The following is a 70427-nucleotide window of genomic DNA, read 5'->3' as shown; positions in this document are numbered from 1 at the left end:
TACATCACTCATACCTGTTATTTACAGGGAGCTTTTAGCAGTGAAGTACATCTCAGACGAGAGAGGAGGAGTAGATCAGATCTGCACATAATATACCTGAAATTATAGGCTGCAGATGGAAGGAAATATGTCTCCCCTTCTCTTTCCTTCAGATGTCTCGCAGGGATTTCTATCAACAGAGAAGGACTTGAAGCATATGTGGATGACAGATATTAATCCAGAGCAGCAGGGACTCTACTTCCCCTCAACATTCACAGAGCTCACAAAGCTCAAAAGCAGAAATGTGCCCATAGTACTTAAGTGTATCCTTAACGGTCTCTTTAAGGGTAAGTCCTGAACACAGACTCCTTTTCTTCTACATGCAAACTGCATTCTTTAGCTGAAATGGAAAGATTTAAATAATTGTACAAACATGAATGAGGCAGTGGTTTGTTTTAAACGACCTCCAGGTCAGACTTCCTTTACCAGCCCAGCATTGTTTACAGTCCAGTAAGCAACTTGAAAAGAACAAGGGGTCCAGATCAAAACAAAAGTGAAATTTGTTCCTTTTTTTTTAATCCATAACATCTCCTGGAGTAGTGTCCGTTCATCTGTTTATGGTGAGTCTCAGTTTAACTGTAAATAGTGAGTTACACAGCGGCTTCATTCTGGCTCACTTATCATAATTATCTCTTTAAAGGCTTTATGTGGGATTTTTTGATCCAGCAGATGTCGCCCTTGAGCACCAGCATGAAACCAAAACAACTCGTGGTGCATTGTTGTGTTAGCATGCTAATGCTAGCGATCTTTATTATGCTGGTATCTTCACACTGCATGTAAATTTACCTGAAATGAGCGTGATCTAGAAACACAGTTAAGCAGTGAGTACAGTATGTTATTCTTCTTTTCTCTAGTCCCTCAATTAAACAACTTTTATACACGAGGGGAGGAGTCAGCCGGCCGTCCCGGCGATGTAAACAAACTGAAGATAGGACTCTGAAAACTCTGAAAACATCACAGACAGTGGGACTCGGGTGTTACACCCATTGTAGACAGTCATGACTCACAGAGTTATTTTTAGAGGATATACTTGATTTCTACATTTAAGTGTGAAAAATCACATATTAAGCCTTAAATTTAGAAAAATCTTCCACTAGAAAAAAGCAGGAGTATGTGAGTCTGGGACGCAAAGCAGGGCGGCGCCACCGGGCGGGGAAATGCAACCTGGACAAAGCAGCACCACCAGGACAGAGCCCCCTTTTATTTTCTCATGTGAATGCAAAACGCTTCCATAGGTATTGGCCAGATTGCGGAGTAAAGTCTCTTCTTCCATGGGGAACTTTTCCAGTTTTTAACGTGAATGTTAAATTATTTTACACTTAATTTAAAAGAGTGAAGGACTGATTGTGACCTGCTCTTATCATAGTAATATTACAAACTGGATTCAGGTCATTAATCAGGCTTTTCTTCACAAACAGTAGATTCTCTCCTGCTTCAGCTTAACATCAGTGATATGTAAATCAGACTCATTAGCATGGATTCTTAAGCGCATGTAAACATAGAGTGGTACAGAATGAATAGATTGTGTGTAACCTGTAATAACCCCCCCTGTGGAGGCTTACATTTCCCTCCCCCGGGGGTGTCTGTGCGCTGGCAGAGCTGTCCAGGTGTGTTATCGAGCTCACGGTATCACGTGAAGCGGCGCACACAGCAGGTGCAGTGTGACTTTCCCCTGCACTCATTCAGAGGGCTCTGGGTCACAAGATATTTTTCCCAGTACGTTTCAAATTCTCTTTTTCCTGTGAGACGCCCCGAACATTTTACATTCTTTATCCTCTTTTCTGTGTTTTACTTTCTCAACTTCAGTCACATTTTCACACCTTGAAGCTGCTCAGTATGATTTCAGCTCCCCACTGCGGGCTCAACTGAGGAAACTTTCAGTAAAGCTCTCTGCTCTAAGTCATCTCAACCGCAGCTTAAGTGAAACAAAAAACATTATTCTACCTTTCAGCTTTCTCCCTTTGATCCAGCAACTCTTCCCTTTTTGCCAGTGGCTTACACTGTAGTCAATTTTCCTTTTTACTATACCAATACCTTATGATACATCACTACAATATGATACAGAAAAATACATTTTGAAACCAGACAATATGATGCTTTAAGATTCAATCCTCGAAATGTCTTTTTAAAGGTTTATTTTAGGGCTTTTTATACCTTAATCTTAGAGACAGGACATTGGAGAGAGTCAGAAATCAGGGGGAGTGCTGAATCACATGCTGGAAGGAAGTCACAGGTCAGATTTAAACCCGGGCTGCCTGCTTGGGGGATTATAGCCTAACGTGGGGGCGTGCACACTAACCACTAGGATATCGGCGTCTCCCTGATACTAGAAATATCTTTTAAAGAGTTTCCGTATTGCAACTCTGGAAATGTCTTGACCTATTGAGCTCCTTTTGTAATTCAGCTTTAGCTATGATTTGATACAATGCAATATGATATAATACATATCTACAAAACTATGTGATACAATACTATGTGATGTAACATAGTATTGTATCACATAGTTTTGTTTGGCAGGTTCAGGTTTTGATAGTCAAAAGTCAACTGAATAAAAAATGGATGGATGGATTCATAGGAAGATAGACACACATTCATACACTGATGGCAGCTGCTCATTAGGATGAACAGAGACACACACACACACACACACACACACACACACACACACACACACACACACACACACACACACACACACACACACACACACACACACACACACACACACACACATGCCTTCAGGAGATCTTCAGGATTAGCATCTTACCCAGGGACATTTTGACACTTTGACATGCCGACTGGGGAAGTCAGGAAAGAAACAAGGAAACCTACGGATAGATGGAGGAGGGAGGGATGGATGGATGGATGGAGGAGGGATGGATGAAGGGATGGATGAAGGGATGGATGGATGGATGGATGGATGGATTTTCTTGTCAACAATTCTAGGAAGACAATTCCCTCCATCAGTCGGTCAGGGCTTATAATAAATAGATGCATTAAAGCATGCACATACCTATTACCTCAACGGCATCGAACACCTTTGTGGGGGTTCAGACAGCACTTCTAATGACTGGTTACATGATGCCTACATTATAAATCTGCAATCAGAACTGTGTAGGAAAGCAGTATGGTCGACTGTCATCTCTCCCTGCCCTCTTCAAGTGTATCGGTCCATATGATGTCAGAGGTCAAGCTGATCTAATCAACCGAAATCAGAGCAGAGACGAAAATAGATATGAAATGGATATTAACAGACTGGAAGAGCGAGAGAGGGGAGAAAGGGAGCAGAAAGATCGGATATAAAAATAAATATTGAGGCTGTTGCTACAAAACTCTTCAGGGAAATACTTCTCATTGAAAAATGTCTCTTTTACTGTCAGTGATGCTAATGCCATGCAAAGTCCTGCTAGCTAGCAGTTACATTCAGTCAGTCAATAAATGAGGGCGGTAACAGCAAGAGTAACAGCAGACCGGTTTGACAAAAAACAAGGGAAAGAGGAGGATGGGGCTGGTTGATGACCCCTGTCTTATGAATGAACTGGAACACCAACTGGGAGCAAGGCTTAATCACCCAAACGTCTCTGCTGTCATATGTCTGATTGGGAGCAAATCCCTGAACCAAAAGTCCCACAATTGCTGGAAAGTGGATGTTCCAAGCAACTTGTTTCCCCGTCACCTAAATGGAAATTCAAATCCAACTCCTCTAAAGGTAAGAAAACTCAGGTCGACAGGTTCGAAGCAGCTGCAGCTAAACGATGTCAAATTGGTTTGCAGAATGTGGCAAGCACAACTCAGTCAAGTTTTTAAATGACAGTTTAACCCGATACAATCTACACACAACTTTAGCTCCATTTTGTAGATCTAAACACTGACAAACCGCACTGCTCCAACGAGACGTCATCAGTCTAATGTGCTGGTTTACATCAGGGTAGAAAAACGGTGAGAGCAAGCGTATTAACAAGCCCCAGTTTAGACACAACATTTAACCGAACATAATGGGCCTATGCTGATAATTAGTCTAACCTATAAGTCATGACTAGCGAAGGTGACAGCGGTTAAATGTTTAGTAGACTAATTATACACATCCCTCATGAAAAGTCTAAAAAACGATGATTGACTGCGGTGTAATGTTCTCCTTTCCACAAACTGTTTGTGATGCAAAACAGCTCGAAAGAAATCAGTGGCATAATAAGATCCCCGAGTGAAATATTAAACAACATAAAAATAGAAGCAATGAATTAGCCATGGAAGGAGACACTGTGTGCATGTGTGAAGGTGTTTATGAGGCTTTCCCTGTACAATAGAGAAGGAGTGTGTGTGTGTGTGTGTGTGTGTGTGTGTGTGTGTGTGTGTGTGTGTGTGTGTTTTTGTGTGCGTGTGTTTCAGAGTGAGAGAGAGAGAAAGCGAGTCTGACAGCCCGTCTCACAGCTGGGATACCCGGTCCTCAGGAGTGGGGCGATCGAGCCACGGGGGCGCGGGTTATTTTGGGAACCACAGAGGAGGAAAGCGCTTATTTTCGCCGCCATCCAAACCCCTCCCCCCTCCTCCACCCCTCCTCCCCCAAGCCTCCCACCGTCTGACAGCTCCCTCTGTTCATTTGCACAATCTCAATTAGCCTTCAGCGGGGAGAATAAAGGAGGTGGTCAGACAAAATGCTCTAAAAGGGTCTATTCAGCGCACAAGTGTGTGTGTGTGTGTGTGTACGAGAGGGTAAAAATACATCTGAGACTGAACATGTGTTTGATGTTTGTACGCAGCAGCACCGCGGTTCAACCTCTAAACAAGGGGGAAAAAAAGTCTTTGAAAGCAGACCTGTGATGTCAAACGCCACTTTCATAAAAGAAAGTAAAAGAAAACCGGACGCACGTCTATTTATATCACGACGCATCCTGAATGCATCCATTGTTCTGGACGAGCAGTAGATCTAACAGGTAAGCAGAGGGGAAAGAGCCAGAGTCCCTCGTCGATTTCACCTATTAAAGCTGAAAGAGAAGCCAGATAAGAGCTGGATTTTCATTATCACTGCTGTGACATATAGATCGCAGAGCAAATTGGGGTGAGACTCTGCGAGAACATGACACCTGTGATGATCCTAAACTTAGCCTTTCATCAGTTTGCATAATGTGGAAGTGTTGGCCGTCATATCGTTAAATGTAAAAGATTCTTTGAAGGATAAGGTTGGGGTTATTCTATGGGTTTATTTGCCGGCCGAAGTTCTGGTTTGCACATGCATGTATTGGCCTCTGAGCAACCCTGTTGAGTTAGATTTTCATATTTTCACAGGCTATTCCACTTGCATTTTCTGACGTGGCTCTCATTTCCACCTCCCGTCCTGTTTCATTTATCCACGATAAGCGCTGCAGTATATCCCTGCATTCAGGTGGTGTTGGAAATATGAGTGTTCCTGACTGTCTCCTCAAATCAATCAACAACTGAGAAACAAGGTTGTTACCGTTCATGAAGACTAACGCTCAAAAGACAGTTTTTCAATTTCTAAATGAACAAACAACAACACAGATTTGTGTCGGCTCTGGTCATCGGTTTTAACATTGTTTGCATTTACCACTATAGACGAACCCTTTGTAAAAGGGATCCCTGATCTCAAAGGGACTAATCTGGATAAATCAAGATTCAATCAAGATCACCTCCTGAGCACTGCTGAGGTGCCCTTGAGCAAGGCACCAAACCCCCTCCCCACTACCAACTCAGCAGTGCCTGCCATGGGCAGCTCCGTCACCCTGACATCTCTCCCTTAGTGCATGTCCATAGGATTCTGTTTGTGTGCATGTATGTATATACTTCAGCCTATGTGTGTGTTGCATGATTACAGAGGGTAAAAACTGAAATTTCCCTTTGCAGGGATCAATAAAGTAAAATCTTATCTTAATCTAAATAAAAACAATTGTTGATCTGCCAGAGTCGCAGAAGGCCCTTATCAAGGCAGTTGAGAAAGAAGGAGCACGTTGATTCTCCTGAATCATGACCGGCTCATCCACTGAAAGTGTTTCCAAAGATCCGTCAGATGCAGAATAACAAAAAGAAATCATGTTAACAAATGATAAAAGAAAAAAACATGCAACCTATTACTGCAAATCAGAACAAGTCTGAGTTAACAAGAAACATTTTACAAGTGTTTGCCTCCCCTGTCACTCTTGTGAAAACACACACACACACACACACACACACACACACACACACACACACACACACACACACACACACACACACCAAACATTGTTAAACACATGAGTGATTGACAACTTGCTAATGTGTTACATAATGCATCTTCTTTCCCTCGTGCTTCCGGATGAATCTGTTTTTTACTTTATGCTGCAACACGGGAGCAACGCGTGACAAAGAAAAAGCTCCTGTTAGGCTTCAGTTATTCTCTGAAAAAGGCAGAGCGGAGGATGTGTGTGTGTGTGTGTGTGTGTGTGTGTGTTTTGTAGGTGCATTGAGGCAGGATGTAATGCAGGAGAAGAAGATAGAGGTTGATGTTTTTTGTGAAGAGGGCATTAGTCGCCATCTGTGACCTTGCTCTGTGGAGAAAGCCCACAGCTCTGGATTCTGTGGGGGTTACTGTGAGTGTGTGTTTTTTTGTATATGTGTCTATGTTACAACACGCAAAGCTCCACAGGAACTGTTTTTCTGTCCTTTTTCTCTGTAGTACCATGGCTACTTTAGACTGATCAGAAATGACATTAAACACATATTCTGATAAATACTGTAGCTGTTTACTTTGACTTATGCTCACATTAACTGAGACTTGAACCAGAAACCTCAGTTCTCTGGTCTGCACCAAGTCCAGTCTGACATGGTAGACAAGGATTCTGTCAGAGACGTGTTAGGCCTTATGTTTTCATCTCATGCCTTCCCTGTTTTCAGTTTCACTGTCAGTCTCCTTTTCTCTGAGCCTCATATTGTCTGTGTATCTGTCTTCTTCTTTTGTCCTTTTCTTTCTCTACTTCACCCGATATGTTTCTTTCTGAAAACCCTCTCTGACAGCACTCGCATAAAAACTCCCCTCGCTTGTTACTTGGTCTTTGCTCAGCACTCACCTGAGCGGAGAAATGGAAAACAGACTGAGTCACGGAGCATAAATCCAACGAAAAAGATAAAGAAGAAGAACCAAAAATAAAGGAGCTTCCTCTTTCCTTGTGTCTCCTGCCTGTCGACTTTCCTTTCTGTATTTTTCTTCATTGTTTCATTTTGCACTTTTGTTTGACTCGGTGGTTTCCACATGAAGAAACATAATTTCTTATGTTACTTATTACTCAGATATCGCCCTCAAATACACCAATTGTCAAATGTTTTTTTTTTGTCTGTTAAGACCAGAGACGTTTAAAACTGTCGAGATGTTTAAGATGGTAATTCATTTTTCAAAAGCCTGTAAGTGTAAACTCTCAAATCTCCTTCTGGTTTTAAGATTAACTTCATGCCCTGTCTTTAACAATTCAACTTTCCCATCCAATCAAAACTCTCAGTGCCTCCTCTCCCTGACTGTCTTGTGTGTCGTGTTAATAATGAAATGCCCCACACGGCGCCCCCTACAGGGCTGGAGTACTCTAATCAACACCACCATGCAGGCACCAGAGCGTTCAAAAGCGTTTGCTAACAATTGCATCACCACCGGAGGCACTGCTTGTCTACAGGCAAGGCAGGCAACTGCTGCGGGCCCAGAGGCCAGACTGACAAACTTAAAACCACAGCAGTAGCTCAACATGTGCAAATTTTGCAATGACAGTAGGAAACCTCCCTAATGAGGACCCATTTGACAGAACTCACTCTCATTGCCCTACTTAGCATCTCATGCATTATTCCTTCATTTAAATTAAACCACCTAAGGAAAATGAGGAGGAATGATCTGTCTGGGAGTGAAAAAAGAAAGAGGGAGAGCATTGAAACACTGGCAGACATAATGGTGGTTGGAGGGGCCACTAATTATTTTTTGCCCACGGCCCCCAACAGACTCTAGAATCGCCACTGATCACCACATGTTTCAGGGGTTTCCATGATGATTTTCGGTTATTACAAAGTACACATCAACCCTACAAAGCCCGGTTGTACGGCTATTGTTTTATCATGCATGAGCAACACAGTGTCCACATGAACACTCACTTCACTGTTGAGTTGAAGAAGCTCAGTTATAGACATCCATCCAAAGCACAAGTGTAGCTCCAAATTAACTTCAAGGACAAGCTTTGTGAACTTAGCACCACATGTCTTAAATCAACGTCACAAAACCCCATGCTATTTTGCAGTAAAATCTGTAATTCAAGATGTTCCCAATGTGGGCACGAGTTCATTAAATTCAGTGAAGAAGTTTTATTTTTTATATTTTTCACAAAAACAACCCCTCATTTGGGAAAACATTTGAGCTTGCATGACTTAGGTGCATTAAACCCAGAGTCAGCCGGCGTGACAGAAAATAAAAGGATGAACAGGCTCTGCAGCAGAAACAATGACAGACAGACTGACAGCTCGAACGGAAATGAAACTCACCTGGGGCAAGTCGACGGGAAGGTTTTTGGGGTATTTTTTTTGTAGCAGTATTGTCAGAAAAACAATGGTGGTCGGCAGCCAAAGGATATTCATTGTGAATGTAAGCAAACACAATCCATAGACACAGGATTCCCCCCCTAAAAAGAGAATAACTGAGGTGAGAATCTGTCACTCACTCTGAATTCCCCGCAGTCCTGAAAATTGGGAAGGCATGCAAATGAGGGAGAGAAGACAAACACAAAAATTGCATGTCATAGTTGCATGCAATAAACCGAAGCAGTCAGGAGTCTTTGTAAAGGATGGACACAGTTCACGTGATTATCCTGGTTCAGTTTCTTTCATAGAGCAGAGTTCAAACAATAGAGTGCAGCTCTGTCTGGATGATTTCTTATCTAGAGTCCTGATTTGATTGGCAGGGAAGAAACCTCGGAGCTGTCTGGGTCACCTGAAAACCGGATGACTGAATCTAATTTCCATATGTAATTTTCTCCCAGTTGAATGTTACGCTTCTGCCAAATGAATCGACTGTGTTATGTCAGTGTTGCACTGTATTAGCACTGAGCTATCAGTGGCAGAGGATTTAAATATCAGCTTAAAGACGTCTCTTTACTCCAGGGCTGCTCATGGTTACAAGGTGACAGAACGCAGTGATGGGTGCTTTATGTCACTGCTTTGTTTGTTTGTGTAAGCAACTAAAAAACAGCCTCTTTACACTTATGAATCCAACCCGGTTTTACACAATACAGTATGTAAGTAAGTTAACGAGTCATGATCTGAAATACTTTACATAATCAGGTATTTCATGCATTAAACTGCATAATACAGCAAATAATGCAACTACAATCACAAGACTCTTCAAGACATTAAGTGCAGCTAGGCGTACGATTCCACACTGCATGTCAATTTAAATCACAATTTACCACAACATATGCTTTAAAACCCTTGGGCTGTACTTGGCTAAAGTTATCTGTAATTCAAAGTTGTTTTAGAGGAAACCAAATGCAAATTCATTAAATGATTACAAAGTGATTACATTTTAATCCGGCTCTCTGCATGAAAAGAACCGGAGTTAATATCTGAAGGGAAGCCGGGGATAAAAGTCAATAATTAGCTTCTTTTGCTCCACACAATACAAAAGCACAACAGAAAAATATCAGATCATCTAAAGAACATTTACTCAAGTCTGTCGATAAAAAGGGGGCTTAAGATCCCTGCAGTGAAATTCAACATTTAACATGGTTTAAGCTCATGGACCACTGGGGTCACACATGCACGCACACACACTCGCACATCGTTCACAGCCCAGCTTTCCTTTCATTGTGAAACACTAATCTGAAGCCTGAGCTCTAAAAGCAGCCATTGTGTGCTGGAGCTGCTGCTGCTGAGTTTAGCAGCGCTTTGGAAACCCCAGCACTGTCGGTAACTCGGTCATACTGTACCATCGTAAGGCGACAGAAATAGATGAAAATGTTACATTTATACTTTCACATCTAACAATAGCAGTGAAAAGCAATGAAAATGAATGAATATATACTGATAAAGTTCGGATCTGAAAAGTCATTAAACCAATATAAAATGCTGGGACAGCGCTGTCATGCCTGCAAGTGCAGCTGCCACCATCACCCACTACATGCACCCTGACACCATTAAAAAACTAGCCCCCATTCATCTAAATGTTTTGGCTTCACTTGCAGGGAGCTGTCATGTCGTCCTTTCGTTGTTTAGTCTATGGTTGATACTTCGGTCTGTAGGGACTTCGAGCCTACAAGCACCAAATCTGGAAATTGGTCTGGTAGCTGGAGAGGTGCCAGACCACTTCCTGAGCACTGTCGAGGTGCCCTTGAGCAAGGCACTGAACCCCCCAACAGCTCAGGAGTGCTCGCTGTGGTCAGCCCCCCCTCATTAGTGCATGTCCATAGTATCCTGTTTGTGCATGTGTGTGTGTAGCATGTTTAACAACAGAGTGTAAAAATTGAATTTCCCCTCACAGGATGAATAAAGTATATCTTATCTAAAACAGATGAGATGTTAACATGTTGCACATGTTTGTAGCGCTATAGCTACCTAAACAAATGTGAAACGTCATTACATATCAGCATTTTAAATATGTGTAAAAATTGTGTCTTAAATTTAGATGAGTTAGTTTTTTTTCAGGAGAGAAAAGAAGAAAAGCCAAGATGGAGAGGATGGATGGATAACAGGATTTGACGGGTCATGCCAAGCGTCTGCTGACACTCAGAGCTCAGTAACTATTTCACTGCCATGTGTGTGATCCTCTCACTGTGTGTCACAAACAAACACAAACTTTAACTCTCTCTCACTCCATCTCCGTCTAACACACACTCGGACACACAAACACATTCATGCACACGGACACACAGGGAAAACAGAATTACAAAAATCCTGTTTCTAATTCTGCTGCTTTTCTCTTATTCTGCACGACGCTGCTCAGGGAGGTGATTCACTGTTTGGTAGTTTCGCACAGTGACAATAAAGACTTGAACCTTGAATGAATCCTGGGGGAACAGTTGGTCACGATGCCAATCATCCTGGACTGAGAATGTTTGATGATCTTCTCTGAGTGTTTCCTCCTCCACAGAGGTGCAACAGGAGTCTGATTTCTTTCTTTTTTTCAAACAGCATCTGAATACAGATCTTAATGTTTATACCCACATAACTACAGATAGAAAAAAAGAAAGAAGTCTACTGTTATGAAATAACGCTGGATGAGGTCACTGCGGTCGGGAATCAGTTCTGGATCTTCACCAGAAACAAATGTGTGATATATCACCACCTACTGGACATAAACGGAACTACATTAAAGACTATCACTGACGCACTTTACTTGACCTTTTACAGTGAAGGAGGAGAGAGCAGGAAGGAGTTATTTCAGGCCTGTGTGCAGCTCTAAGAGAAAAAAAACTGTGATATCAAGTCATGTGCATCCTTTATCTCTCTTATATTTTATAATGACAAACTTTTCTTTTTTTTTCTTCTCGGGTAAAATCCGTTTTAGGAAGCACTATGGAAAGGGAGGAGTAATTATGAGGTGTCACAAGTAAACAAGTACCTAACCAATAAGTTTAAAAACTACAGGAGATCATTTTAAAAACAAACAATGTAAAGAAATATGTAAAGAAAACTGTATTTACTTAACTTTAGAGTTATTGCATCCCAACTAATCAATTTTAGAGACAGGATTGAATCAGTAATCTGGAAGAGTGAGAGAGAGAGAAAGAGAGAGAGAGGGGAACTACATGCAGATAAGGAGCCACAGGATGGACTTGAGCCAGCCCACCTGGAGGACCACAGCCTCCATAGGCCTACATGGGGCCACTAGGCCACCGGCATCCCCGCATGCCACGACTAACTTAAAATACACAGTTATATGTTCTGCAGAAAAAGTTAGCCTATGATGGATTATCTGAAATGAAGTCTGAACTTGAGAAGTCTATTTTTGAAAATGACTTATAAATGGGAAACCTTCACTCGTTATGGAGTTTATTTTCTGTGTTTTACCCCTCCTCTCACTGAGCTGAATTATTCCACCTTTTCATTCATGACCGACGACCATGAAACTGGAGTTTCCGAGGAGAACATGAATGCAGCATTATTGTTTTTTAACGCTACATTCGAGTCACGCAGTAGAGGTCGGTGAAATAATCTACCTGTAAACTCAGGACTTATAGGAAGAATGTAATAGTACAATCTGTGTATGAAGAGTCCCTGTGAAGGAAACAGCTTGTAAACAGTCTGACTGCTGTGACTGACCCTCTTCCTTCAGTTCATGTCTGTTAATCATAAACTCATCCTTCCTGCTCTGAGGTATCACTCTCCTTAGCAGAGCCATGAAGGTGGGCGGTGACTGATTCTGTCTGACTGCACGGCTTTAAAACAACAACTCAACAATAAGGGCTTGTTCTTTATTTCCAATTCTCCTCCTCCGGCTACCAAAGTGGTTTCAAACTGTTATTTCCCTTTCACCTTGTTTAGAAGAGAAAGTAAAAGCAGGTAAAGAGGAGGTGATAAAACTACGAAACAAGGAGGGCAGGTAGGGATTTTCTACCTGAGCGGCGCAGGTGAGCACACACTTTCTCTCTCTCTCTCTGTCGTATAAAGTGAGCCTGTAACTCTCTAACTTCCTGCACACTTTGTATTAGTGATCTCATGTAGTTTTATTGGAGTCGTGGTGGTATGTTCGCACCTTATTAAGAGTTTATCTGACAGTCAAACACTTTATCTGCAGATTGGCGACTTTTTCATCTGCTGATCCTAATCTGAGTCTCAAATAAAAACGTCCATGTTTATAATATAACATGGAGATGTAGGCTGTAGTCTGTGTGCAGTGGCGGATTTAGTTATATGGGGGCCCTCTGCATCAGTTTGGCTAATGTAGAGGTTCTCAATTGATGAGACAGGGGACTAAAAAGTGGGTCGCAGAGCCTTTTGCAGTGAGTACCAAATGTACTGTAAAGAAAATTGTCAAAAAAAGGCTGTGAATTTGAGTTTGAAGCATGTTTGTTTTGTTCTGTTCCTTTGATCAGTCACATTGTTTGTAACTTCTGACGTCCAAACTGCACAATTCTATAACAAACAAATGTGATTGGTTGATTTGGTTACTGATGAAGGGGTTGGTAGTGGGTCTTGAAGTTAGACCAGTTGGGAACCACTTGTCTAAAGTCCTACTGTTGAAGCAGGTTGAAGGAGGTTGACTGTAATCCTCCTGTGTTTTATCTTTTGTTACAGTGAGAAGATAACACACAAAAGTATGAAATAATGGAGACACAGAAGTAGGCTAATAAACATGCTAGTTTAAAATATGTACCCTTTCTCCGTCTCTGTACTTCTCTTCATCGCCGTCACATAAACCGATGGCTTGTTTGTTAGTTTCTATCTTCTCTCTCTCTCTCTCTGTCGCCTGTGTTTGCTGCGTCAATCATTATGCATGTGAGTGTATTCACTTGCATACATTGAAAGGGAAGCAAGAGCAGCTGACACGGTTTATAATTTTGTATTATCCAGATATTAAAAAGACCCTGTGACTATCAAAACAAAGATAATAAATCAACGTACGATGCTTGCCTTACTGTGTTTCCACAAACAGGCTGCTCCTTTTGGGAAGATGTTTATGATATTTGAATACTTTGGAAGTCAAATACTTTACACCTGTGCAAACCAGGTCTGTGCTTCCTCCGGTCAAATGAATCATTGACTATTATTGCACCCAAATGAATGACGCCGGTGTAGTTAAATAGTTTTTTAGTGTAAAGGACGGTGAATGAGTTTGTTAACGATCACACTGGTACATTCTGTGTTTCCTGTTTTTTGAGTTTCAAACAAACATTTCTGCTGCTGATACAGAAAGTGAAAGTATCTACCTGTCTAGGTGCCAGTCAGATGGGGTGATTGAACAATATTGACAGACTGAATGAAATCAAAGATATGAATCTGTCATCGAGTCCAATTGTGAAGCAGTTCACCAAAAAGTTTCATTTCAGCAAACACAAATAAGAAAAGTAGGGAAAATGTAGAACATATAATCTAAAAATGACATAAATTAAAATAATCTGAACCCATAGGTTTGTTCAAGAAAAAGCCTAAACACAAACGTTTGATTTGATTTAATTTAACCACAAATCCCCGACGAGTTTAAGACATCTCATTAACAAGAGGAACCTGTCCAAGGTAGCAGCCACACTAAACAAACGCAGCATGGGAAATTCCCAACAATACAAAAGGAACAGGCATTCAGGCAACCTGTGGGAAAAACTACTTCATGTCACAACCTGTCGCATCATTCTTTATGACACTCTTACATTTGCTCAGCGATATCAGTGAGTCGAATTTGAGCTCTTTCTGAAGACTATTTTAAGACTCATAAATGGTACTGAAATAAAGAGTGTACAGAGGGTATCCCTTTGCAAATAAAAAATATATAAATAGTGCTGTGCTCTGTGAATTGTTAATGATGTCCAACCCAAGAGTAGACTGTCTAAAGAAACATCTCTGGTCCTGGAAAAAAGCATTAATAAAGTATTTTGCTATTAAGAACAAGTTTGAGCCAAATGAGAGCGTTCTGAAGGATATGAAAAGAAAGTTTCTCAACAGTGAGCTGTACAGAATCAGCTAAGCATTACATAATAGTGTCATCTGCGTACAGATGGACATTACAGTCAGTTATATGGGACAATATTATTAAAATAGATTGTAAACAAGACAGGTCCCAGAACTGACCCCTGTGGAACACCTTTTGTTAATGGTAGAAACTCTGATTGGGTATTTCCAGCCTTTACAGATTGAAATCTATTTGAAAGGTATCTCTGTAACCATTTACAGAGCGTCCCGATGAGAAGACCCTGATCCACCATATCAAACGCTTTAGACAGTCAATAAAAACAGCAGCGCAATGCCTCTTGTTGTCCATATTAGAAACAATATTGTTAACAACTAAAGTGACAGCAGAGGTGGTACTGTGCAATGGTCTGAAATCAGGTTGATGAGGGCTGAGGATATAATAACTAGACAGAAATGTTTTGAGTTGGTATTTTACCAGTGATTCCAGGATTTTGAGTACAGCGTGTAGCTGTGCACATACTCCCAATATTGTTCAATCCCTTCTTTGCTGTGTTGTAAAGAAACACCACAGGAGGCTGTTGTTTTATCTGTAAACAAAACTGCCCCTCCTGTCCCTGCTGACTCTCACTGTTAAAACCAGAAACACACCTAAGCCATCGTTTCACACTCAAACTCACACTCTGTAGTAGAGCAAAGGACAGGCATTTCCGTTTTTTTACTTATTTTCTGACCTTCCTTCCTCATAGTTGGAGTTTATTTTTAACGGGATGAGATGTCACACATGATGGATAAATCTGCTGAAAATTCAGACGAGGACAGAGTGTCCCTCAAGAGCAATGTGAAGACCCCCAGCGAGGGGGCCGTGAAGGAGACGATGGGTATGCTGCAGACATTCAGGAAGAGCATCCGGCGAGCGGCTGAGAAGAGCCCGATGTTGTCTGGAGGCAAGGGGTCAAAGTCCACGCCAAGATCAGACGCGGCTGATAATGAGTCATCGTCCCCACCGCCTCCATCCCCCAGTAAGTACTTTCATGGCTTAATGTCTTAAGTCTTCTTTAAGATGAATACTTCAGGCAGGTCTCTCAAGGTATCTCAAGGCTCTCAAGTAGCATCAGATGATGCAGCCGCCACAACGTCATCTTTTGATATTGTAGTATTGATTGAGAGCCCCCTGGTGGTGGAATCTACATATTGTATCTTTAATGTCAAGACAGTACACATGAAGTTAATAAAAAAACTGGAGTGATTATTTTCTCAGCCTGGGGGTGAAACTTCAAACTCACTGAATCCAAAATATATCAAATATATCAAAGCTAATATGAAACACAAAATCTTCTTTAAAGACTCTTTCTGAACCTGCTGCACTGTCTTGACCTTTTGAAATAAGTGATGGCCTACATTTCCCAGGATTCCCCTCACCACCCACTATGTATGAACTTGTTCCACTCAGGTGTGGGTGGTTGTGTGTGTGTGTGTGTGTGTGTGTGTGTGTGTGTCTGTGTGTGTGTCTGTGTGTGTCTGTGTGTGTGTCTGTGTGTGTGTGTGTGTGTGTGTGTGTGTGTGTGTGTGTGTGTGTGTGTGTGTGTGTGTGTGTGTGTGTGTGTGTGTGTGTGTGTGTGTGTGTGTGTGTGTGTGTGTGTGTGTGTGTGTGTGGGCAGAAAGAGAAACAGTGTGGGAATATTTTTCATGGAGAGAAAGAGAGATGTTTCTTCTAGTCGAGGCTTAAATACAAACAGTTATTAAACTTTACTTAAATGTGTTTTGAGGACATGGTCACACAAATGTTTCTGTGTTTCCTCAACAAAAGATTGGATTATGATGTTTGTGTATCTACAGTGCAGAAAAGCAATAAGGTTCGACTTTTAGACAATTACACGATAAAAAAATGTAAATATTGGCAGTTGATTTGCTTAATTTGATGGACTGTATAAAAATGGACACAGTCTTAGTGATGTCACCCATTGGTTACTGAATGGGAGTTTGGAAGCCTGACGATGGCAGTAGCCATAAAGAAATTGCTGTCTCAACCTAACATTCACTCAACCTAGAAAGGCAAAGAGGTAGAGCTGAGGTGGGCCCCTAGCCTGACTAACAGCTACAACGCACCCGTTTGCAGTCAGATCATGCCCCTTAAAATGCAAAAAATAAAAACAGTTATACAAAACTTCACCCTCATACAGTGCGTGCTGTTAAAAACATGAGTTATCCAGACCAAGATTGTGTTCTGCTCCAGACGATAAACACTTTAATTTCTGCTGTCAAAGTGGCCGTTTTAATATGGGTGTTAATGGGACTTTAGGGGCTTTCGCAGCCAGCCTCAAGTGGACACTCAAGGAACTGCAGTTTTTTGCACTTCAGCGTTTCCTTCACTTATCAACGCCGGAGGTTTCAGCTTGAGTTTTACATAAACAGTGTGACTAATTTATCCCGCTGTAGACATTCTTAATCGTGCTGGCTGGTCATGCTTAAAATGTAACACTTGAAAGGGGTCACATAGTCTTACCAGAAGTTTGGTTAATGAGTGGTTATGCTTGGACTTCATAAAGAAAATTAAATGGTAGACTACAAAAGTTGCCAATAAATATCTGAATATATTTTAAACGCTGTGTGGTAGCCTCCTGACCCACTCTTCTATCTTCTACCTTTCTCTTGAAATGGATATGTAAAGTTTTGCTTTCTTTGTAGAACGAAATATGAAGTGCTTACGTTTCAAAAGAAGTCCTGTCGATTCATGGGAATCATTACCTCAGTCAGCAGAAACAAGGACATGCTACTTTTAAACTTTCATTTTCACAGTCTGGAGCCGAGCCAAATGTGTCAGATTTCCTCAACACTTTAGTTATTGCATTCTTTAGTTTAAGGTCGCTGAAAGGACTAAGCGCTGCCAAGTCACACTCACACATATGAAGCCACTCAACTGTAATCATGACTATTGAGAAAACTGAAACCTTATCAACCGGTTGTGGCAGTGAGATTGGTTTGGGACAAAGAGGGGTGTGATTGTGAAACAAGGACTTCGTGGAAATGGTACGTGCTGTAATCTCACTCTCTCTGCGTCTCCTTCAGGTCTGAGCGCCGGCTCTCCTATGACCTCTCCTATGACCTCTCCTATGACCTCTCCTATGACCTCTCCTATGACCTCTCCTATGACCTCTCCTATACAAAGCATCGGAGGCTTATTTCAGAAAAAAGACGAGGAGGAGGTCGACACCGAACAGAAAAGCAAAGGTCTGACACGCTCCAAAACAGGTAAAGCAATCGCATTAATACTGTACCTAAATGACTTAATAATAAGTCTCCTGAATGCTTATATTTGTGTTCTTCTCCACTCCACTCAGTTGACATGGGTCTTTGGCTTCTCACAACATCTCTGCTTGTTAACAAATAACATAAACCAGCTCTCTCAAAACGCTCCGTTTTGGTGTGTGTGTCGCTTTAAATGCAATGAGCACGCCCTGAGTTTTCCCGGTAGAAATCACTCCTTCGCTAGCAACAATAAAAAAGGCGGACCTGCGAAAAATGTTTCGCTCTAGGCTGGGAGTGGAGTCTATGGGGGGAGATACCAGGGGAGGGGAGGGGATTTTTTTTTTTACCAGAATCCCACTGTGACATCACAAGGAGAGCACATTTGAAACGGAGCATTTTTCTCTGTGTTGTAAGACTTATGCAGACCACAAACAAAGGACTGGATGGATTTATTTCACATTTTGTGGGTCGGTGGCTCTAACATAAACTGTTTTTTTTTCCATCCTCAGATCCCAACGGAGTCAGGTTGGGTGGCTCTCTCATGAAAAAAGGAGCTTCGCTACGTAGAAGTCTGAAATTCAACACCAAGAAGGACAAAGATAAAACCAACAGAAAGGAGCAGCTCGACCATGTCTCTGAATTCTCGGGGGAGGAGAAGAAGGAGGAAAAAGAGGAGGAGGAGGAGGAGGAATGTGGGGAGATGGATGAGACCTACACACTGCCAGAACTGCCCCACACACCACTGTCAGGTGCAGTCTCAATCACCTATAAATGACACATCCAGCAGATACTTAGCAAACCTATCACCAACATTAAGTCTTCTTTCAGCTCAGACTTTAATTTATCTAAAGCAATTTATCTTAAGCTGCTGAAATCACTCTCACTTAATCTATTTTACAATTTAAAAAAATGCACAATGCAAAGGTTGCAACTCAATTTTGCACGCAAGGTCATGACTGAAGGATTAGTTTATCCCCTGCAGACAGTTTGTGATGTTGACATATATTCTGAAAGTGTAAAGTTGGGTAGTTTATGTCTAGATTTATGCAGCAATGAAATACACAAGATACATTTGCCCTAATGGATAAGCACTCAGTGAAGACACCCCTTGCTCCAGTCATGCCCATGATATTTCTCAGCAGGTTTAACACTGTAAGCTAAATCAGCATTACTTGCCTTTTTCACACATTTTCACTGATGGAAACTTGAAGCTTTGAACATTTTTCTTTACGATTTCACTGTCAGATGAAGCCTTGACTAACCCATAGGTATATCCCGATTAGGTTTTTTTTAATTGCTTATTTGCATTTGTTGTAAAATGTTATTAAGCATGTTAATACATATGTTTATTCAATTTATATTAAAATGTGTTTACCACCCTTGTGGAGACACTTGTAGCTGTGAGATATGAGTGTAACCTTTTCTCAATATGTTCCTAAACAAGTTCCACTTTTCTCTCTCTGTCTGCACATTCACCTTTCCTCTTTATCTTGCTTTGTTTTGGCAACAGAAGCAGACAAAGTTAGCGATCGTGTAAATACACAGCTGTTCAGTTTGTCTGTAGAAACAGACACCAAAGTCCAGCTGTGGTTGAAGTGTTTTATTGACATGCACCAGAGATTTCTTCCAATTTTAAGACATCTATTTGATGGCCTTTTTTCACTCTGATTCATTTAAATTGTGTCTGTTTATGAATTTAGTGAGAGTAAAAGTGCAATTCTATGCTTCTTGAGTCTTTCCTTTTTTCTCAGAATGTGTGTTGAAATGTTTTCTAGCAAATTCAAAACCTCTCTGTTTCTCTCAGTGATGCAGATCAATAATCTGATCGAGATGGAGGTGCTGGAGGAGGCTCACCTGAACCTGCTCGCTCTGCGGCGGGAGTTCCAGCAGGAGCAGGAACGCTGTGGCGAGGACTCCCCCATGGAGCTGGCCAAGAAGGAGAAGGACCTGAACCTTCTCTACGGACACTTGAGGAACAAGGTGAACACCATCGCGCGTGACTCCAACTCCTTTCCCTCCAGAAACAAGGGGCTGCTGGTTCCCGTGGCCCGCATCATCCAGGAGGAGGAGCAGAGAGCGGACCAACCGGGCGGGCTAACTGACAGCTGGATGGAAGCCTGGAGGGAGGCGGTGTGCGAGGGCGTGCAGCTGAAGGTGGAGGGCGTTCACCTGGAGCAGAGGGAGAAGAACGTCTCCTGGTTGGCGGTTCACCTGGGTCTGCTGGGGAAGGCCATCGTGGAGGACTTGGAGATCGTGAGGAAACAGCTGCGGTGGTCGTACCCGCCCAGCTTCAAGGTGTTCAGCACCTACGTGAAGAGTTACCACCGAGTCGTTGGGCAGCACTTGAAGAAGCTGGAGCCACAGGTCACGGAGCTGAAGGATCTGTACGCTCTGCTGGACTGGATCATCAACCGCTACAAAAGGTCAGAGAAGAGAAAAGTTAAATCTAATGAGCATGATTACTGAGAACAAGGCTGTTAGGATCATATTACAATTACATTTTTATTACAAAGACCAAAATAAAGAAATATCTTTCCCACTTCTTGTATTTTTACGTGTATCCAAAACCTATTAAAACACATCAATGAGTCTCACACTGGCGCACTGCGACATGTTCCTTCATCACTGAGAGCACACGCTTCAGAATATTTTAATTTAAACCCTTAAACACAGAACTAAGTACATACAAAAAGGACTTCCTGTAAGGAACTGAAGGCCAGATTATTCACTACCAGTGTTTTACACACTGATCCAGATGCTGCCACCTTGGCCCTTTTCTGACTCATCAACCATGATTGGACCCCTACTTTGTTTGAAAACAAATGCCTAGTCCTCCTTACCATTACCCACGAGTTATACTAAATAATGAGACCTTAGTGTAAGGAAACATTTTTAAGGTACACAGAGAAGAAGTGGCCTGATTGTCATGCAGGCTGTAATCACAGTGATGTTGTGTACTGTCTGCATAATCGATCACATTCAAGCACCCACAGCAGTTTGCTCAACCTTACAGAATGTGTGCAAACATTTCTGCCTCCGTTCAGTTATTATAAAATATATGATATGATTGAAATGAAGCAAGAGGGCGATTATACGCAGAGAAGTCCTCGACCAGATGTTCTGGCCACATGTCTCGGACTGATGGTCATTCAACAATGTTCACAGTCTCCACATAAAGTCGAGATATGTTCACAGATGGTGCAGACAGAGAGGCATTTCTGACAGTATCTGTTGAATCAGGCCACACCAAACACAAAACCTGTGCTCTAAAACAACATTTTGGGAGACCAAAAATAAACAGCTAATCTGATAAGAAGGAGAAGAAAAAAAAGAGGCTCAATATTCTCTCGAGGCCAAAACGGAAAAATTCAAATCAGGTCGTGTCCGCATTTCTCACAGATTAGTAAAGTAGCATCCAAAAAGACTTCTTCACAGCACACATACACTGTATCAGACTACCTTACAAACACACAAGATAAAACCATCCTCTTGAATTTAGAGGATTGTTTCTAATTAAAAGAACAAGAAATGGTGCACATTCTGATTCTCTTCGTATACTTTTGGAAAATGATTTCCCAAATACCCTCATGAAGTCACAAAGATCCTGTGTTGCTTGCAGAGTTTGTTGTATGGTTTTAATCTTTCGCCCCGACATGAAGCAACTCGTCTTCAGCGTTCTTTCGTGCCAACAGATCCAATAACCTGAAATGTTAGTTGACGTTTCTTATCTCACCCATCACAGCGAGAGGATCATGGGAAGTCCCTCTCTGCAGCCAGACCTAAAGGATGCGAGCGCTGATCTGCAGCTGGAGGACGACTTCCTGAAGCAGCTGAAGGAGAAGTACTGCTGCAGAGTGAAGGTGAGGCCCCGAGGTCCACTGAACTCTGTCTGGGGAAAATGAAAAGATATTTTTAGAATTTGAGGGTTTATAACAAACATATTTATAGTTAAAGACTGATTCCATTTATGTATGGACCAGTCCAAATAGGCCTTATTTTCCACAGTATTTATATTTTTTGCTTGGTGTTGCCCTCTAGTGGCCATAATGGGAATAACAAGAGGGCAAAAACAAACAACTATTGTTTAATGCTTATTCAAGCGTTACATTTTTTGTTGCTGAAGTTTGCTGAAGTTTGCCCAAACTGTGTTTTTGAATACAGGAGGACCTGAGGTCAGCACTGGACAATATCATTAAACTTGAGAACAAGGAGGTTTGGAGCGAACAAAAAGCTCCAGAAAGGGAGGATAACGTCCTGATTTCTGACATTGACATGGACATCCAGACGGTACGACACTTAACTATCTGTATGCGATACGATGTGCTGCCATACAACATGATGCGATATGATACAAGTTCAGCTGCCTCATCAGTAGAATCAATAAATGAAAACAACAGAAACAAACTTAATCCAGAGAAGCACACACCACTCTAAATAACAATAACAACACATGCTGCACATTACCTACTAGCTCTGCATGAAACACAACGCAAGAGAAAAGATAAAACACTTTACATTTTTATGTTAAAACTGCTTTTTTATTTTAGATTTTTATGAGACTGTCATCTGTATTTTTTTCCCCTCACTAACTTTGATGCATTTTAGCATTTTGACCACATGGGGGCAGCAGAGAGCCTGATATACACTGGACTGATTCCATGCTGTTGTCTCTTCTGTCTTACAGATAGTGAAAGGAAACATGAAGAGCTCTGGACAGATCGATGCTCAGCTGGAACAGAGAGTGATCTCCTCCTGCCTCGAAGAGTTAAAACAGTTTCCTAAAAGGTTTGTGAACACAGAGACAAGATTTCGACCTCCAAGAAGTGGTCCAAGACCGATTTGGAGCACTACAACACTATCTGAAATATACTTATCAGGCAAAGTCAAGTACAACATATCAGGGAGCAAGGGTATTATTATAACTATACTATATACTATATCAAGACCAAAGTGTTTAACAGCCTGCAGTAACCACTTAAAATAAAGGAGAAAATAGATATTTCTAAATGAATGACTTCTTGAGTATTTGAAAATCATGACCCATCGATATCTTTTATTCGCCAAATAAAACACTGGATTAGTAAGTACCTATCCAAGGTTACCTACATTTTCTCTTCTTAGAAAGCTCTGTTTTCTTATTAACAGATCAATCATGTTGTTTCATTAATGTAAGGTAAATAACAGTTTGGTTTTTTAGCTGTGATGGTTTTTATCTTCTGATGATTCTGTTTAGTGAGAAGGTCACTTCTCCAGGGCAGAGGAATAAGTGAAGAATTCTGTAAAGTCATGCAAAAAAACAGATTTCTTTTAAAAGCATCAGTTTAGAAGTAAAAAGGGGAAGGGTGGAGGTGTGAGGGGGAACCCTCACGCATAGAAAAATCCACAAAACATACCCAAAAACAGGATCCTGTCCTCTGTGCCACGAGCACAGAGTTGCATGATTCTCCTCTTGAGTAATATAAGAATATTTCATTTGCCTGATGTATGGCTAACACTATTTATCCTGCAGTTGAACGCTCCTGAGGATCATGTGTGCATCCTCCTCCTCTTCTTCTTCTCCTTCTTCAAATGTTTTTAATCTCATACAGTGACTTGATAATCTCTGCAGCAGCAAATGTAGCAGCTAAAGGAAACTAATTTTAACATTGCTGAAAAGATAAACAAAATAAAAAACACTAGAACCTACAATTTGAATAAGAAATATTTGAAAAAAACTCAAGGTTCAAGGTTAAATTATTGGTAGAAAGGCACATTTGTTCTGCAGACAGGAGACCAAAACTTTCCTCTGCTCTCACTTTAATACAATCTTCACAACATGTTTGGATTTTCTCAACCCATCAAGGCCTGTAGTGTTTCTGAAAGCGACTCAACAAGTCACTCAACATGTTTGTGGAATGTCATTTATGGTTTGGTGTCATGCTCTTTAGTCGTTCTGAAAGTCGTCTCTCTTCCTCTAACAGTCGTCTCCTCTCTTCTCTGCAGATTCGAGACAGAGTTCAGACGGCACTGCGGCGCTCTCAGACCACAGACTCTTTGGACCGAGTATCATATAACATACATCAACAGCTTCACAGCTCTACAGTAAGTCATGTGACTTCCCTGAAATACTCGCAGTAAACTAATGTGCCGTGCCCAAATCACTTAACGCCTGCCTGCCTCTTGAAGAAGAAAAACTGTCACCAGATTCACTCAGTGGGAGTCCATCTAAAAAAGCTTTTTATTATGCTTAGCTAACCAGAAATATAGAAACAAAATATTCCCTGGTTTCAAGATGAAAGCTGCAAAATTGCAAAATTTAGATTAAAATAAATAAATAAATAAAAAATCTCTGCTGTTTTTGTTGCATGTTTACATGCAAAGGTAGCCTTTCCTGATAATAAAAACAGTGTCACTCTGTGAATGTATGCTGTGGAAACTGTAAGAAAAAAAAAGAAAAAGTGTTTCTGCAGCAGGTTCATCTTCGTTTGACTCCGACCTCGTTGCAGAGATTTCAGGCATTAAGAAGTGACTTCATACAAACAGCCAATCTTTATGCTGATGATCTGTTTTGCTTTTGTAGTTCCACTAGATGCATCAATATTCATTTCAGTCTGTTTCCTAAATAACAAATGTCAAGACAGTCTTTTCACGGATGAAGGGGAAAAGAGAGATTTGTGAACGGATGTTGAGATAATTAGAACGCCATGCAGAGCTTTTATTTGGGTGACTTCATCTTGAAGTTATTTTGGACTTTACTGGGGGATTTTCCATCACTCATGCCAATGTGCGAGCTGCAGAGCTACATTCCCTCTCACACTCTGGGAGTAGTTTAGGAGACTGTTTCTTTAATATGCACAGCACGGCAGAGGCGGATAACAGACCCACTTTAGATGCGGTCATGCCACTGGGAGAGACATTAGAACCGTGCCAGCCTCAGAGAGATTCAGCCCACGTGATTTCAGTGAACTGGGCCTGCGAGTGAGAAACGCTGTCGTGTTGTACGTTAGGGGAAAGAGAAAGTAAGTCGGCTGAAGCTCCAAAAACCCCTCCAGCTGTGTCTGTCTGTCACAACGAAAGAACCCAGCTGTGGGTTGGGACGTGGTTGTTCAAGGACTTTTATATGAGATGTGCAGGGCGTGAGTGCTTCTGGCTGCAGAGTTGAAGTCTGCTTTTGATTCTTTGCTGCGTAGAAGTTTAAGGAGCACTTTAGATGCACTTGCATCAAACATCTCACTCTTTTGGTTTTTAGTCCTTTTGTCCAAAATACAAAGAAAAACACAAATTGTTTCAGGGCATTGTGTGTGAAACTAAGTAGAAAACCACAAAATGATGCATGAAATGTTGAAACTGTTGCTTCATGAGTTTGTGGTTCAAATTCAGTTGCATGTCATTGGCCTTGCTAAGGTCTAATATGTGAATGTTACACTGCAGTATTCTAGATTTAGATCTGTCTCAGGGGGTTTGTTGCACCTCCTTCCACTATTTCCTGTCATCTCTCTCAACTGCCTTTATTCGATACAGAACTACATCCTGAGGGGTTTTGATTGCAGGGGGTTTTGTGCAAAGTAGAAAAGGTTGCTTAAATTCATTTTAATACACAAATATCCCAAATCTGCAAAATATAGATAATGCAAAAGTCCTAAAAAGCTTCACAATGAGGGTCATACGTTTCTCAGAAGTGAAGCTGCTTCTTAAGTAGTTAAAAAAAGAATTAAGAAAACACATCCCAATAGCAAAACAGTGGAGTAGGTTAAATGTAAATCACTTCCAAATCGACATATACTGTGTGATGTTGGAGAGTATCAGTGACAGGCGTACCGGACAAACACAGGCAATAAGTTGTCAACTTTTCATAACTGAGGCTTACCGTCCTGAGTCATTTGATAAGAACTGGACAGCACTTAGGAATGGGCGTTTACACTTTGCATTAACAATGGTGAGTCCTTGAGATCAGAGTTTGCTTGCCTGTCTCTTGCGCAAATGAGTGCCTTCCCGTTTGAATAGACTGAATACATCATCATCACATCAAACCAACGTGTCAGACCACCTCTGGATGTGGTCTAAGCTGCGAGGTCTCAATCTGTCTGCAGCGTTAACATCTAGCATCAAGGCGTACCACTTGTTACCAACCCAGGACACAGGTGTTAATGCAATGTGTGAGCAGCCGCACTGTCACAGTTTGGTTAAGTTACGGCGAAAAGAACAGACTTTTGGTTAAGTGATAATCTTTACATGAGGGCTCCACTTTCAGTGAATAAAAATACATCCAGTTAAAAAAAAATATGGCCCCTTTCACTCATACACTGGACTTCAGGAAATATTCCGACACTGACTGGATGGGGCTGAATGCAGGGAACGTAAACTACAACAAATCTGTTCACTCAGACTTTCAGCAGACTTTTTCCTGCCAGCCCAGAGCAGAGCAGAGTTTTGCTTCTTACACTCTTTATGTCTCATCTCAGCTGGCTGTATTATGTTCTCTTCACCCATTGTTTGTATTGAGACATGATCTTATACATGTTGTCGTGAAATTAAACAAGAAACATTCACCATCACTGAAGAGTCCCTCTCTTCTTCTGACATGCTCTACCAAACTGCCCCTCCTCAGGAACCAAACATGTTGTGAGGATGCATCTCACAAGAACCATCTCCAGCTGTGAGCTTCATGTTTGAAAGACCCTGAATGGGAGTTTGTTCAGAAAATGTAGAAGGAGTTCATGTGTTTAAGGGGCTTAAAATAGAACTGTAAGAGGAAACTTGGCTTCAAATGTGGAAAAATCAGTCAAGCTCTTGAGATCCGGTGGAAAAATCTGATTTTACTTTCATTTCTAAAAATCTGAGTCCAAATTACAAGGTTCACCATCGCTATGACATTCCTGCTGGAGGGACTGGAGCTGTTTTCGCAGACAGTTTGTTTGTTTTTACTTGCCCATAATTTAAAGCCTCTCTGGAAAAGAGTGGACCTCCTAGTCTCAGAGACTCAACCTAAAATCTGTTTTTTATTTAACATTTTATTTTTAACGAGAAAGTATTCTCAAAGGTTTCAGGAAAAGCGATGCATAGCTTCTAGAAAGTAAAAAAAAAAAAAGTCAGAGGACTGTCTGTTTTTTGCGAAATAAACATACAAGTTATGCTTACAGGTCCAGTGTGTTGGATTGAGAGATCTACTGGCAGAGTTATATAAAGTTGTTTTTTCTTTGTATAAAAAGCTTTATCAAAGTGAAATTTCACCTTTTAATCTCAGTCAGTAGGTGATGTTTTTCCACTTCCTCCTTTTCTTCCTTCTGCAGGGAACACATGGAGGGGCACCAGGCCGCCTGTCCGCAGGAGGTGGAAGGATTCAGAAAAGAAGTGAAGTGGCTGATTGTGAGGCTCACACAGGACCTGGAGGACCAGTTCAAAGAGGATGTCAAGGTACAAAAAGAGTCACACTAAATCAAATCAAGGTTATTTTAGTTGGAAGCAAAAATCCTGTCTTCATAGAGTTATATCCTCACATGGAGAGAAAGGCAGTTTTCTTATGTGCTTTCTAAAGAGGAATTGAAAAGGGGATGCTAGGTAAATTCTCATCACGCACACACAAAGCTTTCCAGGAAATTTACTGTTTCACATCACAAGTGAGCAAAAAGAAAAGTAAAGAGGAGTAAAGTGGTGATCATAGCCAACTTTCAAACATGCGCTACACTTCTGAATATGTCCTGAAATCGTTCTAGTGAGCTTCATGTATGAACCCAGACCCAGTAAAATGTCTGCACGCAGTCAGAGTGAGCCGATGTGTGGAAGCAGGTGATAATCGAGGGGGAAACCAACAACTGGGTGGGCGGGATGAAAACATTTTTAATTATGCAACGGTTGGGAAACCAGAGGAATCTGGGTGCTCTTGACGAAGCAGTTTGATTCACTTTTCTGCTTGCCAGGATTCTCTTCTCTTTTGTTTACACTGTGAAGGCCAAAAAGTGTCATCATAGCATTGGACTCTGTCGCTTCACACACCCTCTTGGTTATGTGAGTTCCACAGTGTTCTTTTTTACATAATGCCTTCTGAGACCACCCTACTCCCATTCCTATCAGACAGAGAAAATCTGCCACTTTGAGGGACATGTGTGAAAGAGGACCTCTGGAATAATTCAGGTGCAGACTGTCCTGGGATTTTCTAGAAATTGGTAGGAGGGCAGGCTAGACGTTGCTGACGTTAAGTTTGGAGGATTTGGATGCACTTACTGTATGAGTCACTTTAGTCTGTGGGAGGAATACGATACCTTATAGTGATTCACTGTTGCTCGTAACTCTTACAAAACTCCTTAAGTGTTTCAGTGTGAGCTGCATGTGTGAATACAAAGTTAAGTCCCCCCCATCCCCGTCCCCTTTCCCATCCAACAGGGATACTCTTCCGCTGTGAATTGCATATTTGAACAACCAGACCAGGAGGATTTCAGAAGCAACACTCCTGAAATTCTTTAGAAATTTTCAGGAGAGCAAATGCGAAAATTACTTTGAAGAGCCGACAGATTGATGATCTTCCTGAAACTTCCTGAGACAGGAAAAGTAAAAAGGAGTCTACATTTTTTTCCCCCAGCACTGTCTGAGGAAAATGATGACCAGGAAGTGGCTCACCAATGATGACGACTTTAAGCAGCTTTATGAACAGACGGAGCAGCTCTCTCATCACTGCACTCTCATGAGGCCTCCACACGCTCAGGTAAGGAAGAGGAGGAGGAGGAGGAGGAGGAGGAGGAGGAGGAGCAGGAGGAGAAGGAGGAGGAGGAGGAGGAGCAGGAGGAGGAGAAGGAGGAGGAAGAGGAGGGCTGAAAAATACATGGTGGGAATTTCAAGTGTGTCAGCCAAATCCTTTCACTTACAGGAAAGATCACGACCTCTTAATGAGGAATAAAAACGTCACAAACAGTTGGATATGAGCCGCTAAAGTTCCCACCTGGGGCCAAAGATTTAAAATCTCCTTATCGGAGAAATCATTCGTACTGTAACAAGAAAGGCAACCTTTGAACAGATCAGCTTAAAAAAGAACACTTAGGTCAGGCAGCAAGTGATTAATTGAGGGAAAAGACTCAAAATATCAAGCTAACACATTTATTTTAGTGATAAGGTTTTCACAATGACTTCTAATTGCTTTGTAGGACATCATAGGAAATCCATATTTTCTTTTTCATTGACCCTTCTTGGAAGTTCCAGTGACTCAGTATTAGCTCCATTGTTTGTGACCGGACGCTGCGACTGCAGATTGCACTAGAAGCGACGGGGGATAAATCCTGGCAGCATGGGGGAGAAGAATAGGCGGAAGTGAAGGTGTTAGCTCAGATGACCTGATGGCTGCTGGCCCCGTGATGGATAAATAAAGACAAAGACACCCTGACATTTCCCCTTTTTCTGAGCCCATCCTGTTGTTCAGCAGCCTCACTCCCTCTATGTGTGTGTGTGTGTGTGTGTGTGTGTGTGTGTGTGTGTGTGTGTGTGTGTGTGTGTTTTTGTTTTTTTGTGTTTCGTGGCAACAGGAGTTCGCGAGTCGATTGCACTACCACGTGGTGAGGGAATACGCCGGCTGCCTGATGAAGAACAATTACTCGTGCAAGAACCGCAAACACGAGAAGGCAGCGACGAAGATCCGAGAGCAGTGGAGGAAACTTAGAGATCTTTTTGCGGAAATGGTAACAAAGCACCCCCTCCCCCAACCCCCCCTTTAATATGAACTGCATCCTTTCTACATCAAAATCTAAACCCTTCAGTTATTTAAACATGTTTAATAAAAGTGGGAGAAATCGTGTACATTAACTAAACTTACTACTTTACAACCTCACTAAATTTAAGTACAATTAAATTTTTCCTCAATTACTTCAACATCATGTAACATTTACATATTAGACCTTAGCAAGGCCAATGACATGCAACTAAATTTGAACCACAAACTCATGAAGCAACAGTTTCAACATTTCATGCATCATTTTTGTGGTTTTCTACTTAGTTTCACACACAATGCCCTGAAACAATTTGTGTTTTTCTTTGTATTTTGGACAAAAGTGACTAATAATACGAAATGATGTGTTTTTGGCTCGTGAGCTCTTAAAAGATTGTTGCTGTTTGGCACGTGCCAGATGTCTTCGAGTTGCTTGTAGTTCCCCAGACCTCTTTATTTCCCTTTTCAACTTCCCCAATAGTTTTATCCTTTTTAAAATAAAATAAAAGATCCAATATTTTGCAAAGAAATCTTTACCAGACTGTTTCATAGAAGTATTGTTTTTTATCTGTTCATTCCCCGCTCCCACAGAAAGCACCTGTCTGCTGTTCAGCTTGATTGAGGACTGACGCAGCGCTCCTAACCACTGATTCTTAAAAAATATGTTTTTATGTTTTGTGTGTTTCAGGAGTCGACTCACGAATGGCTCCACCATGTTGGAGAGGACCTGAGTGACATCATCATACAGAAAAACAAGACAGACATTAAGAACCACCTGCAGCCTTTAGTGGAACACTACCCAGACTTCAGGTGAGCATTACAAATGTGCACACGTTTATGGTTTTGCATGTGGAAGAACCATCAAGATGAAAGCCTTGAACTACAGATTCTTCAAATGTAAAAGTTTGAAATTTAAATTTAAATGTTTCATATAAGATTATTTTCACACTCTTTAGAGAGGCCACTCAGGATATGTTACCTCCATTAGAGTGTTTCTGAGAAAGTCTGAATAGTCTTTTCACAAGTTTTCTGGAAAACATCAAAACTCTTCATCATGGACAGCAAGACCGAACTCTTCAGAAACACATTTCTCAAGTCAACAACTAAAGAAATGATCTCTGAAAGTATAGTCTTGGTGTGTTCTGGATGTTTCTCAGAGTCTTATGTCTGGAGACGAGAACTTTTACTGATGGTCGACTCCTGACACTCACTAACACACTCCTCCTACAATCAGTGACAAATTCACATTATCTTTTAAATATGCATTTGTTGTTCACAGTAGAAGTGTCTTTGTGGAGCTCATTATCTGTTTTTTCAAAGTTTTACTGCAAATTAAAAACCCCATTAAAAAAAGAGATTTACATCAACAAAACAACATTATTGAAGGATATAAAGTAAAACTGCAGAGTGATTTTAGTCACTGATTGTAGGAGGAGTCTCAGTGAGTGTAGGAGGGTCTCAGTGAGTGTCAGGAGTCGACCATCAGTGAAAGTTCTCGTCTCCAGACATAAGACTCTGAGAAACATCCAGAACAAACCAAGACTTTACTTTCAGGGATCGTTTCTTTAGCTGTTTCCTTGAGAAATGTGTCTTGAAAGAGTTTGGCCTCGCTGTCCACAATGAGGAGTTCAGATGTTTCTTTCAGAGCAGGGAACTGGTGGGAAGACTTTGTTTCTTCTCTACTGTTGAAGATTGTTCAGAGTTTCTCAAACACTCTAACGGTGGAAACATCATTTGAGTGGAATTTGTATTTTGTTTACCTTAAATAAATTTTGTTTATATTTTCTACTTCTGATGGGAGTTAAACATATTCCTGTAACTCAATTTCAACAACTTCAACAAAACTAAACAGCTGTTTCAGATTCAGTAAGATTCTCCTCCAACAACAACTTTATAATCATTCTGAAGTTTGACCTCAAAACACATATGCTTGTGATGCCTTATTGTATTGGGTTTCAAATTTACAGGAAATCAAAACTGTGTTTTTTCTGTCAGTGTACCAAGGTCAAAATAAGAACTAAAATTATCAGTGATTGTAGAAGAAGTGACTTTGAGAAGCTCAGGAGTTGTCCATCAGTGTTCAGGTAAATATTCAATTTTAGTGATTCTCACTTAAACATGAGGTTTGGTTAAATGTAAAATTCCTACTGCAAACTTAAAAAATAAAATTCATGTGGCAGCAAAGGTCATCAAGTGATCACATTTCTACTTTCACAAAGACCAAAAACACAATGATTGTTGAACTAACCAACATCAAAGTAATGTTCCAGATTAATTTTACAGTTTATAGGATCCACTCAGATCATGTTTCATCCATTAGAGATTCTTTGAGAAACTCAGAACGATCTTCAAGAGAGATGAAGAAAACAAGCCTTTCAATCAATTTCACACATTTCGCAAGTCAACAACTAAACAAATAATCCATAAAAGTATAGTATTGGCTTGTTGTGGGTGTTTCTTAGAGTCTTATGTCTGGAGACGAGAACTTTCACTGATGGTTGACTCCTGAGACTCACTAACACAAACACACTACTGCTACAATCAGTGAGGAATCGGTGGACTATTTATCTTGTGTTTAAATTAGGAGCCTTTCGTTAAAATGTTAATACTCAAACCTTTCAATCCTCAACTACTTACAACAGCTCACATTACTAGTTGATATGGCCATGTACTCTATTAAAAGATGGATAGATATTTAGTGCTATCTTGAATAACTAGCAGCATTACATGTCTTTGACCCCACCTCCTCCATGTTAACAGATGACTTGGAATTTATTTTCTGGTCAACTACCATATCAAGAAACTTCAGGAGAGACCTTGGGTACAATAAGGCCTAGTGTTGTGATCTTGTGTTGATGAAGATGAATGGTTAATTTAGGATGAAAACAGTAATTATGACACTGGCAGCCCAGAGCCTTCTGAGGCCAACCGAGGTCAGGACAGGGTTTTTTTTCTGTTGACTTATGATCGTTTTCTCATAAACTTGGCTTGCCTGTAAAAGTGAAAAGAAGACATAGAGGTCACAAGTTCTTCTACATGTCTCTGTGATGACATCAGTGGTTTTGTTCAATTAAAGAAGTAAAAAACTACAAACTGACACGGGATTCCAGAAAGAAAAACCCTCTAGTGATAAAACCTAACCAACATCCTGATTTCTAATTTCTATTTGATGCTTTTGTATGTGTTTAAGACGTTTTAAAGATCCCCTCTGTGATCATGAAAGTATGAATTGATGGTGCTTCTGTCCACGGGGAATATCAGTGTATTCTGTCACCTTCTGCACAAATTCACCTGACTGCACTAACCAGGAGAATGAGGAAGTAATGAGGAAAAAACAGCAGGAAACATGAGCAAAGGAAGTAATCATTAATCTAACACAGAGCAGGATGGTTTGGCTGCCTCCAGTGTTGATTTGAAAATCTCGATATTAGTCATGAGAAAAGTCCAGTCTAAACACAGATAAGACACAATCTCTGCAGGGTGGTTCTCAAAGGAAAAGTCCTGTTTTTTAAACTGACGCTGATGACTATGTCTTGTAGTTTTACCTGAACGAACAGAATCATTTACATGGAAAAAGTGTTTTATTAACCAGAGTTCACCAGAGTGCGCATGTGACTTCTGAAATGTTGTCAACAGCTGAGTGATGTCTGACTGCAGACCTGAGAGGGGGAAAAGGCAACCAAACAGACAAAACGAAAAGATTTAATTGTTAAAGTCAAGTCTAAGATTTTCCTTATGTGATTGTGACTTGATATGTGGCAAAACGCAGCAAACTGGCCTTGGTTTTTAAGAAAAAGTAAAGATTTGATGAATAACCCAGATGAACTAAAAGTGCACACTTAAAAGATGTTTTACTTTCTGGTTTTTGGGACAGCAGAAGCTCCGTACAGACATCAGGAAAAGAGTTGTTGGTATATCATGCATAATGTGAGAAATTCACCAAAAAAAAAGGATTGATGGTATTAATTTCAACCAAAACAAAAGGCTGTAGATCCCTGATCGCAAAAGACTTAAAACATTAAGTCAGTACGCATACAACTTCCTTTTACATGTGTTCTCTTTCTTTGCCTGACTGGACTTCTAGTTGTACAAAAATGGTCCTCTGTCCAAATTCTATGAGACCTACTGACTCCTGAGCATGATGGGATTAGTAAGAGACGTATCTGAGAGAAACTGAAAATCTGAGAATAATATCTTTAATGCAGCTAACTTTCTGCACCGTTATTATTGCTGAAAGAGACCACATTTGTAAATGGTAGTGTGATTGGTGAGTTTGGAGTACAAGGTCTATCAATTTTAACAAAATAAACAGTCCACTCAGATCATGTTTCCTCCATCAGAGAGTCTTTCAGAAACTCTGAACAATCTTCAACAGTGGAAACGAAGTCTTCCCACCAGTTTCCTGCTCTGAAGGAAACATCTGAGCTCTTCATTGTGGACAGCGAGACCAAACTCTTCCGAAACACATTTCTCAAGTCAACAACTAAAGAAATGATTCCTGAAAGTATAGTCTTGGTTTGTTCTGGATGTTTCTCAGAGTCTTATGTCTGGAGACGAGAACTTTCACTGATGGTCAACTCCTGACCTTAACAAAGACACTCTTCTGTACTGAGCTTTGATATAATAACATAACAATGTTATCAAATAACAATAACAAAAAGTACAAACAACAAGGGATTGAATGGATTTAAGAAAGCTTTTTTTGCTTCTTTGACCACAGCTATAAGAGTGAAGCTGTTACACCACAAACACTGTTGACATTCCTTTAGCTAGTTAATAACTTAAAGTTTAAGCAGATAAAATGATTAGTTAGCTCATAATATCTGTCAGAGAGAAAAGGTTCACTTTTTATTACTGTTTGTTTATATTCAAGTGACGAGACACCTTCCATCTTCTTATTAAGCCGAGGTGTGAACAGCTAGAGAAGCTACAAACACCCGGAGGCTGTGATGGATCTGTAAAGACTCTGCACCCTCATCCACCACCCACACAGATGTTTCTACTTAATGTGGCCTGATTAGAGCTCCTCTCAGGCACGTGAGCACTGTTACTGATTGAGAAGTCCCTCTTTCTGCTGGTTTGTTTCACTTGTTAAAGAAAGTTAAATTGTGTCATTTTTATAACTGAAATACATGAAGAGACATAGACTAAAGTCTCTCCATCAGCATATAATTCAGACACAATATGCTTTTGTAAGAAGATAAACAGTCCACTCAGATCATGTTTCCTTCTTCAGAGACTCTTTGAAAAACTCTGAACAATCTTCAACAGTGGAGAAGAAACAAAATCTTCCCACCAGCTTTCTGCTCTGAAGGAAACATCTGAACTCTTCATCGTGGACAGCGAGACCAAACTCTTTAGAAACACATTTCTCAAGTCAACAACTAAAGAAATGATCCCCTGAAAGTATAGTCTTGGTTTGTTCTGGATGTTTCTCAGAGTCTTAAGTCTGGAGACGAGAACTTTCCCTGATGGTCGACTCCTGACACTCACTAACACACTCCTCCTACAATCAGTGACTAAAATCACTTCATTGTTTCACCTCAAAATTGTGCAAAAAAAACTGATTGATGATTTTCCACTATATTTGTCACTGAATAAAGTGCTAAATAAGCATAAAACACTCAACTACTCTTTGTGTCTTTCATCTCTACTTGCAGTAAGAAGCACCTGGTGGCTGTCCTGTACTTCAGAGGCCTGACGAGAGGTCGAGAACACCAGCGGATCCTTCAGAGATTCTCACAGCTGAAGAAATCAGGCAGCGGCGCCTGTGACAAGAGCCGACTTTTATTCAGTGACATGGAGTTCACCGTCAACACCAACTGCTTCTCCAATCTGCCCTTCTCCTGCCTCAGCGCCTTTTTTCCCGACAACTAGTGCAACGAGTCGAGAGGATGAACTTTTAAAGCTCAAGACTGTACTAGCTACAGACTGTCTCAGGTGGTTTGACACATTTTGACACAAACTGAGGTTCTTGCAGCTTCACTTAAATCATCTGCACCTTTAGTACTCAAGCTGCAAAGATTAATCGATTAATCGCTTAGCTTATAAAAAAACAGCTAAATGTTCATTATTTTGATAAGCGATTAGTCATTTCAGTTTCTTTTAATATAAAATGTTACAAGTTACATCTTTTGTAGTGAGGGATCTGCTGCTTTACATGATAGTAAAAAAAAAATATATTTTAAACTTTACTAAAGAAGCAGTTTGAAGATTTCCTTTACGGTTCTGAAAAATGAATTATACGATATTCAAAGACAGAATTATTTTTTTTTTAGTGTCACTAAAAAAAAGTCTGTAAATATTTAAATAATTTAAAAAATCAAAATAATGGCAGCTCTTTTTAACACACAATCAGTGTACCTTTGTGTGTTGTCCCTGATAAAAATAAAAATAACTGCTTATTTCTTTTAAGTTTATTTATGAGACAGTGGATAGAGTCAGAGACAGGGATGACGATGTGGAGCCCATGTGGAAGTGCAAAAACTGCAGTTCCCTGACCCTACACTTAAATCTGGCTGCAAAAAAAAATGCTTAATTGATCAATTAAAGTATTAGTATAAGGAGTATTGTGACCAAAGAACATACATATATATATATAAACAACACACATCTTATCTTTAAAATACATTTTAAACTAGTCACAAAGATTAATCTAATACAGTCTTGACATGTTTTAAACAAATTACAATCCAAACTGTGACCTTAAAGATTTGTGAATTTATTTCTGTTCTTTAAAGATCCTCTGAGGAACGTGCGGTTTATGTTGATTTTGGCGCCCCCTGTAGACAAAGCGGTACATATTATTAATTTTCTGATCCTGATCTGTACATATTTGGGTAATGATTTCTGATGACAAATTTCATCTTGCTTTCTTTTACAAGTCAAACGTGTGGGAGCCATATTTAGGGTCTACAAAGTGTGACACACAGTTTGCTCGAGCAGGTGTCACCTTCAGGTTCAGGTCATGCACTTTATAGGTAGTTAACTTTCACTCGGGTGTGAAGTGATGCCAAACGATGAGCTCAAACTACTTTTTGCAACTACACAGTGCTACGACACGCAAGGTAACGCAGAGTTTTATAGGAGTGAAAGTTTGTATGAAAATTTACAGACAATGTTGGAATCTATTGAAGCGATTATTGGATGAGAGATAAATCCTCAACTAAAGAAAGAAGACATTGGACTTTCTTATATTACAAGCTACTCATGAGCGAAGCCAAGGCGAGCGCGTCAATGAATAAATTAGTGTGTCTATGTAGCCCCTCAGTGGCTTTAAATTTAGGCTTAACCACCAATCGAATCATTCACAGTAAATCTCGCCTCGTCTGACACCTACCTGGTGGCAGCAATGACAGTTATTTTTTACAACTCTACAGAAATATTCAAGCTTGTTCCTGGTGGTGTTGTTCCCTTCTGCAGGTCATTAAGAAACATCATCAGTCATTTCAGTCTGTTTCATAATCAGTCAAAACTTCCTTCAAAAAGCAGTAAAAGCAAAATGTTGTCACCACTCACAGAGCACACTGAACATGACTTATGAAGAGTTTCACATATGAAACTGCTTCCAGTACAGTGAGGACTGATTTCTGGGAAAAGAAAAATGTTTTCACAATCTAATCTGGATTACATTCAAAGTTTGGGGGGGGGGGGGGGGTAATAACAGGATTGTGAAACTTGTTGAAGCTTTCAGCAGATGTAACAAATTAAAAGCTGGATGTAGAGCCACAGCGTTGACTGTGAGGAGGTTTTTCTCAACGGTTTGAGTTTTGAACATCAGATCATCTCATTTAAACTGAATAACCCTGAAACTCTTCGTGCTTAAGACATGAATGTGTCATGTGCTGTTTGTCTATTAAGGAACTGAACCGTGCAGATTGCAAAATGTATCGTGTGTAAGCCTTCCAAACTGCCAACACACTGAAATATGAGTTTATGTTGTGAAATGTGTGTGTGCTTCTGTTGTCTTTCTATTAAATATTTAATTCCATGTGACGTTGTCTGATCACAAAAGCAGAAAACTTTGCTAAACCTCAAGTTGTATGAGATTTTCTTTGCACATTTGAGTGTATTCATGTAAGAGTTTAGTATCTCAGGTCGGTTTAAACATGAATCCTCCTTTCTGTATTAGACTGTTAATGTGTCAAATAAACTAAAGGGGATGCAGAAAGAATAATGTTTTAGCTATTTAATCTTTATTTAATAAAACTTCTGAAGTGAATCAGTTTCATGAAACTCCCTCTTCTCTTTCTGCATGTGAAGTAATGACAACATGATGAACTCTGGTAGAAATCAAGACATCCAGTCAATTGGAAAGAGTTTTGAAATCTTCTTCTGCAAATTGCACGTTCAAGCCTTACTTTTTTATATCTTCTGTATCAAAAAAGCCAATTCTCCACCTGCACAACTTCAGGACAGCAAAATACTAGGTAACAGCAAGTCAGATAACACATTAGATTACTGCAAATAACTATGGAAGCATTTTCTCTAGTCAATAGAGTTTTAATGTTAGTAAAGATTATAGATTCCACTCAGATCATGTTTCCTCCTTTAGAGAGTCTTTCAGAAACTCTGAACAATCTTCAATAATGAAGAAGAAACAAAATCTTCCCACCAGTTTTCTGCTCTGAAGGAAACATCTGAATTCTTCATTGTGGACAGCGAGACCAAACTCTTTCGAAACACATTTCTCAAATCAACAACTAAAGAAATGATCCCTGAAAGTATAGTCTTGGTTTGTTCTGGATGTTTCTCAGAGTCTTATATCTGGATACGAGAACTTTGACTTATGGTCGACTCCTGAGCTTCACCGAGACGTTGCTCCTACAATCAGTGACAAATTTGACTTTAAAGTTATTCTAAAATATACTGCAATGAATATTTTGGTGACACATGTTCAACATTGCATGGGCTGTCAAAGTTACAAAAACACATTACAAAAACAGACTTTCTTGCATTACATTGAGGTAAATGCATGCACTTTATTCCTCACTGATTGTAGGATTGTCTTAGTGAGTCTCAGGAGTCAACCATCAGTGAAAGTTCTCGTCTCCAGACATAAGACTCTGAGAAACATCCAGAACAAACCAAGACTATACTTTCAGGGATCATTTCTTTAGTTGTTTACTTGAGAAATGTGTTTCTAAAGAGTATGGTCTCGCTGTCCATGATGAAGAGTTCAGATGTTTCCTTCAGAGCAGGAAACTGGTGGGAAGACTTTGTTTCTTTTCCACTGTTGAAGATTGTTCACAGATTCTGAAAGACTCCCTGATGGAGAGAACATGATCTGAGTGGATCTTTATGTATGTTTAAAATAATCTTGTCTCTACTCTGATCTTCAGTGATATGAGAAATATAGCAATTTTAAGGCATTGGATGAAAATCAGAGAATATTCTGTGTTTCTCTGACCACAACTGTAAGAATGAAGCTGTAACACCACAAACACTAGTGACGTTCCTTTAGCTAGTTGAAAACCTAAGATTTAAGCAGATAAAATTATTATTTAGCTCCTAATATCTGTCAGGGAATAGAAGGTTCACATTAAAAACGTAACACTGTTTGTCTGTGTTTACCTTTTCCTTACATTCTTTGTTTTGGAAAATGAATCCTAATAAACGACTAGAATTAAGAAATGTAAATTCTTCCTGATGATGCCTCACAAATATGGGTTTCGTGTTCTCAATAATCTTCTATTAAAGGCTTAACTATAATTAAGAGCGTCTTTTAAATCAGACTTTTGTTTCTCTACTTTAATTTTTGAGTTCTCCCACACAGCAGCTTCTTCACCTTCTGTTGCTGTTTGTTAATATTCAAGAGACGAGACACCTTCCATCTTTTTATTAAGTCAAGGTGTGAACAGCTGGAGAAGCTGAAGTAACCTGCAAGTAGTAAGTATGAAGATACAGTGTGAATTTATAATTAATATTTTTGGTTAAGCCATGATAGACTTTAATTGTCATAAATACTTTAACAGGCAAACAGTCCACTCAGATCATGTTTTTTCCATCAGAGAGTCTTTCAAAGTCTCTGAACAATCTTCAACAGCAGAGAAGAAACAAAATCTTCCCGCCAGTTTCCTGCTCTGAAAGAAACATCTGAACTCTTCATCGTGGACAGCGAGACCAAACTCTTCCGAAACACATTTCTCAAGTCAACAACTAAAGAAATGATCCCTGAAAGTATAGTCTTGGTTTGTTCTGGATGTTTCTCAGAGTCTTATGTCTGGAGACGAGAACTTTCACTGATGGTCGACCCCTGAGACTCACTAACACACTACTCCTACAATCAGTGACAAATTTGACTTTAAAGTTATTCTAAAATATACTGCAATGAATATTGTTTTGGTGACGCATGCTCAACATTGCATGGGTTGTCAAAGTTACAAAAACATGTTATAAAAACAGAATTTCTTGCATTGTATTGAGGTAAATGCATGCACTTTATTCCTCACTGATTGTAGGATTGTCTTAGTGAGTCTCAGGAGTCGACCATCAGTAAAAGTTCTCGTCTCCAGACTTAAGACTCTGAGAAACATCCAGAACAAACCAAAACTATACTTTCGGGGATCATTTCTTCAGTTGTTGACTTGAGAAATGTGTTTCTGAATAGTTTGGCCTCGCTGTCCATGACGAAGAGTTCAGATGTTTCCTTCAGAGCAGGAAACTGGTGGAAAGACTTTCTTTCTTTTGCACTGTTGAAGATTGTTCAGAGATCTTGAAAGACTCTCTGATGGAGGAAGCATAATCTGAGTGAGCTGTTTATCTATGTTTAAAATAATCTTTTCTCTGCCCTGATTTTCTGTGGTATGAAATATAAAGTAACCACAAGGCATAAATTCAAAACCACAAAATATTCTGTGTTTCTCTGACCAGAACTGTAACAGTCAAGCTGTAACACCACAAACACTAGTGACGTTCCTTTAGCTAGTTGAAAACCTAAGATTTAAGCAGATAAAATTATTATTTAGCTCCTAATATCTGTCAGGGAATAGAAGGTTCACATTAAAAACGTAACACTGTTTGTCTGTGTTTACCTTTTCCTTACATTCTTTGTTTTGGAAAATGAATCCTAATAAACGACTAGAATTAAGAAATGTAAATTCTTCCTGATGATGCCTCACAAATATGGGTTTCGTGTTCTCAATAATCTTCTATTAAAGGCTTAACTATAATTAAGAGCGTCTTTTAAATCAGACTTTTGTTTCTCTACTTTAATTTTTGAGTTCTCCCACACAGCAGCTTCTTCACCTTCTGTTGCTGTTTGTTAATATTCAAGAGACTAGACACCTTCCATCTTTTTATTAAGTCAAGGGGTGAACAGCTGGAGAAGCTGAAGTAATCTGCAAGTAGTAAGTATGAAGATACAGTGTGAATTTATAATTAATATTTTTGGTTAAGCCATGATAGACTTTAATTGTCATCAATACTTTAACAGACAAACAGTCCACTCAGATCATGTTTCTTCCATCAGAGAGTCTTTCAAAGTCTCTGAACAATCTTCAACAGCAGAGAAGAAACAAAATCTTCCCGCCAGTTTCCTGCTCTGAAGGAAACATCTGAACTCTTCATCATGGACAGCGAGACCAAACTCTTCCGAAACACATTTCTCAAGTCAACAACTAAAGAAATGATCTCTGAAAGTATAGTCTTGGTTTGTTCTGGATGTTTCTCAGAGTCTTATGTCTGGAGACGAGAACTTTCACTGATGGTCGACCCCTGAGACTCACTAACACATTACTCCTACAATCAGTGACAAATTTGACTTTAAAGTTATTCTAAAATATAATGCAATGAATATTGTTTTGGTGACGCATGTTCAACATTGCATGGGTTGTCAAAGTTACAAAAACATGTTATAAAAACAGAATTTCTTGCATTGTATTGAGGTAAATGCATGCACTTTATTCCTCACTGATTGTCGGAGTGTGTTAGTGAGTGTCAGGAGTCGACCATCAGTGAAAGTTCTCGTCTCCAGACATAAGACTCTGAGAAACATCCAGAACAAACCAAGACTATACTTTCAGGGATCATTTCTTTAGTTGTGGACTTGAGAAATGTGTTTCTAAAGCGTTTGGTCTCGCTGTCCACGATGAGGAGTTCAGATGTTTCTTTCAGAGCAAGAAACTGGTGGGAAGACTTTGTTTCTTCTCCATTGTTGAAGATTGTTCAGAGTTTCTCAATGACTCTGATGGAGGAAACATGATCTGAGTGGACCTTAAACTATGTTTAAAAAAGTCACTTTCTCTCAACTGATCTACAAAGAAACATTAAATATTAATACACACAGTATTAAATGTAAATACAACATTTTGTACTCCTTTGACCACAGCTCCATGAATAAACATCAACACCATGAAAACTCTGATGACATTTCTGTAACCAGTTGAGAATGTAAGATTTAAGCAGATACAATGATTATTTAGCTCCTAATATCTGTCAGAGAGTATAAGGTTCACTTTAAAAAACATAACACTGTTTGTCTGTGTTTACCTTTTCCTTACATTCTTCGTTTTGGAAAATGAATCCTAATAAACAACTAGAATTAAGAAATGTAAATCCTTCCTGACGATGTCTCACAAATATGGGTTTCGTGTTCTCAATAATCTTCGATTAAAGGCTTAACTATAATTATGGACGTCTTTTAAATCCAGTTTTTGTTTCTTTACTTTAATTTTTGAGTTCTCCCGCACAGCAGCTTCTTGACCTTCTGTTGCTGTTTGTTAATAATCAAGAGAAGAGACACCTTCCGTCTTCGTATTAAGTCAAGGTGTGAACAGCTGGAGAAGTTGAATACAACTGTGTTTCATAACTATCAACACACTGTGTGAATTTACAATTAATACTTTTGATTAAGCCTTAACAGACTTTATAGTCATTAATTCTTTAACAGATAAACAGTCCACTCAGATCAGATTTCTTTGATCAGAGAGTCTTTCAGAATCTTTGATTAATCTTCAACAGTGGAAAAGAAAGAAAGTCTTTCCACCAGTTTCCTGCTCTGAAGAAAACATCTGAAATCTTCATCGTGTACAGTGAGAAGAACCTCTTTAAAAACACATTTCTCAAGTCAACAACTAACAAAATGATCTCTGAAAGTATAGTCTTGGTTTGTTCTGGATGTTTCTCAGAGTCTTATGTCTGGAGACGAGAACTTTCACTGATGGTCGACTCCTGAGACTCAGTAACACACTACTGCTACAATCAGTCACTAATTTGACTTTAAAGTTATTCTAAAATATACTGCAATGAATATTGTTTGGTCTCGCTGTCCATGATGAAGAGTTCAGATGTTTCCTTCAAAGCAGGAAACTGGTGGAAAGACTTTCTTTCATTTCCACTGTTGAAGATTGTTCAGAGATCCTGAAAGACTCTCTGATGGAGGAAGCATGATCTGAGTGGACTGTTTATCTATCTTTAAAATAATCTTTACTCTGTCCTGATTTTCTGTGGTATGAAATATAAAGTAACCACAAGGCATAAATTCAAAATCAGAAAATATTCTGTGTTTCTCTGACCAGAACTGTAACAGTGAAGCTGTAACACCACAAACACTAGTGATGTTCCTTTAGCTAGTTGAAAACCTAAGATTTAAGCAGATACAATGATTATTTAGCTCCTAATATCTGTCAGGGAATAGAAGGTTCACATTAAAAACGTAACACTGTTTGTCTGTGTTTACCTTTTCCTTACATTCTTTGTTTTGGAAAATGAATCCTAATAAACGACTAGAATCAAGAAATGTAAATTCTTCCTGATGATGCCTCACAAATATGGGTTTCGTGTTCTCAATAATCTTCTATTAAAGGCTTAACTATAATTAAGAGCGTCTTTTAAATCAGATTTTTGTTTCTCTACTTTAATTTTTGAGTTCTCCCACACAGCAGCTTCTTCACCTTCTGTTGCTGTTTGTTAATATTCAAGAGACGAGACACCTTCCATCTTTTTATTAAGTCAAGGTGTGAACAGCTGGAGAAGCTGAAATAACATGCAAGTAGTAAGTATGAAGATACTGTGTAAATTCGCAACTAATATTTTTGGGTAAGCCATGATAGACTTTAATTGTTATAAGTACTTTAACAGACAAACACCCCACTCAGATCATGTTTCCTCCATCAGAGAGTCTTTCAGAATCTCTGAACAATCTTCAACAGCAGCGAAAAAAGAAAATCTTCCCGCCAGTTTCCTGCTCTGAAGGAAACATCTGAACTCTTCATTGTGGACAGCGAGACCAAACTCTTACGAAACACATTTCTCAAGTCCACAACTAAAGAAATGATCCCTGAAAGTATAGTCTTGGTGTGTTCTGGATGTTTCTCAGAGTCTTATGTCTGGAGACGAGAACTTTCACTGATGGTCGACCCCTGAGACTCAGTAACACACTACTCCTACAATCAGTGACAAATTTGACTTTAAAGTTATTCTAAAATATATTGCAATGAATATTGTTTTGGTGACGCATGTTCAACATTGCATGGGCTGTCAAAGTTCCAAAAACATGTTATAAAAACAGAATTTCTTGCATTGTATTGAGGTAAATGCATGCACTTTATTCCTCACTGATTGTAGTAGGAGTGTGTTAGTGAGTGTCAGGAGTCGACCATCAGTGAAAGTTCTCGTCTCCTGACATAAGACTCTGAGAAACATCCAGAACAAACCAAGACTATACTTTCAGGGATCATTTCTTTAGATGTTGACTTGAGAAATGTGTTTCTAAAGAGTTTGGTCTCGCTGTCCACGATGAAGAGTTCAGATGTTTTCTTCAGAGCAGGAAACTGGTGGGAAGACTTTGTTTCTTCTCCACTGTTGAAGATTGCTCAGAGTTTCTCAATGACTCTGATGGAGGAAACATGATCTGAGTGGACCTTAAACTATGTTTAAAAAAGTCACTTTCTCTCAACTGACCTACAAAGAAACATTAAATATTAATACACACAGTATTAAATGTAAATATAACATTTCGTACTCCTTTGACCACAGCTCCATGAATAAACATTAACACCATGAAAACTCTGATGACATTTCTGTAACCAGTTGAGAATCTAAGATTTAAGCAGATACAATGATTATTTAGCTCCTAATATCTGTCAGAGAGTAAAAGGTTCACTTTAAAAAACATAACACTGTTTGTCTGTGTTTACCTTTTTCTTACATTCTTCGTTTTGGAAAATGAATCCTAATAAACAACTAGAATTAAGAAATGTAAATCCTTCCTGATGATGCCTCACAAATATGGGTTTCGTGTTCTCAATAATCTTCGATTAAAGGCTTAACTATAATTATGGACGTCTTTTAAATCCAGTTTTTGTTTCTCTACTTTAATTTTTGAGTTCTCCCACACAGCAGCTTCTTGACCTTCTGTTGCTGTTTGTTAATATTCAAGAGAAGAGACACCTTCCATCTTTTTATTAAGTCAAGGTGTGAACAGCTGGAGAAGTTGAATACAACTGTGTTTCATAACTATCAACACACTGTGTGAATTTACAATTCATACTTTTGATTAAGCCTTAACAGACTTTATAGTCATTAATTCTTTAACAGATAAACAGTCCACTCAGATCAGATTTCCTTGATCAGAGAGTCTTTCAGAATCTTTGATTAATCTTCAACAGTGGAAAAGAAAGAAAGTCTCCCCACCAGTTTCCTGCTCTGAAGGAAACATCTGAAATCTTCATCGTGTACAGTGAGAGGAACCTCTTTAAAAACACATTTCTCAAGTCAACAACTAACAAAATGATCCCTGAAAGTATAGTCTTGGTTTGTTCTGGATGTTTCTCAGAGTCTTATGTCTGGAGCAAGGGGCAACCTCTGGTCTCGAAAAATGAAGCCTATGCGGAAGTACAAAAAACTGCAGTTCCTCGAGGTTCCGCTTGAGGCTGGCTGCAGAAGCGCCGGAAGTGCCATAAGCCCACAGCCAAAAAAGCCCGTTTTTACCACAGGAATCAACATGTTTAAAGCCTGGTTCAAAAAACGAGATATATCTAAGAAGTTGACGGCCCCTTCTCCTCACACTGTGGGGGGGGGGGGGGGGGGGGGGGTGAATTTTTTTATAACTCATCGGATTTTATTCTTTTAAGGAAACCAGCTATGCCCATATTTGGTTGTGTCAGATTTGATTGACAGCTCTGCGCGGTCAGCAGGTCAGGAGGCTAACAGCTTGATCCGTCTGATTTCTCCTCTTTCTTACTTCGTTTGGAGAGTTTGTTTAACACATATCTGACAACATACACGGCTTGCTGTGCGGTTAACAGACCATCCAACAAGTTGATGCTTCAGTTTTTTTCGGTAAGTGATATAGTAGTGTTATATTTACTGCTTACTCAGTGTCGGTATTTATATTTACGGACCTAGCTTGTTTAGCATTAGCTTGTAAACCAGTCGGCTAACTGTGTAGCTCATTATTTACGGTCAATGTTTTAGAAATGTTTGTTGTTAAGATGTTGTTGTTGAAAATAATGAGTTTGTGTGATGTTAGAAGCTAAAGGTTCAGCTCGGTGGTTAACCACAGACTGTAAATATGGTTATCTGACGTTATGATGAATGTTATACTCCACGTAAATGTGGACATTAAAAAACAAACTTTGTAGTAATTATCCGTCAGTAACATAAACTGAACTGAACCTAATGTGAACCTAATGATAAAAGGTTCAAACCCAAAGTTTGAAACTTTATTTTTTACAGATATAAAATCCTTGAGGAATTAAGATGTTGGATATTCCCAAAAGGATCAAAAGGGATACTTGTCAGGTTCACTCGTCTTTTCTCTTTTTAGAACATGTGTGTGGCCTCTTTACTATCATAAACACCCTCTGCTCTTCTCCATGATTACACAAAGTCTGGACCTGCTTGGCTCAAATTACACAGTCAAAGGAAATGATCCCTGAAAGTGTATGTCACGTGTATGTTTCTTTTAGATGCATATTTTAAATTTTCAAATACATAAAGAAGAGAACTTTGACTGCTGTTTGAGAAAGAAACAGTTCCTCTATTTACAACATAATCTATAACAAACAATAAAAACGTTGCCACAGTAAGACAGAAAACACCTGGATCTGAGAGCAGCAGATGATTTCCATCTTGTTTCTTAGAAATGCTCCTTTTTCTAAAAGCCATCTGTACATGTTTCCGCTCATTCTACCTGTGGTTTTTGTGCTATTTTACTGTACAAATTTCCTTTTGGTGCTGATGCAAGTTCGGCAGCAACCGTTAAGATACTTTCACTTTTCATTAGGCTCGTTGTTTGCAAAGATTTTAGTATGCCGACACAGTGGCTGCATGTTAAAATGACCGAGGTGGTTCTTGAGTCATCGTGGAAAGAAAATTTTAAGAGGTTACAAAACATTTGAAAACTACTGCATCATCTTGGACACAAACTCCATTTCTTGTAAATATGTACTTTAAGATATTAAAGTATATCAATGTCACATTCATCAGATGAAATAATAGATTGGTGGTTTGGTTTACTTCTCACTTATTGCAATTGAGTGAGTGAGTGAAGTTATGATCACAGTACATACTCTGTTGACCAAAGCAGAAAAAACAAATTGAAACCTGTCCTCACTTTAGACTTCTCGGTTTTGTTTAGGGAAGTGAAGTTTGCTGGGATTTATTTTTACTATTTGAAGGCAACCTGTGATGTGAATTATATTCAGCGTTGTTGGATGCTGTGAAAGGTCAAGCTTTATTGTAAATAATATTGTTAATAAAAGTCCCTCTGTGATTTTGTAACATCATTGGAAGTTTTCTGGGCTGTTGTACTTGGAGGAAAAGCAATAAAAATGTTTTCTTCTTTGAGAGAAGTGGAAATTGGTTTGATTTTAAAAGTTTTCAGTTCTTTTTTATTATAGTCATAAAGATTTCCCTCTTGAATACAACCTCACTTACTGTATGTGACATTTTAAAACTGTATATACTGTCTGTCCTTCTGAAACCATCTGTGCTTGTTGGTCTTGCATCAGAAGCGTAAATTCTCAGAGGAAATGCGCAAAGGTGCAAAGCATAGGTGCGTAAATGAAAGCAGCAAAGGTTTTCTCACATCATTGCAAAACCAACATCCTGACATCAAATAGTACTTGTATCCTCACCCTCAGTTCAGTGTTTCACTAACCTGCTGCACACGCGGCTGAACGCCACACACCTGACTCGTGCTGCCTTCAGAAGAGATGTGTTCGAGCTGTTTGCCCTGCAGATCCTGCAGAGAAGGTAAGAACACACTGCTGGTTATTAACATCATTAACAGGGTTCATGGACGTTGTTGTCATGGTTTACAGTTTTCATTTTGCTGAAAAACAATGACCGAATATATCAGTTAATTAAAATCAAAAACATTTTGAAAGGTGTAATTAGATTTCTTTTGGGGGTTTTATGCCGATAGAGTCAGAAATCAGAGAGAGAGAGAAAGAGAGAGAGTGGGGATGACATGAGAGAGGGGAGCACCAGGGAGCCTGTTCTTGAGGACTTAGGCCTCTATACAGTGTTTGTGAATGAGATATTTTAGCATAATATACATTTTCAAAAAGTTTTTATTTAAAAAAAAAAAAAGTAAAATACAATCTGTGAAAAATTAATTGAGAGGTAAATCAATAAAATATATTGTTAAATAATAAATAGTCATCTTATTTTGATTTAACAATTGAAAGAAGCATTAAATTAACTCAAATTCAAATTGATTCATAACCAATTATATACATGAAAAGGGACAAATTAAACTATTAAAATTAAACGACAGGAATATGGGAAGCAGAAGCAGTTTTCATTTTATGGTTAACGCTTACTCAATTTGATAATGTGCTGCTTTTATTGCTGTTCAGTTCAGTTATATTATATTGAATATCTGTGAGGACTGGGCATTGGCTACAGGACATTGAGTCTAGTCTTTTTTAATGACCAAATAATCAAACAAGACATTCATTGATGAAAACAGTCTGTGAGGAAAGAAGTATTCAAAACATTGATTTTTGACATGTTGGTGAGGCTAGAGAAAAAAGTAACTGGATCACTAGATCCCCAATTGTTCGGCAAAATGTTATAACTGACAAAATGATAGTCAAGATTTAACTTTTTAAGCACACGAGGGACCAACATTGCCTCAGCGCTTTTGTGTCTAAATAAAGACCCTGTGTGAGCGTGTGCGTTTGTGTATGTGTGGACTTTCCCTCAATCTGGGAGGATATTCACATAAAGGAGGCGCAAAGGAGGAGCCTGCTGTCTCTTCAAAAAAAAGAGCCTCCAGCTCACAGCAGCTGTGTTTTCTAACGGTTTTACCAGAGCTGGGACTGTGAGATCAGGGTGAGTAAAAGCTGCTGGGGGATATAACTTTAAAAATAAGTCCCAACGGATTTGGGAGTTTAGACTGCGTATGTTTACTAAAAGTGTCAGAGTCTATTATTTCACATGGAATAGAAGTCAAATGTGATGCCTATGACATTTTATACGGTGTCATCTGAGGGTTATGGTTTACTGTTATTCATTAATGAAGCGAAAATGTAACTATAACCTTTGTATTATTGTTTTTTATTTAATTTCTTTATGTTACTTGTGTGCTGCTAGTTGTGGTATTTTTATGCTTTAAGTTTGATGTTTTTGTATGTATTGAGGAAGTATGATGAGATTAGTTGTTGCTCCGTTTGTGTTGTTGTGACACATAAATCACTTTGTGATCTTTTTTTGAATGGTATAAAATGAATTGTAACTTATGAGCTAATAGTGGGATGTGAGTGGATATGTTGGCTTGCAGCTGTTTTATTTAAACACATTTTTAACGATGTGCTTTGTTAATTAATGTCCTGTGAAAGAGGCACATAGAACTGTAATAGAAAGAATACTTTGCCCAAAAGACTAAAATGTGTAAACTCAGTATACTTTTATAGTACACAGTATATTTTACAATCGAGGAAAAAAATCTTGAAACGCATTAAATTACAAAGACAAACCCAAAATCTCACTTTGAAAAAATTTATGAAAGAAAGAAATGGAATTCAGCCAATAAAATTCTATAAATATGACATTTTCAGCTCATTAATGAAGCTGGCAACATTAAACCTGAGCTGTTCCTTCTTGTCTTGTATTTCTCTACATAACAAACTTTTGTCGTCTCTATGTCTCCACAGCTTTGTCAGAGTTCATCTCCCGGACAAGAATGCGGACCCGGTCAGAATCAGCGGAATCAGTCGGTCTCGGGATGAACCATCCCCCGGATCAAAATGGAAAACCCGAAGGAGGACGACGGTTTAAACTAAAGTTATGGGGAGGTCAGAAAGCTCAGAGCCAGGCTGTTGTCGGGAACACCACTCCCCCGACTGGAGGACGCTACTCACCGAGGGACAAGGAGCCGAAAATCGGTCAGTCAAATCAGAAACTTTCAGCTTTAAAAGCTAGCTAAGACAATATCATCCTTTGCCGAACGAATGTTACCAAGGCAACGGAGCGAACGTTACCCTGGCAACGGTTGTAAGCACGCAGCACGACAGTTTTTGCATTAGAAACCGAAAAATAATTAACAGACTTCATTTTTGTACTACAGTAACTTATAAAGTCATGGTCAAAGAAAAAAATTCATGAAGCAGACATTTAAATATTTTAAATATTTTCCTGTTATGTATTTATTTTAATATCTTGTTGCTTTTATGTGTCGTATTTTATTTTATTTTATTTTTATACATTTTTAATTCTAATTGGTGTGCATTAGTCTCTCAATGATTTTATCAATGATTTTATAAACTACTTTTTGTCAATAACTTTTCTGCACTCTTGTTAAGCACTTTGAACTGCAATTTAATTTGTCTGAAAGGTGCTATATAAATAAAGTTTGATTGATTGATTGATTTATCACAAAAAAGACTTGTTTTCCGTCAAAACCAAATATGTAAGCATGCGATTTAATCATTTAGCCAAATAGTTGATTTCTGTATTTTATAAATCTTCTTTAGTGTCTTTTTTCTGTTAATTTGCTTTAGTTTGTAGGTTATGTGTATTTCTATCACTCTGAAGGTTGTTCTTGTACCTATGTTCATTTAGAGCAATGGTTTTCAACAGGTGGGTTGAGCTGATTATGACTAATATTTAAATAATAGATAATTCAATTGTTGTTCATAAAAAAAATGTACTTTGGGCCCCAGTTTATTATGAAGAGTATTTTCATATCCAGGAAAATACCAGGCTGATCAAATCACCATGCTACATCTGCTCCTTGAACAATTTTTTTTTTCCCTTGTAACAAAGTCTAAGGCAATACAATAAGGATTTGATTCAATTCCAAGGGCCTTTTCTTTCCATAAACCTATCCCTATCCTTTGCCTTGTTATAAATAACATCAACAACTTTTCTTCCACAGTTGCCCCCACATTGGAAGAAATCCTTGCGGCAAAAGATGCTCAACACTTGTGTGAGGCCAGCCGGCAGCTGATAGAGAGAGAGGAGCGTCTGTTTGGGGAGAAAATAGAGACAGATTCCCTCACACATAATGCAGAAGAAGTAGACAAGCTTGCAGTGGACTACAAGAACCTGAAATCCCTTATTTTCACGACTCTGAGACTATCTCTCAGCCCAGGAGAAATCAGTGTGGAGGCCCTGACGTCAGCTGTGAAGGCTTTAAACCAGGTAGTCGACCAGGACCAGCAGTGGAAAAAGGGGAATTGGCCAACACCTGCCTGGAGACATGACGACTTGAAGAAGCTCCACGAGTCGACGCTTCGCAGCCTGGTGGAGGATCGTATGGACAACTCTACGTTGCCCCATGCTGATAAGAGGGAGATGTCATCTTTTCAAGTGGATGTAAACAGCATGGGCAGGCAGCTGAAGGATGACCTGCTGCTGGTGGTGGAAGTGGTGAAGAGATGCTACCCGCCCGAGCAGGACATCTGTAACTTCTATGCCGGGTTGTACCACCAAACCTTCAGTTCCAGACTCAGAAAGATCGCAGACTTTGGATTGGAGGACAAAGACTGCACTTTCCTCCTGCGCTGGGTGAACGAGTACTATCCACAGTAAGTCATTAACTAAATGTGTTTTTAATCATTTGCACCTTATAATTCTGGCTCAAGTCTGTTCTCTGTTGTATACCGCAATGTTGGATAAAAGGTGGATTCCATAGCACTGATCTACTTTATCATCTCAAAACACTGTATTGGTTTATAATTCATATTTGACATTAAACAATTTTATTTTGATCGGTAAAGGCACTTTTAGAAAACATTTTTTACTGACATTGTATGCATATGATGGCTTGTTCTTCTAAAATAAGTATTTTACAAAATTACAAAAAATTGGCAAATAAACAAATGTATCATGATAAGTATCTTTTTGGCAGATTCTGACAAGTAAGCTGCACTAAATATTCATGATCTCTAGAGAATGAGTCCTCATGTTTTTGGCATCAAACATGACAATGATGGAAGCAGATTCCTGCGCTCGGTTGCATCAGCTATGCAGGTGCAAAGTCCTCTGATAGTTCAGTTGCCATGATGATCATTTTTTTGTGAACCATTTGTTCATTTCTAGGCTTTTAAGAAAAAATAATTCAAAGTAACAAAGAAAATAGGACTTTTACTCCAGTTGACAATGGCAAATGGACATTTTTTTTGCATAAGGGGTCACAAGTGAAGGAGGAACATTTTTTTTGTCTTTTTTTTTAACAGTAAGCTTTGATTGTTTTAACTGCGTTTCCCACTGGTGTTCACAAACAGAGTGTCAAGCAGCTAAACGCAGAGTCTTGTAGTTAAAAAACAAAGCGGCTGCCTGTCGTTGCTCTGATCATTTCGACACTGCAGATGTTTTAAAGTGTTGATTTAAAATGTTCATATCTTCTCTCTCCCTCTCTCTCTCAGAATCCTTCAAAAGCCAGAGCTGTCCTGTGAAATCAATGCTGAAGTGTTGGGAAAGCTGCTGCCTGAAGAGTTACTGAAACCTCTGGAGGAACAATTCCTGAGCAAACAACAGGTAACCGGAGCCGCTGATACCGGCTGGAGTTGAGCTTTGTGCAATGTTTTAGATCCATCATCCACATTCAAATCATTACTCAAGACTCACCTTTTCACACAGGCTTTAAATGTGTGATTGTGATGTGTGTTCTTCTCATGTGTGGTTTATATGTTGTTGTCTACATGACCTGTGTGTAATGTTGCAATGTTTGTTAGTTTGTTCCTACTCTTTTTTCTTGATCTTTCTATATTTACTAATGTACAGAGCTTTATAAATTAAATATATTATTCACATGTGATGAGATAAATTGTGATTTTATACAACTGGGAACATTTAGTGGCAAAAACAAGTCGTTTTTAAAGGCCCGTTGTTATTAGTGACAGCAGAGTTGTTGTTGTTGTTTATTCAGGAAGAGCTGCAGACTTACATCGTCCGTGTCCTGGACGAAGCGGAGCAAAGGTGGAGAAAAGGGGAGGAGCCGACAAGAGAGGACGGCTGCTTCGTCAGTCATGTGGCCTACGACATCATTCAGGTACAGTTACTGGTTACTAAAGAAAACACGATATTACGGCAGCTTTCAATCAACATTTAAATTAGTATAACAATTTAAAAATGACATGACGATGCATAAAAGCTTTAAAAAACACCTGTACACAAACCTGCTTATCAGCAAAACAGTAGAGAGACACAGGTAAACCTTTCTCACACATGCACCTCTGTACATTTCTGGAATATTTAAGGCAGATTGCCCCTGAAATCTTCCTGAGGTGGTTGTTCACACATGCACCTCACAGTGGTTTTCTTAGACACACTTGTTTAGTGGACGCTGCACTCTAAATCTCCACATCATTAAATGTGCTTTCATGCTTATCAACAAGCCTCCTGTGATCATTAAAGGAACCAAAAGAAAGAGATGTGATTTTACAGACATGTTCTCCTTAACCATTCAGAGCAGGAAATCTATTTTAGTTGAGACCTGTGGTTTTCTTCCCACACTGTGTTTTTTGTGAGGCTGTTTCACATTTTAGCCTACAGCCAAAATGGAAAAGAAAACAAGCTTCTTCTTTTTTTAACTGAGATAAAAAATTAACCAACAAGGAAGAAGCACTTTGAAATGTTGATAGAAAGTCATTCACCCTCAGTTCAAAGTCACAGTGTCAAAACCCTGTCATGGTCCTGCAGCAGGATTAGTCCAGTTAGACGAATTTAAAATAGCAACAAGACTTTCATTGATTTACGATATTGTTTCATAAACTGTAATTTATTTGTATTCTCGCTCTGTCTTCAGCTTGTCCACAGCATGGTGTCTACAGCTGCGACGATTGTGGGAGACATACACAAGGCCCAGATAATAACGAGCCAACTGAAGGCTTTGTTGCCGAGGTAACAGAACAATGTTCATCATAAATAATGTCATTAGTGACCACTTAAACTATGTACATCCAAATCAGCAGTTTTTAATCAGATACAAATACCTTCAGTTTCCAGACCTTCCAAAACAACGTCATGAAGCAGAACAAACCAAACAGCCAGCCGATCATCAAGGCAAACCTCGGCTGCATCCAACAGTTCATGTAGGTTTTCCTCTCTTTACGTGTTGTTGTTTCAAGAGATCGCACTTGATAGAAAACATCCCTGTAAGCTTGTGTGACCTCTTTCTTCCTGTCCGCCTGCAGGGAGCTCTTCAATAAGAAGCATCATCTGTTCCAGGACGATGTGCGGACAAAGTGTTTGCAGATTCTGACTGACATGAAACAGTCTGCCCACACTTATTTACTGAAACCCGTGCATGTCGTGCTCAAGGTACGTTCATTTACAACAACAACAAAAAGTATTCAAAGAGTCAAAAATGAATGGATCCTACTAAAGAACTGAAGTTAAGAAGAGTATGTGTTTGAATGAATGAATCTGTGTTTTTATGTCTGGCCTCATATCGCTCATGTTTTCTCCTCATACAGCCAAAGTACTACCTGCTGGGAACCAGTGACTGGCTGAAAAAGCCTGAAGTGTTTGAGACACTGCTGGACAGCATGGAAAAGGAGATTCAGGATCTTCAGGGCTCCATTCAATCCTGTCACCAGGTAGACTTCAGAACACATCAAACCCAGCCTCACATTCAGAGGAATGCTGCTGTGTCAACACTTTGCATGTCCTGCTTTAGTTGCATTTCTTGAAGGAATTTCCAACCATGAAGCTACTGGTTTCCATATATAAACATACAGGTTACAAATTAATTAGCAGGACACAAAAATGTTTGAGAATTTTATCAACTCAAGCGAGCGCCTTTAGTCCTAAAACTGATTGACCAGCTGAAATAGAAATATTGGAAGCCAACTGCCGCCTGGATCTAAAAAATGTGAAACCACTTGTATTGTTCTATGATCTCTTTTAACTGAATATTTCTATTTCATTTTGTTTTTTCTTACATTAAGTTTCTGATGTGATGATTGGATTTGATTGATTTCAGGAGCTGATTGGTCAGCTGCACCAAGAAGTGACAGCAGAATATGTGAAGAGGCTCCTGAAAGTAAAAGTCAAACTGAAGGACAGGGAGCAGCAGCATAAGGCCTACCAGAAGATCAAAGACAACGCGGAGAGTTTGCAAGACTTGTTTGGAAGAATGGTGAGACAGAGATTTGGATTTTTTGTTGAAACATTTATTTTTTGACCACAAAAAGGTAAATGAGAAAGTGATCCAGGTAATATACAATTACTCTTTCTCTCAGGGGTCAAAGGAGGATTGGCTGAATGAAATACTGGCCAAGATTGCAGAAGTGCTGAAACTGCAGGAACTCCCGGCAATACAGATGGAAGTCGTGTCACTCGGGACTTCTTTCCCAGACCTCAGGTGAACTTTGCACTGACAGTATTTACATTTTTTAACAAATGAATAGACCATATTTTACAGGGACATGTCGTGGTGTTAGGTCTACACAAGTCTAACAGACCTAATAAGGACAGAAAAGCACCATGCGACTGGTTTACATTACATTTGGCTCTGTATAAACAAACCCAATCTCCAGAGAGAGCCGAGGGACAACAGGAAATAGAAATATGCTCAGATGTTTCCTGGCAGCAGGATGATATGATGAGCTAAAAGCAGACATGCTGCCACTCAGTTTACCCAGAGAGCTGTGGTGACACTGAAACTAACACAACTTCAAATTCCAGTAAAAAAAAAAAGGACATAAGCAAGTTGTGCTCCATCCAAAGGTGAAAAAACAGTCCTTTTAAACGTGACTAATTAACAAGTTACATTCATATAGAACAAAAACAGATATTTAGAAGTGACTATTTGTGCTTTTAAAGGGTTCCTTCAGAGCCTTTAAGGTCACATATTATACAAAATACACGTCACCGTGGGTTCCTACACTCATATGTGCCCCTAGTCTTTCTAATAACCCCCCAATGATGAGAAAAGTCCATCCTCTCCGTCTTCAGCCTGCTCCACTTTTCAGAAAATGTGTGCTCAAACAGGCCGTTTGGAGATTTTCCCTTCATGACATCACAAAGGGCAGTAGCCCCTCCCCCAGGTGGGTAACACTCCTGCAGCTAGGTGTTTGTTCGGCCCTCTGAGTCTGCCTTCTCACCGTAAACAACAGTGCATGGAGCTAAAAAGCCCGAGTACACCAAAGCCCTTCCAGAGAGGAGGCGTGGTCAGACACAGCTCATTTACATATTTAAAGCTACAGACACAGAAACAGCCTGTTCTGAGCAGGGCTGAAATAGAGGGGTTTATAGACATGATCAAATGCAGGATCAGACTGGATTTAGAACAAGAAACTTCACACACATGTTTTGAGGAGCTTTGAGAATTATTTAAACTGGTTGAAGAGGAGGAGAATATGTGACCTTTAAAATGTTTTGTTTATTAAATTTTAGGTCAGAAAATGTCTTTAAAAGTCTTACTGTTATACAGACAGGCATTTATATTGTGTGACCAGCATGTGCAAAGCTGTCCTTGTACTTTTGGCCGTGTTATGTATGCAGTCTGATTAGATTTTTAAGTGTTCGTCGTTCTGTTGTTGTTCTTCAATAGGATTTATTTGTGGTGGATTTGACACCAAACTGATTCTCTGATTCTTATTGCAACAATTGTCTACAATCATATTAAAGCATTGTTAAGATGAATCACCTTGCAGGGTTAAGAATGAAAATCACTAAATCTTTCCTGTCTTCTTTCCCTCACAGTGAGAAACATGTTTCAGCTCTCCTCAAGCTCAAGACCAACGTTTCCAAAGACAACAGGAAAACGGTCAAAGACACTCTGTCTGATTATCTGAAAGAAATCGACAATGTCGCTAGTCGACCATTTTTCTCCAAAGTCCAGGTGAAATAAGAGCCATGCACTCCAGTGTTACGTCCAGTTCTCCTGATTTCAGCCTTTTTAAAGATGGCGGCTGAGAGTGAGCCTGCACAGTATCATGTGTTTTAGATATTTGTATTTGCTCAGTTTTGTCGAGCAGGACACCGATGTTTGGAGTCCGAGTAGATCAGATTAATTCTCCATTACTGTATGAATGTATATGCTGCAGCTCATGTTGTTGCTGCTCAGTACTGTGCGTCTTACTGCTTAAAAAAAAAAAAAGACATGTAGTGGAGAGTCTTTGCTGTGTTTTGTCTCAGAGATCAGTGTTGTCAGAGTTAGTCTATACTTTTATATGAAGACAGTGTTATAATTATTTTTTATACATTAATGTGCAATAATGAGAAATATCTAGCTGTAAAGTTTATTTTTTTATGTCAAGTCATTGGATGTACAGAATATTGTAAATCAAGATTATAAATAAATGTGATGAAAGCTCTTTGATTTGAAGTGTAGTGGAGCCGTACATTTTTTACCTCACTTTGACATTCAGCAGCAGAATCTGATTTGACTCTCATGTGAGGGAACATCAAGTCTTCAAGTTGTAGGAATTTACTGATGTGATGAGATGTGAATCAAGAAGGTCGGAGCTGAGCGTCACAGATCAACTCAGGAAGTAGTTGATTATCGGTTTGTTTTTTTACTTGTGATCGAATACACTGACTAAAAAACAGGCGATCACCACAGTTTTCTATGTTGGCATGAATTAAATATTTACGCTAACACACATTTCCTCAACTGAAATTACTGTTTGTACACCTTAAAGTAGGAAAAAACCAGTGTCGAGCTTTGGACAGGGACAAAACAGAAAGAAATCTGTAATATCTGTAATAATAGCAATCCATCTAATAGTCGTGAAAACACTTCATTTAAAACCTCTGATATCAAACTTTCACCTAAAAAGCGTTGCCCACTCTGTTTCCTGTTTCAGCCGTGTTATGATTTATAGGTCATGACATGTGTGACACTTATCTTGCTGGCTGTGAAACAAATCTCCCCTCGAGGTAAAAATAAAGTGACCTGACCTGAATCTGAACGCATCCAAGGGCTAAGACACGGCCTAGAGCCATGTTTCCATGGCAACAATCAGTGACACCATTAAGTCTTATCAGACTGCACTGCAGGAGCGTGGTGTTGTTGGTAGTAATCACCGGCTCTCCATCATGGTACGTCTTCACAAAATTAATCCAACCCTTGTTTATTTCCTTGTCTTTGGGGAATTTGAACAAACAGACGCAGCTGTTCTTCAAATTCTGGAGTCCAGGGAAGATACACATGTAGTACGAAGGCATAGCTAGCTAGCAAAACTGCTACGACTGTGACGTTGGAACGTCTAATAACCTCAAAATCAAGCTGGAGGACCAAAGTTGCTATCGCTCTCATTCCTTTTATATCGGTGTAGCGATAGGGGGAATGGGATTAAGCATAAGGAACCCCAGTTTGTCATAGAGCCCTGGATTTGGCCCCGCCCATAAAACCCTGAAAGTGAAACTTGTGAAAAAGTTTTGTAATGGTCTAAATCTGTTATTCAGTCAAACAAAGTTCTCAGTCATCTCACATGTTTACAGCTACTATTAAGAGACAAATCTCTAATTTTACTTTACAGGGACTTTCAGTCAAATATTGTAACTGTTGGAAACCTGCATAGTTTTATGTTTTACAAACTGTCCAGTTAGTCCAATAGGTCAGTTTGGTGCTGCAGACACATTTTGACATCTGTCAGATGACTGAGGGGGCACCGGAAGCCCAGGGTTAGTGAGTACGCCCCATGTACAGAGGATTAAGTCCTGGAGAGTGGGCGGCCAGGGCTTGAATCCAACTGGTGGCTCCTTTCCCGCATGTCATTCCCTCCTCTTTCTCTCCCTGATTTCTGACTCTATCCACTGTCCTATCTCTAAAACAAAGGCATTTTTCCTTAAAGTCTGAAGATATATTTAGGTCATTGTATTTCACTCAGTAGATATCTTACATATTTGTCCTTTAAAATATAAAAACATGGATTTTTCCACATGCAGATATGGCAATTAATCTTCCTGGACAGCTCACCAAGGGAGCACTAAAACACCATCACAAGTATTCAAAACACATCCAAACAATTGAGCCTCTTGTGCGGGAATGAAAGCCACATGAAGTGAGCCGAGCTGTTTCCAGATTATAATTATTTATGGAGCTATATCAACTTACAAAGATGTGACTTCCAAGGGGATTCCTGCAAACTAATGTCAGAAGAGTTGGCTTTCCCTGGAAGTCTGTTTGTGTTTCTGTGTTAGGAAGGATATGTTCAGGAAGAGAGGGGCCTTATCTACAAGTTCCCATTTGGAGAGCAGATAGAAAGGAAGGAAGACAAACTTATTAAAGTTGTTTGTAGTGAACTGTACTGGGAATAATCAGGCTGACAAAAACTGGAATCTCCTTAATGCGTTCCAGCTGTGAGCGGCCGATTCAATAGCTGCTTTGATGAAGTTACAAAAGGCACCACAACCCCTGCCAAGCTGTCCCCGAGAGAAACAGGGTCAAATATGCAGTCTGAAGGGACTTGGGTTGGAAACCGGAGGGTCTCCTGTTCAAGTCCTGGTGCAGATCAAAAATATGGAGGTTGGTCTGGTAGCTAACCAAAAATAAATCAATGAAAGTATTTGTATGCTTTGGAGAATAGATGAACATGAGTTGTGAGCAACTCAGATTCTTAGGTTTGAAGAGATGTACTGTGATTGAAAGAAAAGAAGACAACATGAGTGGAGGAAAATTCTTATTCTTGTTGAGACCCATTATAAGGTCACAAACCTTTATTTTAGGATCTGAAATATATCTCAGCCTTTTTTTCCCCATTTTGGTAAGACGATGTCGCCATCCAGTGGCAATGCAATGAAAACAAAAACAGCTTTTTTTTATTGAATCAGAAAGTAGTTTTTTTCTTACATTTTATTACAGAAGAAGTAGTGCATCTTATATCCCTGAAACCTAATCCATTATCTTTTAAACAAGATAAATCAGCAGTACAAAATGACAGAAACGGCTGAAAATACAACCTTATAAGAGGGAATTAAAACCAGTAAACAAACGTTCAAAATACTAATCAAGGTAGCCTTTTTGTTCCCACTGAACATTTTACATTTCATTATTTCAGGTTTATATATGTATTTTGGGGTGGCTGTGGTTCAGTGGTAGAGTCGGTTGCCTCTCAACCAGAAGGTCGGGGGTCCGATCTCCAGCTAGTGCAGCCACATGTCAGATGTGTCCTTTGGCAAGACACTTAACCCCAAGTTGCTCCAGCTGCTTCGGGGGCAGCGTATGAATGTGCATGAATTTGCAAATACTGATGGTCACATGACATAGCAGCCTCTACCATCAGTGAGTGAATGTGTAGGTGTGACCTCCGGAGTGAAAACGCTTTGAGTAGTCAGAAGTACCAGAACAAGCTCAAGTCCGTTTAAAAGGAAACACAAAAACATTTCACATAAAATTCACAACACATCTGCTGACGTATCAAAATGGTTCAAACAGAATCTGTAGTTCAGAAGTGTATGATAAATAACTTCAACTGTACGACCACACGTTGTGTTAACTGTAAAGTTTGACAACATTTGGAACGCATGAAAAATTATATAAATTCGTAAGTTAAATAAATAAAGAGATAAATAATATTCAAATATGAACATAGAAATTTAGAGACCGTGCCTCTTTGTCCGCTCAGTGTAAGATAGACTTTAGTGCATAAACAAATAAGTATGTAAACTAAATGTACACAAAATCCCCGTTTCCACCAAGCAGTCCAGTTCAGTTCGGTACGGCACGCATCTATTGCTGTTTCCACTGACAAAAGTTGGGAATAGTACCAATATAAACGATCCGTGCCATCCTACTTTTTTGCTCCCCCCTCTGTTGGGGTGCCAGGCGTACCAATCAGACCCTAAAGGGTGAAGCTAGACACACTGCAGTCTGCTGATTGGTCAAAAGATTCATCACTTCCTGTGCAACAGCAGTAATAAAGGACAAACACAAAATGTGCTATATTTAAATAACCTGTGGATTTCCAGAGAGTAATTTCAAGGCTGGTTTTTTTTTTGTTGGCGCTAAAAAGCTGTCGCCATCCGGCTTACACATCCAGGCCGCTTAAGACAAAGACAAGCTTTTAAGGGGTTTGAAACAAGAGTAAGCAACAACGTTTCCCTTCAAAGTAACGCCTTTTGATAACCACATCTTAACAAAATAATCCCTTAAACAGCGTAGTTCAGCAAAAAAAATTAGCATAAGCAGAAATTCAGCTTAGTATTTCTGTCAACGTTGCTCAATCATTGTGTCATTTTCTTCAACCATAATCCGGATAAATAAAAAATAAAAAAACATGTAAACAACTCAAACGACCAAAATAATTTTCCTATTTAGCTTTTGTGGAGATTGTACTTTTTCTAAAGCTAAAGTGTGAAAAATAGAATAAGGTTACGTACCAATACTACGTACTACGTACCAATACTACGTACTACGTTCCAATGTATCTCTTAGCTTAGTGTCATAAGACTTGTGTTACTTTGCAAATCGAGGACAAAATATTTTTGCAACAAAGCTTTCTACAAAAAAAAGAATAACTCTTAAAAAGAAGACTTAAAAAGAAGTCCTGAGATGACAACAATATGTACGGAAATCAGATATGATTAGTGTAACTTACTCAGAAAGACCTACTTTTGTGTCAAAGCTTATCAAAGGTTAAGTAACTTCTCTGCTTGTTTATATATACAGTACACACATGTGTAACTTCAAACGAGGTTTTAAAAAGGTTGATATAAATCAGAGGTGATATCTTTAACGGAGTGGACTTTCAGCTCGGCCCTCTTTGCTTGTTGCAGTTGATTGTCGTCAGCCTTCAGCAGCACTTCAGAGCAGAGAAGCAGAACACAGATCTGGGTTGTCGCCCTGGAATGGCGTCCAGCACCTCCTCAACCTGCCATCCAGGAAGCCCCTTCCATCGTAGCAGTTTGGGCAGAAGATCAGGGCCCTCGCTGCAGAGAAGAACAAAACCCCCAGGTGTGTTTAATCCTGACAGCTGCTTTTACAAATACTGAAACAGATGTAACACTGGCTAACCTGCTATCACCAACTCGATTCTAGAGTCTATCGGGGCCCAAGGCAAAATGTATTGGGGAGGTACTCCAACCAGCGTTTAGTGGGGCAATGAAAGTGAATGGGATGAACAATGTACATATCAAAGGGGTGTAAACTCATCAGGGATGGAAAAAGCTGACATGGATCCAAACCCTCTAGGGGGGTCCGGGGGCATGGTCCCCCGGGAAGAGTTTTTTTTTTAAATATCAGCTTTAAAATGTGAATTTACAGACGATTTTAGCATTCAGACCGACTAAAGAAGCGGTGCAAGTAATAAGAAAAACACAATTGCTTGTCTATATCTATGTTCTGTTCTAACTTTTTGATAAAGCTTCAGTGAAACATGAGAAACCCGTGCTCCCAACCTTCAGTCCCTTTTTATAAATGGGATGAATTTGCAGAACAGGGTTCCACTAAGGGGTGATGTGAAGGGCAGTCACGATGCAAGTAGCTCTCAGGGCAGAGTCGTGCCGTGTTGAGCAATCAGACTGCTCTGACCACAATCAGTATGAAATGACTCGACGTTTGCAGTAGACCCCCCCCCCCCCCCCCCCCCACCCCCCATCCCCCTCCAAATATTTTTATTGCAGATCTAAATGAATCACACAAATGACCTATTTGGGATCCAAAATGGTGAATTTCAGGTTTGCACCCCTGATATCAGTGAAAACGACGGCATAAAACAGCATGAAAGATTTACCTCCATGTTGTAAATATCTCGGATGCGACAACCTTCACTGCCTCGATGTCGGAGCATTCCAACAGTTCTGCAACTTTAAGCAGCATGAGGTTCCACTCCTGGACACCAGGGGCCTGATAACATACAACAAATACAGAGTTTGAACTCATGATGGAACCAGTGGTTGTATCCAGCATCTACTTTTTCCACTGATTAGTCTGAAACATTGGTCACACCAGCTCTGCGATGGTGTTGTGAAGTAGCTCAGCATCTTCAGTGACAGTTTGTCCAACTTCAGGACTCCAGGACCTCCGCAGCTTTCTCTGACTTCTTTGGCGAAGATGTTTGAGGTAAATTTGAGTGATGACCTCATAGGCGTCATCCATCACTTTCTGCAAGAAACAAAGGCAGAAAGAAACACTGTTTGATTTTCTTCAGGAAGACGAGAGACAGTAACCAAATAAACAGCAGTAGACAGCAAATCCGGGTAAACAGCTGAATCTATTTTTATGTTTGAGGTCGCGGGGGGCTGGAGTCCATCCCAGCTGTCATTGGGCGAGAAGCGGGGTACACCCTTGTCAGTCCATCATAGGGCTCACGAGCATGTCTTTGGACTGTGGCAGGAAGCTAGAGTACCCGGAGAGAACCCACACTTGCAACGGGTGAACATGCAAACTCCACACAAAGAGGCTCTTGTCCGACAGGGATTCGAACCATGAACCTCCTCGGTGTGAGGCACCGCCATGCAGCCCTTAAAGGGATACTTCAGCCGTTGAAACATGAATCTGTATTGATATTGGGTCATATATGTAGTAGAAATGTGATATAAATTTTGAAGTTGGTGCCTTCTTGGCCAAATCCCAGAATGCACAGCACCGCGGGCCACTCCCACTAAGGTCCTCTATTTCAGGATCAGAAATACTTTATTAATCCCAGAGGGAAATTAGATCGTTAAAGTTTCTCCAAAATATACAATATAGCAGTAGAAATATAGTAATTAAAACATTTACTGACATATTTACTTCAACACGAGGCCGTTTCCTCAACTGATTCAGAGATTTCTTCCAGAATTGATCTTGGAAATTCCTGGCAGAAAACAGACTCTATGTCTGGGTCCATAGGCAAACAGTGAGAGCACCGACACTACCAGTCTGCCCCAGCTCGATCCGGCCAGGGCTCCTCGTCCTCACCGCCGCCGACAGGCAGGCCTTATGTCTCGCTGGCCAGCGGGCTGCAGCAGCCAAAGCACAAGCCCGGCCTGTCGGCAGCAGCCATCTCGCTGCTATATTTATATTTTTTCGCACTTATCAGCTTTCTCCATAGAGCCTGTTAGCATAGCTTCCAAGCAATATGGCGGACGTTAAGTTTCAATTCTGAGACTGAGTTCCCACCCACTGATCTGTGATTGGTCCGTAGCTTCAGTGTTAGAAAATATGAGGAACTAGCGTTGTAGTTTCACCCTGCTAACAGCAACAGCTTCCAGTGACGCAAAAATCGTCATTTTGCGTCACTGGAAGCTCCTTTTCAGACTCAGAAATACAAAGATTTCCAATCTCAGGGGAAAATGAAGGCGGGATGCACGACCATTCAAAGATACTACCAGGTTTCTAATGATACAAAGCTTAATGCAAATGGATGAAGCATCCCTTTAAAGGCTGCATACAATACACATTTTCCTCCATTCATTAGAATCGATTAGATTATTTTGTTCTCTTTTTAGTGCTAGAAACTGTCCGATTTTTTGTAAATAGCAAGTTAGTCGTATTACTCTAAATCGGCATGAAATTGTACTTTAATTTAGAGACGCCAATTAACCCTTACTTTAATACTAAATGTCCACTTACCTTCAGTATGTCCTCAGAGCACTGTGTCTTGGGAAAAAATTCCTTTAGTGCATGGCTCAGGGAGAAGAGCTTTTTGTCAGTTTTGAAGTAATTCTTAAGATGTCTCTGTTGGACAATTTTTTTTATTTAACAACACTTAACATTTGTTTTTACCTTATTTGTGCAACTTGTTCTTCAAAGGAAGAGAACAAACATGCAACTGGCAAACTTGACTCTTGAAAATAGTCATCCATAAACTGCTAAAAGAAAACTTTATCAGGACAGTTACCTCTGCGAGGTCAGACACAACTTGCAGCAAACGTTTGAAAGTGGAGTCCTCCATCTTTTCAAGTGTTGCCACAGTTTTTTGAGGAATTGATCCATTGATGGTTGTATCTTTCTTCTGGACATACTCCCTGAAATCATATCAAAAGACTGTTGACATTGCTATACATGATCATGAGTCATGCAGATTATTGGATGTATTAGTTGTGCGTTTCTTTTTTGCAAGACAAAAGGAACTTTAACAAGTACAATTTGAACTCAATATTTGGAAATGAGACTGAGGTGCTCGAACTTACTTGAGATGTTTGCAGGAGTTTAAAGTCTTCAAGAAATGCCACGATTTTGGCTTGTCCCTTTTTGCTTCTTTGCTAAGAGTCTCATTCTGCTCAGCAGTGTACCTAAAACCAGAGAAAATAGTTGGTATGTTAAGTTAAAGCAATGACTCATGAAGTGTTTGATTTCATAAATTTAAAATTTAAAATCTTCACGACCTAATGTAAGTGTTTTTTTCAGGGTAAGTTGTGAGATCTGTGTAATAGATGATTATCTCACCTCTCCAGGAAGCTCAGCAGCTCTTTGAAACAAACCTCCTCCACCCGATCAGACAGATGTTGACTGATTTTTTGTGCTTCTTTAGGGATAGCATCAATATACTTGAAGTGAAACAAGAAAGCAAGGAACCGTTTTATTATGAGACACAAAAGAAAACATCCAAAAGCTGAAAAAGAGGAAACAAACTTTGAATTCTTAAAGTAAAAAAATTAATCAAACATGAACAAAAATAACTCTGGTTTTCTACGTACCTGAATCGTGTCCATATAAAGTCCACCATAAGCTTCATCTGTATCGCTGCCTGCTTGGTTTCTTTCATTTTGCAGGATTTTCTCCAGGGACCCTTTGACATCTGTCTGCAAACAAACCAAAAAGATGAGGTCGACACCTGCAAGCTAGTTCAAGCAACGAGTTCAGGTCTCGTTCTCAACAATCACCTGACAGCACCTCCTTTTAATTAGCGGTCGATTTAAGCTGCAAGATTTCCGCTCTCTCTCGCGTTGCTCTTTCATCGCAAGCTCTGACCTGCACCAGCACTGCACTCTTGTTCAGCCCCGCCACCAACCCCAGTATCCACCTGTAGGCTCCTACTGGGTGTTTAAGATATCATCCCATCACTCCTTAAGTTTCTGCATTTTTGAGGCTGCAGTTTGTATAATTACTGAACTGTATTGTATAATGAAAGTTGTCTCTGTAATGCAGTCAACCCCATATATGCATCATGAGGGCAAGCTCAATAACAAGCTAATCTTTGTATAAGGAGCTCTAACAAGCTCTTACCTGCACTACTTCAACCACCTTGTCTGTTGCTTGGACAAACCAATCTAACAACAGGAGATGGTCGACTTTTGGTGGTTCCAGTCCTGGAAGGTCTGGGAGGTCGAGGTGATCCCGACTGGAAAATGACCAAAAATACAAACATCAGAACGGTATTTGTTGAATTTCATTGTCTGATACTCTACCACAGAAAATACAGATAATACAAATAAGTAAAGAAGATTATTGGTATTCTGTGCATTATTAAAGGCATTGAAAGTATGGATGAAGATACTTTTCAAGGTTCAAATTGTGTCTAGGTGGATTTAGACTCAGTTATTTGTAAAACAAATAATTCAGCTTTTTGAGAACTTTCTTTCATGGCAGAGTTAGATTAGATAATTAATAGTCGTCTTTTATTTTTGTGATAATGATAAAGCGATGGCTAGCAAGTGATTAGCATAGCATAGACTGTAAACTTTGGGGGAAGTAGGTGGCTTTTTCCATCCCATCATGATAAAAACAAAACCCCTCTAAGGGCGCGGTCTCACTGGCCATCCGTACCCAAGCACACTTCAACCCTAAAGTCCAGTTCGTTTAGCCAGTGTGACCGCTCCGTATCGTGCTCAGGCACGGTACACTTCCTTGGCTTTGGCACACTTCGGAGAGGTGTGCTGCGGCACGGTACACTTCATGCACGAGCACAAGCACGTGGGTACACAACGCTGACAGCCTTCATTATGGAGAAATCCAGAGTTTCAGGGCTGTATCTGACTAAAATGACACAATATAAGCCACAAAGTAGCTGTCATGTTCTCTGTGTTTTTCTCCGATGTACGGGCGTCCGTGCGGACATGTGCATCGTTTTGTTGAAACTTGCAAACCAAAATATAAGAGACACTTCACCCTTTTTTATACGGTTTGTGAGGTTTTGAGGTAGAATAATTAGGTTGGAGAAGTGGTGTATTTATGCTAAGCTAATTATTTGTTGGCATTAGCCTAATTTTATTAGATATGGGAGTGATCATTTCCTCTAACTCTGCAACAAAGAGTGAGATGCCAACATTTCCAACAATAAAAAATACAAATAAAAAGCCAAGAATGGAGAGAAAGTTACCTCATATATGCCTGTAAACCCCAGTTCAGCAGCACAAAGGAACTCTGGATGGAGCTGATATTTTGGAGTAGATAATGGAGGTGAGAAAATGTCTGACGATGGTAGCACTCAATCAGACATCCCGTCAACTCCATACATTCCAACAGGGGGTGCAGCCTCACAATCTCATTGCTCACAGTTTCCTTCACATTTTCCAGGTGCTGCAGAAGGTTGTTCTTCAGATCTTCTGGTGGCTTTGGGAAGTGTTGGGACACCGAACTTTGTATGATCAATTTTTGACGTCTTGAATTTGGCTCAGGTTGCATTGAGTTACAAGATCCATCCACACAGGTGTTTGCATCCACTCGTAGAACTTCAGCTAGCTCCTGAAGAGAGATCTTAGCCAAACTTTGGGAGAGTTGATCCTCGTTGGTGTTGAAGGTGTTCTGAGACAGCAGATCGGTATGCTCATCATATGACTGGTTGAAGTCTATGAAAGAGTCAAATTTAAGAAATTAAGTTAATAGAGAAAAACAATTTGTGGCTTCAAGCAAATTAGACAAAACACTGAAGAGAGCTGCTTCCCCCCAGTCCCCTCCTCCCTATGGTCGATGTGCACACATGTAGCTATGTCACAAAGATTGAAGCTTCAGTGTTTAGTCAGCTCGGCATCAGTCTTGAATCCTTTCTGCGTTCTAACCTCTCTACAGTTTTTCAAAAGCATGGTCTGATACGTCGGGCTATTTAAGGTTCTCCGAGTTTCCAAGTTGGAATACTGACTTCATTAGGAACGCCCCCCTGAAGTCAGAATTTCAACTTGGAAACTCGGAGTACCTTAAATTGCCCAAGGAAACAATCAAACATGGCTGCTATGTGCGTCACAGTAATGTAACTATTGGGTTTAACTTATTCCTCTTTTTGTGTATTTAAATCAATCACACTGATAGCATCATGCAAGTTCCATCTGTGGACATGGTGTCACACAGTGTGTTGTTATTGCCAGGTATAAGCTAAAAGAAAAAAAAGTACTACTGGTTCAACTTGTTGCCAACTCCCAACTGGAATGTGGTTAACTCTGGTGTGACGTCATTCCAATTGAGATCCAATTTCTGAGGTAAATGGAACGCACTGTAAGAAGGATACAGCGTCAAAGAGCTGATAGCTCAAGCAGACTCTTGTGCTAACAGAGGCGCTGCTTGTCAACAGGCAAGGCAGGCAAGACACCATGGCCATACCAGTTTGATCCGGTTTGGTCCGGCACAGTTTTCCTGCTATAACTCCAATACCTTTATATTTTCCTCACCAAGCGGTTGTTGTACACAGCTTTTTATGTGTTATACCTCTCTTAAAATATCTATACCTATCTTGAAACACACTCATTTATTCTTGCTCTAACAAAGGTTAATTAAGAATTCAAAGCATAAGAAACTTTTGTTTTTTTGCATTTCTACTTTCGGAAATTGTTTCGGAAGTTGCATTTTTATTTTCACACTTTATTTTGAAGGGACTTCATCAGCGGTGTAGTGCAAGGTATACGTAGGTATACATAGGTATACATAGTATACACGCTTATTTTTCAGTCTTCATAGGGTGTACCCACTTCTAATCCTCCTCTGATTCACACCATTGATTGATTGACAATATTCAGTAGTATGCTGTGAATTATTTTTTTCCTAGAATGGTGAAGAGATGACCTTCCCTCCTCTGTCTCAAATTACATGTCACTGTTTATAACAGAGGCTGTTTATCCTCTGCAGGACAGGCCACTGCCAAAAATAAGAGCATACCCACTTCTTTAGGCATCACTACACCACTGTGCTTTAAATGTCCCACACCTAAATGTACACAACTTTGATTGATGGCTTGTGGAGAAAAACAAATCCACAATAATAACAAAAGCAACAGTTGTAGATTAAGAGGACAGCAATAACAGTCTCAGTTGAGCATGTAAACTAAGACAATAAAAGCGCACCCACAATAACAACAGACTTACCTTCTTGCAGAACAGTGTAATTGTGCTGCTTAGGTTTATCCTTTAGTTTAAATATGTTTCTCCTCTCCATTTTTATGGTTTGATTGTTTAGCGCAGATTATTCCTGGCGGCTGTCTCTTTGGAGTACTGCACCTTCCCACTCAGAGCTGTGTCTGTCTGTCAACACTGATTCCTTATGTAAACAGATGAAGGGTGTTGACTTCATCAACACACTTTCAGTTTCCTTTTCTACAATTCTACAATTCACTTAGCAGACGCTTTTATCCAAAGCGACGTACATCAGAGAGTAAGTACAACACAAGCAAGGATCTAGAAAAAAAGGGAACAATGTCAGTAAGAGCAAACGATCAGCTTTGAGTCCGACTGGACACACAGGTGCTGACTGGCATCGCACAGAGGCAAAGCACAACATTGACGGCAGTTATTGAGAGCTCTAACCAGTATAGAAACCATCTTATAAGTCATCGTTATCAAACAAAAACAATCGTCACAACCATCATCATCATAAATGATATCGAGACCATCATCATTAAGTTAGTAGGTATTAATGAAAGAGCTGGGTCTTTAGCTTTTTCTTAAAGGTGCAGAGGGACACTGCATATCGAATGGAGTTTGGAAGTTCATTCCACCACTGGGGGGCGACCGAGGAGAAGAGTCTAGTCAGAGACTTAGGACCCTGTTGTGAAGGTTGGATCAGACGCCTGTCATTGGCAGAGCATAGTGGGCGGGAGGGAGTGTAGACCTGGATCAGAGAGTTAAAGTAAGGAGGAGCCGTTTTTGTCGCTGTTTTGTAAGCAAGCAGCAGAGTTTTAAATTTGATGTGAGCAGTGTTGGGGTTGTTTCAAGTCAACTTTGGTTATATTCTTTAATAATTATACTTAATTATTAATAATATAAATAAAATATCATTAAACTATGTTTAATCTCGTTTTGGGGCACCAACCTGTAATCAGGTAAATATAACCAAAATATCACTCAAATCAGTCTCAAATTAGTTATTTAATTACTAATATTATTAATAATGAATAACTATATTTAATAAATTGAAGGCGTGAAATCCGTACACAAAGCCTTCGCACCCAGCTTATATCACAATGTAAATACACCAGTAATCACAAACAACTGCTCTCTTAAAATTATAATAGAATTTATTTAAACAAAGCAACATCAATCCAAAATCAATGAACTTAATTAAACAAATAACTATTATAAACTAATCTAAGCAACAAACATTATCAAGCAAAGGCTTGTGGATGAGGTGTGAATGTAGGTGTGTGTGTGTGTGTGTGTGTGAGAGAGAGAGAGAGAGAGAGAGAGAAAGAGAGGGAAGAAG

The 70427-nt window shown here is 39.7% G+C and overlaps 2 protein-coding genes, 1 long non-coding RNA gene, 9 other non-coding genes and 6 pseudogenes across 14 annotated transcripts; 8 read left to right on the top strand and 10 right to left on the bottom strand.

Moving 5' to 3' along the window:
• Positions 1 to 12379: 12379 nt before the first annotated feature.
• Positions 12380 to 37751, top strand: exoc3l4 (exocyst complex component 3-like 4). 2 transcript variants are annotated; one of them, XM_020649642.3, is made up of 14 exons: positions 12380 to 12620; positions 15363 to 15635; positions 17683 to 17865; positions 18372 to 18611; positions 19667 to 20285; positions 21605 to 21722; positions 22024 to 22149; positions 22547 to 22647; positions 23845 to 23943; positions 27132 to 27255; positions 28418 to 28540; positions 29352 to 29504; positions 30219 to 30340; positions 35191 to 37751. In XM_020649642.3, exons 2-14 carry the CDS (start codon positions 15389 to 15391, stop codon positions 35405 to 35407), a joined length of 2472 nt encoding a protein of 823 aa, XP_020505298.2. In that variant the 5' UTR covers positions 12380 to 12620; positions 15363 to 15388; the 3' UTR covers positions 35408 to 37751. The 2 variants fall into 2 exon arrangements, with proteins under 2 accessions (XP_020505298.2, XP_065822446.1); XM_065966374.1 differs by lacking the exon at positions 12380 to 12620 and having other exon boundaries at positions 15010 to 15635.
• On the bottom strand, positions 30491 to 30664 carry LOC114921096 (small nucleolar RNA U3; annotated as a pseudogene).
• LOC114921094 (small nucleolar RNA U3) lies at positions 31069 to 31273 on the top strand (annotated as a pseudogene).
• LOC114921087 (small nucleolar RNA U3) lies at positions 33843 to 34044 on the bottom strand (annotated as a pseudogene).
• On the bottom strand, positions 34739 to 34946 carry LOC114921088 (small nucleolar RNA U3). Its single transcript, XR_003809390.2, has one exon. It is a non-coding gene; the product is annotated as a small nucleolar RNA U3 (small nucleolar RNA).
• A 305-nt stretch (positions 37752 to 38056) lies between the features above and the next one.
• On the bottom strand, positions 38057 to 38263 carry LOC114921090 (small nucleolar RNA U3). The gene has a single exon (XR_003809391.2). It is a non-coding gene; the product is annotated as a small nucleolar RNA U3 (small nucleolar RNA).
• Positions 38264 to 38618: 355 nt separating this feature from the next.
• LOC114921098 (small nucleolar RNA U3) lies at positions 38619 to 38825 on the top strand. Its single transcript, XR_003809396.2, has one exon. It is a non-coding gene; the product is annotated as a small nucleolar RNA U3 (small nucleolar RNA).
• A 687-nt stretch (positions 38826 to 39512) lies between these two features.
• Positions 39513 to 39719, bottom strand: LOC114921093 (small nucleolar RNA U3). The gene has a single exon (XR_003809394.2). It is a non-coding gene; the product is annotated as a small nucleolar RNA U3 (small nucleolar RNA).
• Positions 39720 to 40077: 358 nt separating this feature from the next.
• LOC114921102 (small nucleolar RNA U3) lies at positions 40078 to 40284 on the top strand. Its single transcript, XR_003809398.2, has one exon. It is a non-coding gene; the product is annotated as a small nucleolar RNA U3 (small nucleolar RNA).
• A 688-nt stretch (positions 40285 to 40972) lies between these two features.
• On the bottom strand, positions 40973 to 41179 carry LOC114921091 (small nucleolar RNA U3). The gene has a single exon (XR_003809392.2). It is a non-coding gene; the product is annotated as a small nucleolar RNA U3 (small nucleolar RNA).
• Positions 41180 to 41537: 358 nt separating this feature from the next.
• LOC114921089 (small nucleolar RNA U3) lies at positions 41538 to 41742 on the top strand (annotated as a pseudogene).
• Positions 41743 to 42427: 685 nt separating this feature from the next.
• On the bottom strand, positions 42428 to 42634 carry LOC114921099 (small nucleolar RNA U3). The gene has a single exon (XR_003809397.2). It is a non-coding gene; the product is annotated as a small nucleolar RNA U3 (small nucleolar RNA).
• Positions 42635 to 42737: 103 nt separating this feature from the next.
• On the top strand, positions 42738 to 42929 carry LOC136177037 (small nucleolar RNA U3; annotated as a pseudogene).
• A 688-nt stretch (positions 42930 to 43617) lies between these two features.
• Positions 43618 to 43824, bottom strand: LOC136177055 (small nucleolar RNA U3). Its single transcript, XR_010664702.1, has one exon. It is a non-coding gene; the product is annotated as a small nucleolar RNA U3 (small nucleolar RNA).
• A 361-nt stretch (positions 43825 to 44185) lies between these two features.
• LOC114921100 (small nucleolar RNA U3) lies at positions 44186 to 44390 on the top strand (annotated as a pseudogene).
• Positions 44391 to 45075: 685 nt separating this feature from the next.
• Positions 45076 to 45282, bottom strand: LOC114921097 (small nucleolar RNA U3). Its single transcript, XR_003809395.1, has one exon. It is a non-coding gene; the product is annotated as a small nucleolar RNA U3 (small nucleolar RNA).
• A 2290-nt stretch (positions 45283 to 47572) lies between these two features.
• LOC109995834 (tumor necrosis factor alpha-induced protein 2) lies at positions 47573 to 57249 on the top strand. Of its 2 annotated transcripts, none has more exons than XM_020649701.3 (12): positions 47573 to 47728; positions 49636 to 49866; positions 50859 to 51510; positions 52351 to 52462; positions 52854 to 52976; positions 53733 to 53827; positions 53926 to 54018; positions 54121 to 54247; positions 54403 to 54525; positions 54912 to 55067; positions 55171 to 55292; positions 56636 to 57249. In XM_020649701.3, exons 1-12 carry the CDS (start codon positions 47689 to 47691, stop codon positions 56781 to 56783), a joined length of 2022 nt encoding a protein of 673 aa, XP_020505357.1. In that variant the 5' UTR covers positions 47573 to 47688; the 3' UTR covers positions 56784 to 57249. The 2 variants fall into 2 exon arrangements, with proteins under 2 accessions (XP_020505357.1, XP_020505358.1); XM_020649702.3 differs by lacking the exon at positions 47573 to 47728 and adding an exon at positions 48639 to 48814.
• Positions 57250 to 65004: 7755 nt separating this feature from the next.
• On the bottom strand, positions 65005 to 65606 carry LOC136183264 (uncharacterized). Its single transcript, XR_010669098.1, has 3 exons — positions 65501 to 65606; positions 65250 to 65350; positions 65005 to 65095 (listed from the first exon to the last, which is right to left on the bottom strand). It is a non-coding gene; the product is annotated as an uncharacterized lncRNA (long non-coding RNA).
• Between the last annotated feature and the right edge of the window lie 4821 nt (positions 65607 to 70427).

This window comes from Labrus bergylta, chromosome 18 (assembly GCF_963930695.1).
Source record: "Labrus bergylta chromosome 18, fLabBer1.1, whole genome shotgun sequence".
In the NCBI taxonomy this organism is placed as follows: Eukaryota; Metazoa; Chordata; class Actinopteri; order Labriformes; family Labridae; genus Labrus; species Labrus bergylta.
This window is presented reverse-complemented; position numbering and strand designations above follow the sequence as displayed.

Bases quoted from the DNA above. Each gene is read 5' to 3' on its own strand.
- exoc3l4 (XM_020649642.3), top strand. From the start codon at position 15,389: ATGTCACACATGATGGATAAATCTGCTGAAAATTCAGACGAGGACAGA. The intron at 17,866-18,371 runs GTAAAGCAATCG...TTCCATCCTCAG, and splicing joins TCTGACACGCTCCAAAACAG to ATCCCAACGGAGTCAGGTTG. The intron at 29,505-30,218 runs GTAACAAAGCAC...TGTGTGTTTCAG, and splicing joins GAGATCTTTTTGCGGAAATG to GAGTCGACTCACGAATGGCT.
- LOC109995834 (XM_020649701.3), top strand. From the start codon at position 47,689: ATGTGTTCGAGCTGTTTGCCCTGCAGATCCTGCAGAGAAG. The intron at 51,511-52,350 runs GTAAGTCATTAA...TCTCTCTCTCAG, and splicing joins GTGAACGAGTACTATCCACA to AATCCTTCAAAAGCCAGAGC. The intron at 52,977-53,732 runs GTACAGTTACTG...CTCTGTCTTCAG, and splicing joins TGGCCTACGACATCATTCAG to CTTGTCCACAGCATGGTGTC.